Source organism: Protopterus annectens, chromosome 8.part0 (assembly GCF_019279795.1).
Source record: "Protopterus annectens isolate FY-2018-M chromosome 8.part0, PAN1.0, whole genome shotgun sequence".
Classification (NCBI taxonomy): Eukaryota; Metazoa; Chordata; order Ceratodontiformes; family Protopteridae; genus Protopterus; species Protopterus annectens.
Window position 1 is genome coordinate 12,304,354 of NC_056741.1, and position 72,089 is coordinate 12,376,442.

Sequence of the window (72,089 nt, forward strand, 5' to 3'; positions counted from 1 at the left end):
CAGCTCTCCTGTCATTTACACATACAATAGCTGAGGCCCGTGACAAAAACCTCCTAGTATCAAGCCTTTTCCACGACCTCTCAAAAGCCTTCGACACTGTCTCTCATCCTTTACTTATAAATAAACTTTCCAACCTCAGTCTATCTCCCTCTACCCTAGCCTTCTTCTCTAGTTATCTGTCTCATGGACAGCAATCAATTTGATGGCTCTCCTCCTATTCACCCTACCTCCCAGTGACAACTGGGGTGCATCAAGGCTCCATCCTGGGTCCCCTCCTATTCAATATCCTCACAAATGAACTTCATACCTCCTGCAAACAATCTGCTCTAATCCAATATGCTGACAATTCAACTCTCATCTGCACTTCCAACAATATCTTTGACCTTCACACTCTCACCCAGGACACCTTTCTATTTGTTGACGAATGGCTATCTTATAATCTACTCATCCTAAACCTTAAAAAAAAAAAAAATCCTGCTATTCCTCCCACGTACTCTCTCTCAACTAAAATCTACCTTTCTCATCTCATTCTCCACTAACACTACCATACAACCTGACTACCACACAAAACTTCTAGGTGCCATCATTGATGATGAACTTAAACTTAACCTACAGATCCTTCAAAGTATAAAAAAAAAATCACCAAAAAGCTGGGTATGCTCTACCGAAACCATAGAGTCCTGACCTCTGATGCTAGACTGCCCCTGGCTCAGGCTGTTCTTCTCCCCTCCCTTCTCTATGCCACCCCTATACTAACAAATATTCAGTCCACTACCCTGGCCAAATTTCAACAAACCTACCACAAAATAGTAAGATTCATCACAAACTCGACATATAACTCACACCACTGCCTCACACTCAACTCACTACAATGGCTAGAACTCCCTCAACAACTCTTTCTGTGTCAGTTACAAATTATTCAATCTATACTTTATAAACCATCCTCCTGCCCTGCTCTTTCCTCCTTAGTGTCCATCTATACTCCAACTCGCACACTTTGTACTTCTAACCAACAACTCCTTGGCATCTACCTACCCAAAAAGCTATCGGCAGACTACTATACAAATCCACCCTATCCCAAGCATGGAATAACCTTCCCATCACACTTATACTCCATTACACACCCTATACAATTTAAGAAAGAACTCAGACTACACTTTATTAGAACCAAAACTTGTACTTGTCATGACCCTACCTAACTCCAATGCTATTCTATATTCCACAATCCCATACAACTTCTCGGCATACTTTTTACCACTCCAAATACTATTCCTTTTTACCACAATCTCATACAATCTTCTCAGCATATTATTTCCCACATATTTTTTTCTAACGTCACATTACACCTCTAGATATCCCTTCCACCCCATTCATGCACTCTCATCGCTCACACCTCATAATTTGCACTATTCCTAAAATACTACAACTTGCTATACACCTTACCACATTAAGTTATGCATCAGCTATGTGTAAAAAAAATATTGAAGTACAGTACTTATTTGTACTTTTTGTGTTACTGATCTTAACCCTGTTATGCCTCTTAACTTATCACTGTGATTGATTTAAATTGTACTGCTAATAGTAATTGTTTTTTAATTGTAAACTAAGCTGTTTGTAACTGGAGCTTTTCTCCTTGGGTCTCCACTGAAAAAGGGCCCCTGGCCCAGCTGGACTAACCCAGTTAACAAATGTCAATAAATAAATAAATAAAATAAATACTTGGTCTAAATGATGAAACTACAGTAAAGATATGATGCATCTAATCACAGCACACTCATCATGCATTTTAAAATACAAAAACGTGCCTGCATACCTCTCAAACTCTTAGTGCTAGAAATGTGGACAAACCCTGACAAAATTGAGGGACAAAGGCCCAAAAATAGATATAGATTTTAAATATTGCTCTTACAAACTTAGACAGTTGCTAGAATAACGGGGTTTGTGTTAACATGCATTTTCTGAAGGATTTGAAGTCTGAAATTCAAATGTATGTCATTATTTAATGACTTAGCTCCTCAGATCATCCCAGTGATTTATCAGAAAATCACAAATGTTATGAGGAACAGACCAAAAATATTAGGCAAAAATCTGGACATTCTGCGAAAATCTGTACAGATGAGTGGTATGTGTGCCTCTGTAAGGTATGGGTTTATCACAAATACTTATGAGGAGAAAGCCAAGATCCAAGTCACCAGTGTCATTTAATTTGACAATTCTGGAATGCAGAATGCAGGCTTCAGATTCACTCTCAGATTTAATTCAGAGTAGACCAATGGATTGGAAATCATAAATTTATCCTGGGTTTAGCACCTATGTCCCTAATGGACAGGGGTAGCCTGTGAATGCTTGAAGTTTACAAGCCTCTATCATAACCTGTAAAATGCCTGGGGGTATTGAGGCTTCAGCAATATTTTGGTAAACTTGGGGTAAGCTATAATGGCTCTTTGGCCAATGGCTTAGTAACCACCTATGAACCCATTGCTCAGGAATGGACAGCTGGATGAAAAGCAATACTTTGACAGACGTACAAATAATTGTTCTACTTTAAATAAAGAAGAAGGTGCCAGAGGATGCCACACTAAGGAGCCAGATGAACATTTTGGACTGAAATCTCACATACAAGTTGTTATATTACCACCGCAATCTAAGATCATATATAAACTGTGGAGAACAACTACAAATGTATAAAATAAATTTCACACATTTATTGAGGCTACCAAGTCAAGACATGTACCCTGAGATGTCTGAGATATCTGAAATTCCTGGGAAACTGTCTTTAGCTAATCCAAGATGTAAGACATTAGTCTGAGCTTCTAAACTGTTGTTGATTTTGCAAGTGATGCATTTCAGGAATCATTGCATTCTAGGTGTCCACCAAAGAAAAGTACTTTAGTGTCTACCAGTAGTGGTTATTATAGCAGATATGGCAGATTCACCAGGAAAACATTAGATGTTCTTCATGTTTCACTGTTGCAGTCATTACATTTGGGTTATCTGCTTGCAGGTAGCCCTCAGCCAGCCTGATTATCAAAGTCTTGGGTCCTGCCTCGGTTGCTGTCTTATCTTCCATGACGTCAGGTAGTCAGGGTATAAAGCATGCAGCTGATGCCATTACATCAGTCTTTCTTGCTGTGCAGTGCCCAAAGCAGAAGCAGTTCGCAAGTGCCGGTCAGCCGACTCCTGAAATTTTCATTTTTGAGTTTCAGAACCAAAGTCTTCAAAAAAGCTAAGTACCCCATTGGGGATCCTTTTTCTTGCTCTAAACCAATGTCAGTAAAAGTTAACAATTGTATTTCTTGTGGAAAGCAAATACCTCATAAAGATTTTCTTTTGTACTGTATTCCTTGCTTAGGCCCAGACCACAATGTCCCTCGCTGTTGGTTTTGTGCCTTATTCAATCCTCAAACTATTCGTCGTGGGTTCATTTTCACATCAAACTATTTCAGTACTCAGTTCAATTATCCAGAAATGGCTTCGGTAAGCCATCCAACTACCGACATTCCGAAAAAAACATAAAGATAAAGACAGAGACAGACCGCATAGGCCCAAAGCTGCCGATGACGCTTCCCTTTAGCTAGTCGCCAGTTCACCGGTACTCAGTGAGGCGCTTTCGCAACCCCTGATACCCGCTACTTCAGATTCGCAGGCCTCTACTGAGACCCATTCAGAGTCCAGTATGCCCCGAGATGCTTGTTTGACTATGGAACCTGCGGATGTCTCTACCTTGGGAAGGTGGCCTAATGGTTAAGGTTTTTGCCTTACAAACACAAGGTGCAGGGTTTGAGTCTCACAAGGGATAATTGGCTAGACTTACAATGGCTCGCAAGGGCAGTTAGCCTAGTATTAACCTATGAACCTTGGATGGGTCCGGAGCCTCTGTGCAGGCACCAGCTTCTGAGGGTGTATTCAGGCCTACTGACTTGCATATCAAACCGATGCCATCTTCTTCTTCAAGGCCTAAAACTCGATCCACGCCTAGAAAACCGATTCCCAGACTGCATGGCCAGGCCCATATGCCTAAAAAACAAATGATAAGAATGGCTGAAGACCTTATTACTCTGATCAGGGGAAGCCAGCCTTCTCCCTCTAAGAGTCCTAGAACTGATTTTCCTTCTGATTCTTCTGATCAGGATTCTGAAATTTCTGTTTCTTCTGATGACCAGGATTTTCCCTTATCTACCTATGAGGATTCTGATGCAGAGGACTCCATTCCCTCTGCTTCCCCTCCACAAGATTTCTCTTTTGGTGAAATTTTTCACACTCTTAGGGAGCATTTCCTCTGGGAAAGCCAGGATTACTCTGACACCATTTAGGGAATTCTTGCTCCTACCTCAACACAGGCCTTTAGCTATCCCTTCTGTACTGGACATCGTAGATGATGCCTTCTTGGAATCTAGCCTGGTCCCAGGCACTTTACCTCCAGCTCCCAGGAAACCTGACAGGTATTACAGAGTACCTGACTCTCACAAGTTCCTCTTTAAGAATCCTACTGCGGACCCAGAGACCATTTCAAAGGGACCCAAAGGCATTAAGACTACTACTGCCAAAAACCCTACCCCCTCTGATAGAGATTCCAGGGCCCTGGACAGATGGGGTAAGAAGGTATACACTTCTGCTACTTTGGCCATTAGGGCCTTAAACTGCCAGTTTCATATGTTAAAGTATCAGCCGCATATTATTGGATTACTTAAACAGAAAATTATATTGATTCCTGACTGTGCTGAAAATAAAGAATTACAGGATTTAATGCATTCTGCTGAACAAGTTGGTAAACATACTTTGCAATATGGTTTTGACTCCTTAGAGGCATCTTGCAGGGCTGTTGTCACTGGGTCTGTACTTAGAAGGCATGCTTGGCTTAAGGAGCAAACTTTGCCAGATCATGTTAAAGCTAAATTACTGGATGCTCCCTTAAACCAAGACCGCCTGTTAGGAAACAAAGCAGAAGTACTTAAAAAGATGGAGGAAAAAGCTAAATCTATGCAAACTGTTAAAACCTTCCTGCAGGTACAGCCTCCCAGATTTAGGCATTGGCCTTCTAAGAATTGGTCCTTTCCTGTCTCTTCCAGGCCTACTCAGTCCAAACCCAGGACCAGCAGACCACCCAGGTTACAGTCTCAAGGTACTCACAGGCCTAAGCAGTGGGGGGATCCCACTTCCAAAACTGGAAGTATTAAGACACCCCCTTATAGAAAACTGTCACAATGACTTAACCTTAAACCTTCCAAGCCCTGCTCGACTGCCTGCTCCCTTAGGGGGAAAGATCACCCTGCATGCAAAAAAACTGGAACACATTACCCAAGACAAATGGGTTTTAAATATAGTTTCCCAAGGATACAGATTCCACTTCCACACCTTACCAACCCCAAACAGTTGGCCAGACCTACCCCCAAATCAGTTGATAGATGCTCAACAGCAGGTTCTCTCTCTTCTAAGTATCAGGGCTATTCAACCTGTCTCAGAAAAGGAATGGGGACAAGGTTTTAACTCAAGACTTTTCCTGGTACCCAGAAAAGACAACTCCTGGTGTCCTATCCTGGACTTATCTATCCTAAACACCTTTTTGGTAATCCCAAAATTCAAATGATAACTCTTCATCAGCTGCGTCCCATGCTAGGCAAAAATGCCTGGTTGGCAACATTGGATTTAAAGGAAGATTACCTGCACATCTCAATAAGGGAATCTTGCAGAAAATACCTACGCTTCAGAGCAGGCTACATGCACTATCAGTTCTCTGCATTGCCCTTAGCCTTATCTACTGCACCCAGGGTATTCACAAAGTGCCTAGCTCCAGTCATTGCATTCTGCAGGCAAAGAAATATTCAAATATACCAATACCAGGACGATTCAGGCAGAAAGCCAGGACATACTATTAAATCATCTGGCATTTGTAAAGAAACTGCTAACCTTAATGGGGTACACCATAAACAAAAAGAAATCACACCTAGTACCCTGCCAACAAACTGTATTCCTGGAAGCAAGCTTGAATACAACTTCCCAGATGACCTACCTCACGCCAGAGAAACAAGTTTATTTGACAGCCTACTTCAAACTACTGGCCACAAAGACCCAGCTATCCGCAAGAAAAATACTGCAAGTCCTGAGGTTCATGGCCTCTTGCATTCTACTAATTCCATATGCAAGACTACATATGAGGAAACTACAATGGGATCTAAAAAGCCAATGGTGTCAACATTCTCAGGACCTGGAATCAATGATTCCTATCATTCCTTGTATAAAGACAGAGTTCCTTTAGTGGGCAGAGGCCTGCCACCACAACAAGGGGCTGCCATTCACTCTACCCCCTGCCACCCAAACCCTAACAACAGACACATCAGACTATGCATGGGGGGCTCACTTGGCAGGGCAGTGCATTCAGGGCAAATGGAACCCAAGTCGAATGCACCTGCATATCAATCAAAAAGAAATGTTAGCTGTACATAATTCTCTGACAGCCTTCAAGTACCACATTCTTCCGGGACAATTATTGGTAAAGACGGACACTACTGTTATGTGGCACATAAACAAGCAGGGGGGAACCCACTCATATCCTCTCTGCAGACTAACCATGACTCTGTGGAACACAGCCTTGAGCTACCAAGTGAACCTACAAGCTCAATTCCTGCCAGGAAAGCTAAATACCTGGCAGACAATCTAAGCAGAAATCTCATGGACCCACACGAGTGGAAACTGGAACCAAAGATATTCAGCATTTTGATAAACAAATGAGGGAACCCAGAGATAGACCTGTTTGCCTCCCCTCAGAACTACGAATTGGACAAATTCTGCACAAGGACTCCCCACAAACAAGCTTGGAATGTGGATGCCCTGTTCTTCACCTGGGAAAGCCTCTCAGTTTATGCCTTTCCCCCTCTGCCTCTCCTCTGGAAAGTTCTACTAAAGATCAAACAGGACAAATTAAGGATGATACTCATTGCACCAGACTGGCCATGCCAACACTGGTACCCCCTCTTGCGCAGAACCATGGCACCTGCCTCAGATCCCTTCCATGCTGTCCCAGCAGGATGGCCAGATTCTGCACCCCCAGCTTCAAACCCTGAACCTGGCAGCCTAGCTAATTACCTGAGTTCTCCCATGCCATCCCTCAGCAAGCAAGTGCTGGATGTCATCTTGGAGGCAAGGAGGCTTAGTACTAGAAAATCCTATGCTGAAAAGTGGAAAAGATTCTGTTCTTGGAGCCAGACTCAGGGAATGGGCACAACAGTGCCCAGTTTACCGCATATTCTTCAGTACTTAACAGAGATGCTTCACAAGGGCCTTTCCTTCTCTTTTATTAAAATTCATGCCTCAGCCATTTCAGCACATTATGATACTGAGCCACCCCTCTTCTCTCATCCCCTGCTGAAACAATTCCTCAGAGGGGCCAAAAATTTAAGACCACCCAGGAGAGCCCCTACTCCAGCCTGGGACCTTAACTTTATACTGGAACCGCTCACTCTACCTCCTTTTGAGCCAGCTGCAACTGCAAAGTTGAAATTCCTTTCTTGGAAAATAGCCTTCCTTCTAGCCATCACTTCAGCAAGAAGGGTGTCTGAATTACAGGCCCTCATGGCAGTGGAGCCCTTCATCATCTTTCATGCGGAGAGGGTGTCCCGCAGGACCAATTCTTCCTTTATATCCAAGGTGGTATCCAGTGTGGCCCTTAATCAGTCCTTTCATTTGCCGACCTTCTTTTCTAATCCACAGAACAAAGGAGAATGAATTCTGCACTCCTTGGACGTGCACAGACAACTTAGATTTTATTTGGGCAGGACTAAGCCTCTCAGGAAATCTGAACAGTTGCTTGTTACCTTTGCTGCAGAGGGGAAAGCCATTTCAAAGCAAACCATTTCTAAGTGGATAGGCCATTGCATTCAATTCTGCTATAAGCACCATGGAAAGCCTATCCCACAGGGGATAAGATCCCATTCCACCAGGGCTGTATCTACTTCTACAGCCTTTCTCAGAGGTGTTCCTACCAGGGACATCCTAGAAGCTGCTACCTGGAGTTCTGTACATATCTTCACCAAGTATTATCACTTGCCAATTTTTTTCTAAATCCAGAGCTGGTTTTGCCACTGCAGTCTTGCAGGGCCTAATGGCTGGTCTTAATGCTCTCTAATTGCCTCCTCCCTTCCTTAGCTTTGAGAATCTACCTAAATGTAATGACTGCAACAGTGAAACACAAAGAACATAGTACAGTTGTGTACACTTACCATAAATGTAGATGTTGGAGTGTATTCACTGTTGCAGTCCTGGTTACCTTCCCTCCAGCCCCCTGACTTCTATTGACTATACCTCAGTTCTTTTTTACTGTATTTAAGCTTTCTGGTGTGTTTACATTTTGTTGGAGGTGTAACCGTGTATATAATTGCTTCCCATTATGGGGGCACCTGACATCTGGGGCAAGAAAAACTGATGTAATGGCATCGGCTGCATGCTTTATACACCTGACTGCCTGACGTCATGGAAGATGAGACAGCAACTGACGCAGGACCAAGACTTTGATAATCAGGCCGGCTGAGGGATACCTGCAAGCAGATAATCCAAATGTAATGACTGCAACAGTGAATACACTCGAACATCTACATTTATGGTAAGTGCACACAACTGTACTTTTCTGTGACTATTTATGATGTCTATTGTTAACATGAATTTAATTTTTTTTTATCATTTTGTTCACTTAGTACATTGTCTTATGATTTCTGTGAATCAAATCTGTAATTCTTTGCCAGAGTGATTGACTTTGAAATGTGGTCATGTGTACTTTCTGTTCCTTAAATGCTGCGGATATCAATAGCAGGAAGATTGAATGCATGTGGGAAGGTAAGTGTGGATTTGGGATACTAATGTCAAAACTTTCAGACATATTCAAATGTTCAGCATTATATGGTAGGAATGTATGTGGGAGTGATTGTGGGTTAGGGTTACAGTAAGGGTTAAGTATGTGGGCTAGCTTTAGTGTTGTGCTTGTGTGTTGTTGCATGTGGTGTGCCTGAGACGTCTTAGATAGTGGGGGTATTACAGAAAAGATTTTGTCTAATAAAATGTGTAGAGTTAGAGTCAGGGGCAGGGTTAGCGCATATTAACAAAGTAGTACAGGGGGGTTCACCCTGTATCACATGATAAACACCCTGTATCACATGATAAGCACCCTGTATCACATGATGAAACTCACACATACCCATGACGTCATCCATTTCCTTCAAGAAGATATAAGATGATGGGATGAGTTTAATTGAGAGGGGGGGGGGGGTTATTCCATAACTGTGAAAGTCCTTGAGATATGAAACTGTCATTTTTCACTGTATGGTTGATATTAATTTTAATTAAGGCCAGCTGTCATCTTCTGTTGATGTCAGTCGGGAGGCTATTCTAACCAAAATGTTTCAAACAGGGATGGGGTCCTTTAATGGTCTTTGGGTCAGACAAAAGTTATTTCTAAGAAACCAGTAAGACAGAAAATAGTGAGACTTGTTAAAGTAAGACAAGTCTTGAAGTACTTTAATTCTCTTTGTGGCGAGTCTTTGCACTTTTTTGAATTGCACAGAATGGTGTTTGACTAGGTTACAGAACAAGGCACACTATTCTATAGCTGGTCTGATAATAGATGTATAATGGTGGACAATTACTTCTTTGGTGCAAGGTTTTAACCTCCATGAGGGGTGGGAGGATGACATAATGGTTAAGGTGCTTACCTTAAAGACACAAAGTGCAGGGTTTGATTCTCACATGGGGTAAATAGCTAGGCTTCAAATGTCCCAAAAAGGGCAGTTAGCCTAGTACTAACCTGTGAGGGATCAGGTGGGCATCTCTACATCCTTTGTGGACAGTACCAGCAATATTGGCATCACATGAAAGGGTGCTGTTTTCAAGCATTCCAAGTTTTTTTAAAAAAATGTTTGTCCATTTTAAGCTATTGCCCATCAACAGTGTATAAAGCAAATGGAAAGTTTTAGCCAAATGCCAGAATGATGCATTTTTATACCAGAGCCAGGATCATGGTCAGGAGACTATCATCACACATTCCAAGTTTAAGTTCCACAGTCCTTAGCTGAGTACAGAGACAACAAACATCTGCTTCATTTCCAAGATGACTGCAAGGATGATAGACATGCATACTTATTATTTATTACAAAGTCCTTAGCTGAGTGCACAGATGAAATGCACACATGCTCAGTGTATCTGTTACAGAGGTATTAGCCAAGCACAGAGATGATAATCAGACATGCTCAGTGTGTCTGTTACAGACTCCTTAGCTTGAGCACAGAGATGATAAGTAGACATGCTCAGTTTATCTGCAACAGAGTCCATAGCTGAGTACAGAGATGATAGACATGCATTGCATGTTTGCAACAGAGTCCTTAGCTGAGTATATAGATGATTAGCACACATGCTTAGTGTGTCTGTGGCCCGGTTAATAGTCATGTGCACAGACAATAAGTACACATGCTCAGTATATCTGTAACAGAGTCCTTAGTTGAGTGCACAGATGAAAAGCACACATGCTCAGTGTGTCTGTTATAGAGGCCTTAGCTGAGCATAGAGGTGATAACCACACATGCTCAGTGTGTCTGTTGCACAGTCCTTAGCCAAGCACAGAGATGATAAGCAGACATGCTCAGTGTATCTGTTACAGTCTCCTTAGCTGAGCACAGGTATAATAAGCAGACATGCTCAGTGTGTCTGTTACAGACTCCTTAGCTGAGCACAGAGATAATAAGCAGACATGCTCAGTGTGTCTGTTACAGACTCCTTAGCTGAGCACAGATATAATAAGCAGACATGCTCAGTGTGTCTGTTACAGACTCCTTAGCTGAGCACAGAGAAGATAAACAGACATGCTCAAGGTGTCTGTAACAGGGTCCTTAGCTGAGCACAGAGATGATAAACAGACATGCTCTGCATGTTTGTAACAGAGTCCTTAGCTGAGTATATAGATGGACAAACAGATATGCTCTGTGTGTTTGTAACAGAGTCCTTAGCTGAGTATATAGATGATTAGCACACATGCTTAGTGTATTTGTGGCACTGTTAATAGTCACATGCACAGACCATAAGTACACATGCTCACTGTATCTGTAACAAAGTCCTTAGCTCAGTGCACAGATGAACAGCACATGTTTAGTGTCTGGTAGATTCCTTAGCTGAGTACAGAGGTAATGGCACACATGCACAGTGTACCTGTTACAGAGTATTTAGGTGAGTATATAGATGAAAAGCACACATGCTTTGTGTATCTGTTAGAGTCACATCTGAGTACAAAGATAATAATCAGACATGTTCAGTGTCTGCTGCAGAGTTATGGCACGTGTGCAGGGATCATAAGCACCGATATCAAGAATATGTTAAGAGAGCTCTAAGTGGTCCCATGGTACACAGTGATAAAGCCCTTACTGCACCTCAGATGAATCTGGCTCATTTAGTGGCATGGTCTCCAGAGGGGCTGCAGGGGTGGATGGAGTAAGTGGCTGATTTCAGCTAACCCATCTTGGGAGGTATAAAGTCAAACTAGGCTCACTGCAATAAGCAGCGTTAGATGTCTGGCAAGTTCAGCACTGTAGATTCAGTGTGTTGATTTGCCTGGAGTTAGAACATGAACATTGGCATACAGGCACCTCCTGCGGACAGCAATTACAGAGTTATGGGGTTAGCATGGGGTTAGGACATGCTCGCCTCTAGCAATATGATGCAACACCAGCATCCTCAATGTCCTCACTAGCTCTAGATGCAGGTCAAGCTGAGTCCAGGGGAGGCTAAGGTGGATCTGCTAAGCCTGGTAAATGAGGAGGGGAACTGGTGGTAGCTGATGCTCAACTGTGCAGAGGAAAATAAAGAATGTGTTACAGAGTACAAGCAAATTGCAAAAAATGATAATTATCTAAAAGGAAATCTTTACCTTAAATGAATGGCAAAGCACTCCTGCTATGCCACAATTAATAAAGATCAGTGTGGCAACCAAAACAGATAAACATTGTGTGAAAAAAATGATACAATGTAACAGCAGACCAGAGAAAAGGAAATAAAATCCATGCATATCAAGGACAAAACAACAGAATTAATGGCTTGGGACTGGGTGGCCAATTTGGCAGATCAAGATCCAGGTGCATGCTGGGATATATTTTGCAACAAAGTGCAAAGTCTGAGTTGTAAATATATATCATGAAAGAAGTTTATAAGTCAAGAGTAGAACATTTGTGACCTGACAATGTGTGTTTGATGAAATATGCTAGAAGGAAGAAAATATTATAGGGTAGATACAAATTTTCTCAACTACTGCAAACTACCAAAAATATATCACTTTTCAGAAAGAATAGAGGGGATTGGTTAAGAGACACAAAAGAAAATATGATGCACAGTTATCTAAATATTCAATGGGTAATAAAAATATGTTAAAATAACTGTCTGTTACAGTAATGATATTACAAACAAACTAGTATTACAACAGCGTGATGTTCTGATTTCAGACAAGCAAAAGGTAGCCAGTATTTTGGCTGACATATATTCTAAAAAATATTGCAGTAGTTGGGCAACATAAGGTATGTATTGTCAATTTGTCACTAAAACTTTCTCAAAATTCAGATTGATTGGATGGAAGGATCCCTAAACAGTTTTAAGACTTCTACTGTTGCTGGACGACCTTGTACTTATATGTGAAATCCTGAAAACTTATAGACCAATAACCTTGACTTCTGTTTTAGGGAAATGTTTTGAAAAGGTGTTATTAACATGAGTTGAGGTAGACAAATTCCAGGTTAAGTGTATTTCATGAAATGGTTTTATTTATGGAAGATCGTGTATCACAAATTTGATTAATTTTTATTCAGATGTCATTGCGCTACTGAACAATGGTGGTTGTCGTGTTTTTGGATTTGAGTAAAGTTTTTGATTTGGTACCGCATGACCTATTCATTAAAACACTGCAAGGTGGTAGCATATATATCCATATATCATCTGATGGATTGTTGAATGGTTAAAATCAAAATACTCCGGTGTGACAATTAGGGATGTTAAGTCCCAGTGCTTTGGGGATCATAGAGGAGTACCCTAGTAGTCTGAGTCAGAATTTTTATTGTTTAATGTGTTTATGCCCACCATGCACATTGGTGAAGAGGTTTGGGCATTCATGTTTATAGATGATGCAAAGCTATTAGGGATCACAATTGTAACACTTAAAAAAATACAGCTTGGTTTATCAAATAATAAGCACTTTTATCCTTTGAGTCACGAAATTATTGGGTGCTGTACAGAGTTTAACAATCTTGGTGTTATGATTGACAAACTTGATACCTCCAGTCATGTTAATGCATATTCAGGAAAGGTTATTGTTTAATTGAAAACATATTTAAATCTAGAAGGTCTTTATCCCATTGGGTAAGCCCATCTTACAGTACTGTGCTGTTTGTTTTTAGTTATAGTCCAAAAAGGATGATAATAATTTGGAAAGAGTACAAAAGTATTTTACAGTTTACTATCAAAATGCTGAATTGCAGTTCATCATTTATTCAGTGACGCAAAAATAAATGTTGAAAATAGAAATGTTATTTATTCAAAATGATGACAGCGGTAATGCCGATAAATCTCAATTCAATATTATCGATATTACCCAGGTTACCTTGACTTCTAGTGATGTTTCTACTTACATTTTACAGGGGACCAAACCCCCCCTGCACCCCCTATATGAGGGCTGTGCCCCCCACACCCCTGCACATTATTTATATATATATATATATATATATATATATATATATATATATATATATATATACACACACACACACACACACACACACACACACACACACACACACACACACACACACACACACACACAATCTCTGAGATTGCACTACAGTGAGGAAAAGGTTAAATTTCCCAATCCCCACTGCAGTGCAATCTCTAATCAGAATGTCAAACTTATATGAGCAAATGAACACTAGCATTCTCTAAGGTGGATTAGAACAATTTTAGATCGTCATTACAGAAACTGGGAACTATGCATTCGACCATCCCAGTTTCACATAACTGCCATTCAATATTTTGATAGTAAGCTGTATTTCACTAAAAATTTGATCTTCTGTGGCAAATTGACTTACAGTGGTAGAATGAGATTTCTTAGATTCACTCAGTTAATTAGAAGTTAATAAGGGGAAAGATGTTATTGGCCTATAGATGTTAGCTCTTTACTGAGTGTTACTATGGTTGTTACTTTAACTGGTCATAAGTTGAATACAAGAAACAATAATCTGTTTATGACAATCGATAAAAATTAATGGAGTATGCAAGAAAAACGTCTTTACTACAAAGTAGCTAGACTATGGAACCATCTTTCCATAGATATAAGACGTTCTAAGAGTTTAACTCAGTTTAAAAGTCACCTTGACTCTTTCTTTGGTGATTGAGTATTTATGACAAAGTTATAGTGGATTGGGACTCATAATGACTTTTGTTATAGGTCATCATAAGTTACTAAAATAGCATTGTAACATTGTACCTATGAAATGCATGGGACAGATACAAAGTGACACTAATAGGAAACAAGAAGTTGGATAATAAAAAAGAATTGTAGTTTGTTAGAAAAACAACTAGACCTGGGTGAAAATTTTCATATTTGAAGACAATTTTTGTTAGAGTGCATATTCAATTAGAAATATTTTTGTAGTTTATATAAATGCAGTAAAGATTATTTGGAAGATAAGACTTTCTAAAAACAAACGGAATCTGAACCCAAGGATACTTAGGGGCAAAAGTTACAACTAAAGTATTTTCAACTGCTTCTGTCTTTTTAATAAGCATGTAAGATGTTAAGCACATTACAGAAATGAAAGCACTGTTAAAATAACTTTGGCTGGAATTCTGTTTTTTTCTCTACATTTTATTTTATTAAAATGGAAGAATGTTTTAAATAAAAGTCTCAAACAGATATATTTTGATATTAGAAGTGATGTTCTCCATACTGATCACTGCTGCAGTAGCCTTAGCTATATTGGTTATATCCTGCCAAGGATATAACAGCCAGCCAGCTTCCAAAGCTTCAGGGCACCTTCCACCCAAACTGTTAGGCAGCTGAAATGGAGCTGACTAAATGACAAGTTTGAGTGCAAAGCCCTTCAGAGCTTTACTGCCGCCAAAGAGAAACTCCTTTGAGGATTTTGAAGACTGACAATCTTTGTGCTTCCCTGAGCTGGGCTGATAAGTTCCCTTTGTGAAAAAAAAATAATCTTTCTTTTTTTTTTTTTAATTGATGTTTTTTTATTGTTTTATTGCTTTCCTTTTCAGGAAAGTATTTAAAAAAAAAAGAAGAGTATTGTATTTTTTTTTTCTAAATCTTTTCATTGATAATTGTTTAGAGAAAATACCAAATCAATAGATGTAACAACATTTGAGACATAACTAATATTAAACAATAGAAAATTCATTTATAGCAATGAAAAAAGAAAGATAAATGTGCTACAAAAGGTGTCTATCTAAAATAAAACTAGTAATTGTTATACAACCATTAAAATGAATTCAAGTCATAAACTAATAAATGTTATACAACCACTAAAATTCATTCAAGTCATAATCTAATAATTGTTATACAACCACTAAAATTAATTTAAGTCATAAACTAGTAATTGTTATACAACCACTAAAATTAATTCAAGTCATAAACTAGTAATTGTTATACAACCACTAAAATTAATTCAAGTCATAAACTAGTAATTGTTATACAACCACTAAAATTAATTCAAGTCATAAACCAGTAATTGTTATACAACCACTAAAATTAATTCAAGTCATAAACTAGTAATTGTTATACAACCATTAAAATGAATTAAAGTCATAAACTAGTAATTGTTATACAACCATTAAAATGAATTAAAGTCATAAACTAGTAATTTTTATACAACCATTAAAATGAATTAAAGTCATAAACTAGTAACTGTTATACAACCATTAAAATGAATTCAAGTCATATTAGCTTCATTTTTCCCTGATGCTTCTTTTACTTTTAACGAAGAGTTATGATACGAAATTATTTTGTCTGTTCTTGCCTTGATTGTAGATAGCTCTATGTGAGAAACATTGATAGCAATAGTCTTTAGAGTCTTTGAATGAAAGTGGTGTTTCATTTTTCCAGTTTGTTGTAATAACTTTGCATGCAATAGCTAATAAGCTCCATAAGATATGATATTTAGATCTAGGAACACACTCAGGGACAGGGATATTAAATAAAACCAATGATTTAGTTAACTTACATTTATCATTGAAAATGGTTTGCAAGAAGAAGTTAAAAGTTATTCCAAATTGTCTTAAGTAAAATACAGTCATAAAACATGTGCTGCCAATCAGCTTTAGCCTGTAATCAAAATCTCCAACAGCCTATATATTGTTTTAAACATCAATTCCATTTTATTAGGGGTAATAAAACATCTATGTAGAAATTTCTGTGTGAATAACCTGCACTGCAAGGAGAGGGTATTCTGTTTTGGGGATATTAATATTAACTTTTTTTCTTCATCAGAGGGTGATTGTTGAGTTAAAACATTTGGAGTGCAAGGTATAGGAAATAATAGGAATAACCATGTTTTTATACTTGGGTTTTTGTTAATAAAATTTGTGAAATATTTAATATATTGGATATATACCCAGAACATATTTTTTATTTTTGTCCCCAACATATGTTCTCTTAATAACCAGTGAAAAGCAAATAGTAATATAATACTATTTCATAGTAGTTATGAATAATTTGACTCTAACCAGATTGCTTCTTGTATTTTTTCCAATGTGAATAGTAATTTGGATTTAGCCACAAGGCTTTTATCTTTACTACTGATGACAGTGCATACATTTCTATATGTGGTAATCCAATACAACCTATTGTCCAGACTTTTAAATGGTTTAAATCTAATATAGGTTACCATAAAAAGTTAACATAACTGAGCTAAATTCTTTAATACATTCCTTAGAAAGAAGAAATGAATGAGTTTGTATTAGAAATAAAAACAAATTGGAAAGATAATCATTTTAATTAAAGATAGTCTCTCATCCATTGTAAAAAAAAGTTTATTCCATTTGCTGATGATATGTTTTATATTACTTAGATTACTAATAATTAGTTGATATTATATCATTAATATTGTCTGATAATATAACTCCTAAATATTGTATTTTTTATACAAAGTTATATATTTAGAAAATGACTTATTTATATTACTTTACTATTTATAGGTAACATTTTAGTTGTATTATCATTGAATTTTAATACAGATGACATTTGGAATACTACCATTGCATCAAATAATGCTTGTAGAGAGTGATTATAATTAGACAAAATTAATAGAATATTGTCTGCAAAAACAGTATCTTAGAATTTAACTTGTTATTGAACTGAATACCCATAATATTTGTGTCAGATCTAATACAATTAGCAAATGGCTCAATAGCTGAGGCAAAGAGTAACAGTGACAAAGGACATTCTTGTTTAGTGCCTTTAGTACTTGTAATAGATTTAGGAGTCTTGTGTTGTAACGCATTGTCTGGAGACTGTAACTTACTTTTTAAATGGAACACTCATTGTTTCTGTCAGTTTAAAAGTATTGTTATCTAACTGATAAAATATTTCTGTGCATAAATTATGTTTATTATAAAATTGTGAGGCGGCCATACTGTTTGGAAAGTGCTTTTTACTGTGTTTTTTTCAGTCAAAGAATAGTAATAATAATTTTTTATAACAGTAATGAAAAGGTTTTGGATTTGTAGTTTTATTGGCATTGTTGCTTGTTTTCCCCAGGATAGAGGCATGATTTTTGGCTTGACCATGGAACACATTGTCAGTCCCACAGTCAGTGTTTCCTTCTAGTCACAAAAAGAAAAAGTTAAGCAAACAGTCTTTGCCATCACAGCGGGCTAGCAGTTTGCTTCAGCCGCTGGTGGGTGACTCTGCTGTGGCCATTTGTTGTACCACAGATCATTCATCTTTTAACCTGGATCCTTCTGGTATAGCACCTATAGCCACTATGGGCCAGAGGTTAGCCACATCCTCTGTGCCTGTTGGGGTCCCCTCAGTGGGCAGGAAAGAACCACTCTTTTCAGTCTTGGGACGAGGTCAGGGAAGGTTGTGTCAGAATGCTGTGCCCATCCCTGGGGGAAGCAGGGGCTGCCATTAGTAATACAGTTTGCCCTATTTTTTCTGTTAGAAAGAGACAGAAAACCAAGGATGTGTCTACTCCTCCTCCAATTTCGTTGGATAGAAGTAGTTTACTGGGACTGGCTCAGGGTTTGATTCAGGCTATTGATCCTTCTTGTAGAGTAGTTTCAAGTAAATGAAAGAGGGGTGCCTCCTTTCCTGAAGAGATCCAAGATTCTGACTCTAAACAGGAAGATGCAGGGATGGATTATTTTTTTCCCCCTGATTTCTGATTCAGACTGAGAAGAGCTCAGTTTTTAATGTGGGGGTTTCTCTTTCTCTTAACTATTGCTGGAATGTGCCAGTGCTTTCTGTGGAAGATGTTTCTCAGTCTCTCAGAAAATACTATAAGTTGTTACAGAAAGATTTTTCCCGAACCTACACCCATTCCTCCTTTCTGTCTGCTTTAGAGGATGTGTGTGTTATTGCAAGCAATTTTCTTGATATTCAGTTAGCTGGTCCTATAAAAGCAGATTGGATGTATAAAGTTCATCAGTCTTTTAAATTTTTATATACTATTCCCAGACCTGAACCAGTAGCCATAACCTTAGTCGACATCACTGCTGCTAAGCACTTAATTCATTTTAATTCTAATCCAACTCTTTCTGATAGAAATGGGAAAATGACTGATAGCTATGAGACAATAGTGTATAGTTCTGCTAACTATATTTTCAGAATTTTACATTATTAGGCTCATATGTTAGTTTATTCTGACATATTGTGAAAGCATGAGGAATTTTTTATCTACTGTTTTTTTCTTGTGAAGAAAAATCTGCTTTAAATAACTTAGTTTCTTCTCATAGGTTCATAGGTAGGTATTAGGCTATCTGCCCGAAGGCATTTATAAGCCTAGCCAGAAAGTGGTGGCTTTCACCGTCCCCTTAGATTAGTTCCCTGTGCCTCTGTCCTGCAGAGCCATTGAAGTGATCCCCGGGGTATACTTTCTGTTTCCCATCCACTTGTCAAGGTTTCTCTTGAAGAGGGTTAGCGAGGGGCTCTGCCTAATGTAGATTGGAATCTTGTTCCAGAGCATGAGAAGTCTCTGGGACAGGAATCTATCCCTCCAGCACATCCTATTTATTGTTGTTGTGAGGTTTAGATCCCTAGAGTGTGTGGCTCGAGAGGATATGGTTTTCTTTAGGTGGAGCATGGCCATCAGTTCTGGGTTGGACATGGCCTTGTATGTCAGGCAGAGATGACCTCTGAGTAGGCGGTATGAAACTGAGTACAGCTGGAGTTTCTTCAGTCGAGCTGCATAGGGCATCTGTTTGAGGCCAGTGATCCTCTTGATGAGGTACTTATGTGGTCTTTCCAGCTGTTGCAAGTGTCTTGTAAGGTGCATCCCAAATGGGCCATTGTACTCTATGATGGGTCTCATGAGTGATGCATAGAGGGGCACAATGACCTCCTTTGATCTGGATGCAAACTCTTTTGTGATTAGGTGGGCCACATAGAAGGATTTTCTAACCACATCGGCAATGTGATTGTCAAAGGAGAGGTTACTATCTACTTGGGTCCCCAGATCGCTTATTACGTCTTCCGTATTTAGGGGACTACCACCTATGTGGTAGTTTGTGGGTACTATGTGTTTTCCAAAGGGGATGACTTTGCACTTTTTGGCATTTAGCTTGAGGCCATGGTTTTGACACCAGATATCTGTCTCAGTGAGACCCTTTTGGAGGATGTCTGTGTCAGCCGGAGAGTCAATTATAGCCCCTAGTTTGCAGTCGTCTGCGAACTTGGTCAGCCATAGTCCTCCTGTGCTTGCCTCTACCTCTGAGAAGTATATGCCAAACAGGAGGGGTCCTCAGACTGAGCCCTGGGGAATGCCACTTGTAACTGGTTTAGTCAGACCTAGCTCCCGCAACTCTTGCCATGTGGGTTCTGTCCATGAGCCAGTTGGCAACCCATGTCGTGACGTAGGGGGTTTATGTTCAGGCTAGTGAGCTTGTCTATAATACCTGAATGGGGAATGGTGTCGAAGGCCTTTGTGAGGTCTAGGTAGGCTGTGTGGATCACCTTTCCCTCATCTATAGCCTTAGTAACTGTCTCAAAAAAGTCCACCAGGTTTAGGAGGCATGATCTGCACTTAACAAAGCTGAACTGGATAGGTTACAGTGTTTGGAGGTTCCCAATGTCTCTGTTAATGAGATCCATGATGATGAGCTCCATAGCCTTGCAGACCAAGCTAGTCAGGCTTATAGGGCAATAGTTCCCAGGGTCTGTTGTGGCTCCACCTTTGTGGAGCAGAATAATCATTGCTGTGTTCACTCTATGGGCACGTAGCCTGTGGAGAGGCTGAGTTTGAACAGTGTGTTTAGGTGTGAGGTTAGTTCATCTTTGAGCTCATGTAGGACACAGCCTGGGACACCGTCCAGTCCCATTGATGTTGTGTTTTTGGCTTTGGAGAGGGCTGTTTTAACCTGATTATCTGTGATTTCAGGGGCACAACATTCTTCTGGTATGGTTATGGGCCCTTTTGGGGGTGAGAGGGTGGTGACGTTTACACTGAACCTGTCTGCCAGGATGTTGACGATATTGCACAGTTCACTGCTCATTGTTTGCAGAGTGTGTATGACTGTTGATACTTCTTCCAGGGCTATGACCACTGGTACTATTTAGAGGAGGTTTGCATGGTTGCATTCTCAGAACATCCCAGATGATGATAAAAATTTGATTTTGAATTCTTCCTTGGATAGAGATTTAGTGTTTGACCCCTCTTCTGTAGAGGTAATCAAAAAGTGTGATGAAAGGGGAAAGCTGATCCAGGGGATCTCTAAGAGTTTTCATCCCTCCTTTTCCAAACTGTCCAAGGGATTTTCTTTCTCTTCATTCAGTTTCAGCAAAAAAACAGAATAAACAGTCTCAACAGACATCAGGTAAACAGCCATTTAAGAGGAAGTGGCAAGGAGATACCTAAAAGACGTCTCAAACATCCCAAAACTAAGGACACTCCAACAAGTGTAAATGACTATTCATGAGATATTGTAACCCCCCTCCCATCCTGGCCCTTTTTTACTTTCAGAAATTATGAATCTCCGTTACTCTCTTTGGCAACAGATTCTTTCAGACAAATGTTTTTTTGAAAATCATACTTCAGGATTACAGATGCTGTGGGAGGACATGCGTCCTTTTCAGAGGGTCAATCCTATTTCTGCAGATCAGACTTTTGTTTCCAGCTGTTTTTCATCACATGCTGTCCCAAGGAGTGATAGATCCAGTACCGCCCTCCCAGGTAGGGAAGGGGTTTTATTCAAGGATGTTTATAGTCCCAAAGAAAGAAAATGCTTGGAAACTAGTTCTGGACCTTTCTTTCCTAAATATGTTTGTAATAGTGCCCAAATTTAAAATTATGTCACTTCATAACCTGTTGCCTCTTGTTTCCCTCTCATGTTTCCAGGTAACACTAGACCGAAAATACTTATCATCACATCCCTATTCATCCAGACTTCTGGTGTTTCTTAATTGTGTGTCTGGATCACATTGTCACTTCTCTGACTTACACTTTGGACTATGCATGGAACCTGGAGTGTTCACAAAGGGTCTAGCTCCAGTTATAGCTCATTGCAGGCTACAGGGTATCCACATTTTTTTGTATTTAGCAACTTGCTTATCTTCACAGAGCGTTTTTCAAAATGTCAAGAATCTTTCTGTCTTGAGTGAGAGATGTCTTGCATGAGCTGGGGTTCCAAGAGAATATTCAGACATTTTTATTGACTCCCTCACACAGCATTGTGTTCCTGGGATATCAACTAGGCACCTCAATTCAAAGATCTTTTCTTCCACAGGAAAAAAAAAAAGATCTTTATTTAGATCTATTTTTAAAGTTTTCCATTTTGGTCATTGTGATGGAATTCCTAGGGATTTTGGGTTTCATGGCATCTATGATTCTCATAATACCCCTGACAAGACTCTACATAAGAAGATACAGTGGTATCTGAAATCTCTTTGGTCTCAGCATCAATACCCTTTATCCTTTCAGATCCCTGTACTGGGGTTTGTCAGAACAAAAATCACTTGGCGGAGACAGCAGATATCCTTAAATCAAGGTCTCACCTTTTCACTCCTTGCTCCAAAGAAATCAGTCACCACAGATGCTTCAGACTGTGTTTGGGAAGCAGTTTCAGGAGAGATAAAAGTGCAGCAGAGAGTGGGACATCAAGAACAGAGGGAAGCACATCAAGAACAGAGGGAAGCACATCAAGAACAGAGGGAAGTACATCAAGAACAGAGGGAAGCACATCAAGAACAGAGGGAAGCACATCAAGAACAGAGGGAAGCACATAAGCACATCAAGAACAGAGGGAAGCACATCAATAACAGAGGGAAGCACATCAAGAACAGAGGGAAGCACATCAAGAACAGAGAGAAGCACATCAAGAACAGAGAGAAGCACATCAAGAACAGAGGAAAGCACATCAAGAACAGAGAGAAGCACATCAAGAACAGAGGGAAGCACATCAAGAACAGAGGGAAGCACATCAAGAACAGAGGGAAGCACATCAAGAACAGAGAGAAGCACATCAAGAACAGAGGGAAGCACATCAAGAACAGAGAGAAGCACATCAAGAACAGAGGAAAGCACATCAAGAACAGAGGAAAGCACATTAAGAACAGAGGGAAGCACATCAAGAACAGAGGGAAGCACATCAAGAACAGAGGGAAGGACATCAAGAACAGAGGGAAGCACATCAAGAACAGAGGGAAGCACACAAATATCAAAGAGCTGCTTGCCCTGATCAAAGCACTCAATTATCTAACCCATCTTTGGTCCCCAGGACCTCCTTGAGTGATTACAGACAATACCACAGTGATGTGGTGCATCAACAATCAAGGGGGGATTAGGTCAGACCCTCTTTGCAGGCTAGTCATGTTAGCTTGGGATATAGCTTCACAGCAAAATTTCACTCTACAGGTATCCTACATTCTATCAGAGCAAAATTGTGAGACAGACAAGCTGAGCAAGACCAGGACAGACCCTCACCAATGGGAAATAGATCTGGGTGGCTTCCAAGATTTGATCATCTGTGGGGGAGTTTCTCAAGTAGACCGCTTTGCCTCCTCTATGAACAATCAGCTGGCAAAATTCTGTTCCACGACTCCATGTAAGAAGGCCTGGAAGACAGATGCCTTTTTTTTTTGCTATGAGCAGGAATGTCCCTGCATGCCTTTCCACCCTTTCCATTAATATCCAGGTATTTTTGAAGATTCATAAGGAATTCCCCAAGATCATTGTGGTGACTTCCTTCTGGCCCAGGCAATTGTGATTCTCTCTTCTTTTGGAAATGGCCAGAGGCAGTTACCACAATCTTCCTCACAGAATGAATCTATTCACACAAGAACAGGGGTGTCTAAGACATCCCAACAACAATCATCTCCAATTGACTACATGGATGATCATGCCTCTCAACTGTGCCTCATTACGAGGAACGTACCTCATTTGGGGTCTTAAAAAGTTCATGTTTCTCAAAGTTCCACAAAGTTCCACATTGAAAGGGTCTGTAACACATTCAGTGTTGGGAATTTTTTAAGTGAAATGCATGGTAAATAGACATAAATCATATTAATTCCTTAAAAGATCTTATTTATAAGTAAAATCAGCATATTTTAACCATCCCATGACCTTCATAGCTGAAGTTGTTAGTAAGCCATTAGTACATGTTCCACATTTTGCCCATTTGTTCCACATTATGAGGGCTAGTGTTCCTCATTTTGGAGATGGAAGGTTGAGAGCTATGTGGATGATAGAGTCTTAATTCCTTTTAGGCACCTGTTTTCTGGGGACATGCAGCAGGTACTAATAGAGACAAGAAACCCTGCTACTTGAAAATCATATATTAGGAAGTGGAAAAGGTTTTCTAGTTGGTGCCAATAACATTACCAGCACCCAGGGCTAGTTGTTCTCTGGTTTTACAATATTTGTGTGAATTACTATATTATAGCCTTTCTTACTTCTCAGTCAAGGTTAATTTATTGGCCATTTCAATATGTCTATCCATGGATTTTCCTCTATCAAGGCAGTTGCATGGCATGATGTTTTGCATAACTGGCCTCCAGTTAAATAGGTGGCCCCTCCTTGGGATCTTAATTTTGTGTTAGAGAAACTAACACTTGCTCCATTTGCAGCTGATTGTGGCAGTGGTTTTAAAATGTGGGCCTACGATAACTTTACAATCATTGATTCTAAACTCAAAAAAAAAAAAACCGAAAGACCAGACATTCAAACTAGATTCATTGACTTAAAATAAATCTGGTATCTTGGCTTTTCACTTCACAAGATATGACATCACAATCTCACGTCCCATTTTTTTAAGGGATGCATAATTATTTAATTAATGGCAATCACATGATTTAAATATTTTGAAGATCTAAATAAATAACATTTAGAATAAAGCTTTATAAGATATTGTAAAATTGCATCATACATATTAATACAGACCTATTTTAAAATAATGTTACCTCATATGTTGGTTTTGAAATAACACTACCTGAGTATTTCAGTTCATAAAATAACTCACTGATTTAAACCCTGAGGGTGTAAATTACCATAATTTAATATCATCTTTGTTTCCAAACTCAACGAACTAGTCTCAAGATCACCACCTCTAGATAAAAACAGTTTGGCAGCCACACTAAAATACAATTCTCTCTTTACACCATTACGTTTGTCTAAAAAAACAATCAGCTACAGGATTATTGTAATTCTTATTCCTAATATTCCCCCAAATATTCCATAATATGAACTTTAACTTTCCTTTTTGTGTGACCCATATGCCACATTATATAGAACTACACACAATAAAATAAATTTCTCCTACAGAAAAATCACAACTAACATAACCATTAGACATGAATAACCTACCACTGATTTTAGTCCATTGCTAAATCAGCTTCCAGTGGGCCAACAGATATCAGAGTTAGCCTTCATGTCTTTAGTTTTATTTACTGATTCATTTCAAATGGAGTTCACTATCTGAGTCACTTGAGGTAAATCTAAAACTGCAGAGGGCCATGTGCACTTCTAACTTAAATTTGGCAAACTGTTAAAATAGTCTAAATTTAGGATTAATTAAATGTCCGGGTAATTTCAGAGGAAATACATTCTTTTATAACTGTATTTATTATGTGGGCTAAATATTCAGAAATCAAAATGAAATTTAACATAGTCCAAGGAATCATGTAATTATGAAAAAAGTTTAAACTGATGGTTTCCAGGTTGCAGGATTCTATGTGAATAAATTAAATTAAATAAGTACTTCAAATCCTGCAATGATTTGCAGACATTTTTACAGTATATTTTGACAGTCTTATTACAAAAATAAAAGTAAAAGCTGCTGCACACCGTGTCGCTAGGAGCACCAACAGCGTCAAAGCCAGAGTAAAACAAATAAATAAAAAAGAGCTGCTGGTGTTCGCTCCAACTACCTTTTAGTTTTGAAAGCAGAAGTCCAACAACACACAAATAGTCCCAGTCTGTTCAGACCACAAGCAGAATAAAAACACGACTTTACAGTCCAAAAGTAGAAATGACTATACAGTCCAATGACACAAGATACTGAAGACTCCAGAAAGTATTAAAAATCTGTTTTATTGGATCCACAGGTGGACAGTTAGCGCTTTTGCATTAGATGCTTTGTCAAACCAATACCAAACCAATTATCTTAGTTAGCTAGTTAGTTATCTTAGTTAGTTAGCCTGCTATTCTTACTCTGTGAGTTCTGTCTGAAAGCCAGTTGGGAACCCATCTCGTGACATAGGGGTTGTACCTATATCTTTGTTGATAAGGTCCAAGATGAATCACTCCATGGCCTTACAGATAAGGCTAGTCAGGCTAATAGGTCTATAGTTCCTGGGATCGGTGAAAGCACCACTCTTGGGCAAGGGAATAACGGTGGCCAGTTTCCATTCAGCTGGAGCAAAGCGGGTGATTAGACTATGGTTGAAAAGTGTACCCAATGGTGTTACTAACTCTTGTTGAAGTCCATGTAGAACACAGCCTTGGATGTTATCAGGTCCGACAGATGATGTGTCTCTGACCTTAGAAAGGGCATTAACAACCTGCTCTTTAGAGATGCAAGGTAGGGGACAGGTGGCAGGGAAGTAGGGTGTGTGCAATTACATGTGTGAGAGAAATGACCATTTTGGCAACCAGTACAACACACCAGCAGGTGCATATTCCAATGGGGGTGGAAGTAGGGTGTGTGCAATTACATGTGTGAGAGAACTGACCCTTTTGGCAACCAGTACAACACACCAGCAGGTGCATATTCCAATGGGGGTGGAAGTAGGGTGTGTGCAATTACATGTGTGAGAGAACTGACCCTTTTGGCAACCAGTACAACACACCAGCAGGTGCATATTCCAATGGGGGTGGATGTAGGGTGTGTGCAGTAGGGTGTGTGCAATTAGTGTGCAATTACATGTGTGAGAGAACTGACCCTTTTGGCAACCAGTACAACACACCAGCAGGTGCATATTCCAATGGGGGTGGAAGTAGGGTGTGTGCAATTAAATGTGTGAGAGAACTGACCCTTTTGGCAACCAGTACAACACACCAGCAAGTGCATATTCCAATGGGGGTGGAAGTAGGGTGTGTGCAATTACATGTGTGAGAGAACTGACCCTTTTGGCAACCAGTACAACACACCAGCAGGTGCATATTCCAATGGGGTGGAAGTAGGGTGTGTGCAATTACATGTGTGAGAGAACTGACCCTTTTGGCAACCAGTACAACACACCAGCAGGTGCATATTCCAATGGGGGTGGATGTAGGGTGTGTGCAGTAGGGTGTGTGCAATTAGTGTGCAATTACATGTGTGAGAGAACTGACCCTTTTGGCAACCAGTACAACACACCAGCAGGTGCATATTCCAATGGGGGTGGAAGTAGGGTGTGTGCAATTACATGTGTGAGAGAACTGACCCTTTTGGCAACCAGTACAACACACCAGCAAGTGCATATTCCAATGGGGGTGGAAGTAGGGTGTGTGCAATTACATGTGTGAGAGAACTGACCCTTTTGGCAACCAGTACAACACACCAGCAGGTGCATATTCCAATGGGGGTGGAAGTAGGGTGTGTGCAGTAGGGTGTGTGCAATTAGTGTGCAATTACATGTGTGAGAGAACTGACCCTTTTGGCAACCAGTACAACACACCAGCAGGTGCATATTCCAATGGGGGTGGAAGTAGGGTGTGTGCAATTACATGTGTGAGAGAACTGACCCTTTTGGCAACCAGTACAACACACCAGCAGGTGCGAAGTAGGGTGTGTGCAATTACATGTGTGAGAGAGCTGACCCTTTTGGCAACCAGTACAACACACCAGCAGGTGCATATTCCAATGGGGGTGGAAGTAGGGTGTGTGCAATTACATGTGTGAGAGAACTGACCCTTCTGGCAACCAGTACAACACACCAGCAGGTGCATATTCCAATGGGGGTGGAAGTAGGGTGTGTGCAGTAGGGTGTGTGCAATTAGTGTGCAATTACATGTGTGAGAGAACTGACCCTTTTGGCAACCAGGACAACACACCAGCAGGTGCATATTCCAATGGGGGTGGAAGTAGGGTGTGTGCAATTACATGTGTGAGAGAACTGACCCTTTTGGCAACCAGTACAACACACCAGCAAGTGCATATTCCAATGGGGGTGGAAGTAGGGTGTGTGCAATTACATGTGTGAGAGAACTGACCCTTTTGGCAACCAGTACAACACACCAGCAGGTGCATATTCCAATGGGGGTGGAAGTAGGGTGTGTGCAGTAGGGTGTGTGCAATTAGTGCGCAATTACATGTGTGAGAGAACTGACCCTTTTGGCAACCAGTACAACACACCAGCAGGTGCATATTCCAATGGGGGTGGAAGTAGGGTGTGTGCAATTACATGTGTGAGAGAACTGACCCTTTTGGCAACCAGCACAACACACCAGCAGGTGCATATTCCAATGGGGGTGGAAGTAGGGTGTGTGCAATTACATGTGTGAGAGAACTGACCCTTTTGGCAACCAGTACAACACACCAGCAGGTGCGAAGTAGGGTGTGTGCAATTACATGTGTGAGAGAACTGACCCTTTTGGCAACCAGTACAACACACCAGCAGGTGCATATTCCAATGGGGGTGGAAGTAGGGTGTGTGCAATTACATGTGTGAGAGAACTGACCCTTTTGGCAACCAGTACAACACACCAGCAAGTGCATATTCCAATGGGGGTAGAAGTAGGGTGTGTGCAATTACATGTGTGAGAGAACTGACCCTTTTGGCAACCAGTACAACACACCAGCAGGTGCATATTCCAATGGGGGTGGAAGTAGGGTGTGTGCAGTAGGGTGTGCAATTAGTGTGCAATTACATGTGTGAGAGAACTGACCCTTTTGGCAACCAGTACAACACACCAGCAGGTGCATATTCCAATGGGGGTGGAAGTAGGGTGTGTGCAATTACATGTGTGAGAGAACTGACCCTTTTGGCAACCAGTACAACACACCAGCAGGTGCATATTCCAATGGGGGTGGAAGTAGGGTGTGTGAAATTACATGTGTGAGAGAACTGACCCTTTTGGCAACCAGTACAACACACCAGCAGGTGCGAAGTAGGGTGTGTGCAATTACATGTGTGAGAGAACTGACCCTTTTGGCAACCAGTACAACACACCAGCAGGTGCATATTCCAATGGGGGTGGAAGTAGGGTGTGTGCAATTACATGTGTGAGAGAACTGACCCTTTTGGCAACCAGTACAACACACCAGCAGGTGCATATTCCAATGGGGGTGGAAGTAGGGTGTGTGCAGTAGGGTTTGTGCAATTAGTGTGCAATTACATGTGTGAGAGAACTGACCCTTTTGGCAACCAGTACAACACACCAGCAGGTGCATATTCCAAAGGGGGTGGAAGTAGGGTGTGTGCAATTACATGTGTGAGAGTACTGACCCTTTTGGCAACCAGTACAACACACCAGCAAGTGCATATTCCAATGGGGGTGGAAGTAGGGTGTGTGCAATTACATGTGTGAGAGAACTGACCCTTTTGGCAACCAGTACAACACACCAGCAGGTGCATATTCCAATGGGGGTGGAAGTAGGGTGTGTGCAGAAGGGTGTGTGCAATTAGTGTGCAATTACATGTGTGAGAGAACTTACCCTTTTGGCAACCAGTACAACACACCAGCAGGTGCATATTCCAATGGGGGTGGAAGTAGGGTCTGTGCAATTACATGTGTGAGAGAACTGACCCTTTTGGCAACCAGTACAACACACCAGCAGGTGCATATTCCAATGGGGGTGGAAGTAGGGTGTGTGCAATTACATGTGTGAGAGAACTGACCCTTTTGGCAACCAGTACAACACACCAGCAGGTGCGAAGTAGGGTGTGTGCAATTACACGTGTGAGATAACTGACCCTTTTGGCAACCAGTACAACACACCAGCAGGTGCATATTCCAATGGGGGTGGAAGTAGGGTGTGTGCAATTACATGTGTGAGACAACTGACCCTTTTGGCAACCAGTACAACACACCAGCAGGTGCATATTCCAATGGGGGTGGAAGTAGGGTGTGTGCAGTAGGGTGTGCAATTAGTGTGCAATTACATGTGTGAGAGAACTGACCCTTTGGCAACCAGTACAACACACCAGCAGGTGCATATTCCAATGGGGTGGAAGTAGGGTGGATGCAATTACATGTGTGAGAGAACTGACCCTTTTGGCAACCAGTACAACACACCAGCTGGTGCATATTCCAATCTCGGCGGGGGGAAGTAGGGTGTGTGCAATTACATGTGTGAGAGAACTGACCCTTTTGGCAACCAGTACAACACACCAATTGGTGCATATTCCAATGGGGTGGAAGTAGGGTGTGTGTAATTACATGAGTGAGAGAACTGACCCTTTTGGCAAGCAGTACAACACACCAGCTGCTGCATATTCCAATCTGTGAGGGGGATGGGGGTGGAAGTAGGGTGTTTGCAATTACATTTGTGAGAGAACTGACCCTTTTGCCAACCAGTACAACACACCAGTTGCTGCATATTCCAATGGGGGTGGATGTAGGGTGTGTGCAGTAGGGTGTGTGCAATTAGTGTGCAATTACATGTGTGAGAGAACTGACCCTTTTGCCAACCAGTACAACACACCAGCTGCTGCATATTCCAGTCTCTGGGGGGGTGGAAGTAGGGTGTGTGCAATTACATGTGTGTGAGAACTGACCCTATTGGCAACCAGTACAACACACCAGCAAGTGCATATTCCAATGGGGGTGGAAGTAGGGTGTGTGCAATTACATGTGTGAGAGAACTGACCCTTTTGGCAACCAGTACAACACACCAGCAGGTGCATATTCCAATGGGGTGGAAGTAGGGTGTGCAGTAGGTGTGTGCAATTAGTGTGCAATTACATGTGTGAGAGAACTGACCATTTTGGCAACCAGTACAACACACCAGCTGCTGCATATTCCAATCTCTGCGGGGTGGAAGTAGGGTGTGTGCAATTACATGTGTGAGAGAACTGACCGTTTTGGCAACCTGTACAACACACCAGCTAGGTGGAAGTAGGGTGTGTGCAATTACATGTGTGAGAGCTGACCCTTTGGCAACCAGTACAACACACCAGCAGGTGCATATTCCAATGGGGGTGGAAGTAGGGTGTGTGCAATTACATGTGTGAGAGAACTGACCCTTTTGGCAACCAGTACAACACACCAGCAGGTGCATATTCCAATGGGGGTGGAAGTAGGGTGTGTGCAGTAGGGTGTGTGCAATTAGTGTGCAATTACATGTGTGAGAGAACTGACCCTTTTGGCAACCAGTACAACACACCAGCTGCTGCATATTCCAGTCTCTGGCGGGGTGGAAGTAGGGTGTGTGCAATTACATGTGTGAGAGAACTGACCCTTTTGGCAACCAGTACAACACACCAGCAAGTGCATATTCCAATGGGGGTGGAAGTAGGGTGTGTGCAATTACATGTGTGAGAGAACTGACCCTTTTGGCAACCAGTACAACACACCAGCAGGTGCATATTCCAATAGGGGTGGAAGTAGGGTGTGTGCAGTAGGGTGTGTGCAATTAGTGTGCAATTACATGTGTGAGAGAACTGACCCTTTTGGCAACCAGTACAACACACCAGCAGGTGCATATTCCAATGGGGGTGGAAGTAGGGTGTGTGCAATTACATGTGTGAGAGAACTGACCCTTTTGGCAACCAGTACAACACACCAGCAGGTGCATATTCCAATGGGGGTGGAAGTAGGGTGTGTGCAATTACATGTGTGAGAGAACTGGCCCTTTTGGCAACCAGTACAACACACCAGCAGGTGCGAAGTAGGGTGTGTGCAATTACATGTGTGAGAGAACTGACCCTTTTGGCAACCAGTACAACACACCAGCAGGTGCATATTCCAATGGCGGTGGAAGTAGGGTGTGCAATTACATGTGTGAGAGAACTGACCCTTTTGGCAACCAGTACAACACACCAGCAAGTGCATATTCCAATGGGGGTGGAAGTAGGGTGTGTGCAATTACATGTGTGAGAGAACTGACCCTTTTGGCAACCAGTACAACACACCAGCAGGTGCATATTCCAATGGGGGTGGAAGTAGGGTGTGTGCAGTAGGGTGTGTGCAATTAGTGTGCAATTACATGTGTGAGAGAACTGACCCTTTTGGCAACCAGTACAACACACCAGCAGGTGCATATTCCAATGGGGGTGGAAGTAGGGTGTGTGCAATTACATGTGTGAGAGAACTGACCCTTTTGGCAACCAGTACAACACACCAGCAGGTGCATATTCCAATGGGGGTGGAAGTAGGGTGTGTGCAATTACATGTGTGAGAGAACTGACCCTTTTGGCAACCAGTACAACACACCAGCAGGTGCGAAGTAGGGTGTGTGCAATTACATGTGTGAGAGAACTGACCCTTTTGGCAACCAGTACAACACACCAGCAGGTGCATATTCCAATGGGGGTGGAAGTAGGGTGTGTGCAATTACATGTGTGAGAGAACTGACCCTTTTGGCAACCAGTACAACACACCAGCAGGTGCATATTCCAATGGGGGTGGAAGTAGGGTGTGTGCAGTAGGGTTTGTGCAATTAGTGTGCAATTACATGTGTGAGAGAACTGACCCTTTTGGCAACCAGTACAACACACCAGCAGGTGCATATTCCAATGGGGGTGGAAGTAGGGTGTGTGCAATTACATGTGTGAGAGAACTGACCCTTTGGCAACCAGTACAACACACCAGCAAGTGCATATTCCAATGGGGGTGGAAGTAGGGTGTGTGCAATTACATGTGTGAGAGAACTGACCCTTTTGGCAACCAGTACAACACACCAGCAGGTGCATATTCCAATGGGGGTGGAAGTAGGGTGTGTGCAGTAGGGTGTGTGCAATTAGTGTGCAATTACATGTGTGAGAGAACTTACCCTTTTGGCAACCAGTACAACACACCAGCAGGTGCATATTCTAATGGGGGTGGAAGTAGGGTCTGTGCAATTACATGTGTGAGAGAACTGACCCTTTTGGCAACCAGTACAACACACCAGCAGGTGCATATTCCATTGGGGGTGGAAGTAGGGTGTGTGCAATTACATGTGTGAGAGAACTGACCCTTTTGGCAACCAGTACAACACACCAGCAGGTGCGAAGTAGGGTGTGTGCAATTACACGTGTGAGATAACTGACCCTTTTGGCAACCAGTACAACACACCAGCAGGTGCATATTCCAATGGGGGTGGAAGTAGGGTGTGTGCAATTACATGTGTGAGAGAACTGACCCTTTTGGCAACCAGTACAACACACCAGCAGGTGCATATTCCAATGGGGGTGGAAGTAGGGTGTGTGCAGTAGGGTGTGTGCAATTAGTGTGCAATTACATGTGTGAGAGAACTGACCCTTTTGGCAACCAGTACAACACACCAGCAGGTGCATATTCCAATGGGGGTGGAAGTAGGGTGTGTGCAATTACATGTGTGAGAGAACTGACCCTTTTGGCAACCAGTACAACACACCAGCTGGTGCATATTCCAATCGGGGGGGGGAAGTAGGGTGTGTGCAATTACATGTGTGAGAGAACTGACCCTTTTGGCAACCAGTACAACACACCAGCAGGTGCATATTCCAATGGGGGTGGAAGTAGGGTGTGTGCAGTAGGGTGTGTGCAATTAGTGTGCAATTACATGTGTGAGAGAACTGAACCTTTTGGCAACCAGTACAACACACCAGCAGGTGCATATTCCAATGGGGGTGGAAGTAGGGTGTGTGCAATTACATGTGTGAGAGAACTGACCCTTTTGGCAACCAGTACAACACACCAGCAGGTGCATATTCCAATGGGGTGGAAGTAGGGTGTGTGCAATTACATGTGTGAGAGAACTGACCCTTTTGGCAACCAGTACAACACACCAGCTGCTGCATGGGTGGAAGTAGGGTGTGTGCAATTACATGTGTGAGAGAACTGACCGTTTTGGCAACCAGTACAACACACCAGCAGGTGCATATTCCAATGGGGGTGGAAGTAGGGTGTGTGCAGTAGGGTGTGTGCAATTAGTGTGCAATTACATGTGTGAGAGAACTGACCCTTTTGGCAACCAGGGGGTGGGGGTGGACGTAGGGTGTGTGCAATTACATGTGTGAGAAAACTGACCTTTTGGCAACCAGGAGGTGGGGGTGGAAGTAGGGTGTGTGCAATTACATGTGTGAGAGAACTGACCCTTTTGGCAACCAGTACAACACACCAGCAGGTGCATATTCCAATGGGGGTGGAAGTAGGGTGTGTGCAGTAGGGTGTGTGCAATTAGTGTGCAATTACATGTGTGAGAGAACTGACCCTTTTGCCAACCAGTACAACACACCAGCTGCTGCATATTCCAGTCTCTGGCGGGGTGGAAGTAGGGTGTGTGCAATTACATGTGTGAGAGAACTGACCCTTTTGGCAACCAGTACAACACACCAGCAGGTGCATATTCCAATGGGGGTGGAAGTAGGGTGTGTGCAATTACATGTGTGAGAGAACTGACCCTTTTGGCAACCAGTACAACACACCAGCAGGTGCATATTCCAATCTCTACACAGAGATGATGTCAGCACCCTACATGTAAAGCAGAAGAGGGCAAATCTCCCAGTAATGCAAATAGCACGCTCTGCTACTGCATCTCTCACTACTGTCATAGCACAGTTAGTTATGGCTTTGAATTCCACACATGCCATGTTTGTTTTTGTCACACACAATGCCCATGTGTGTGGGCTGTTGTTCACAATAATGCATGACATCAATTAAACCAGTAATGGCAATGGATACACATGATGTATGTGTGTGCCAAATACACATATGTAACTGTGACCTTCAATAGTTCCCATGTCTGATGCCTGCCACATGTGAATACATGGTATTTGCACTGGATAACATTATGACTGTGGTCTTCTGTGCAGGTGCTGCATGTGGTATGTGTATATATAGTGTGAGTTGTATATGGTATCATCCTAGCAGCGAGGGATACACATCTGGTCTGGGGCATATAGTCTACATGTTGTTGATGAACAGGTGCTGCATGTTTTCACCTGTTGTGGGAGTGGTAACAAGTTGTTCCATAGAAATGCAGTGACTACATGCTAGGAACCTTTCAGCTAGGGTGTTGTAGCTACAGTAATTCATCAGCATTCAGTAATACTTCAGCATTCTTGGTGAGGGTATGATGCCAACCAAGGTCAGGGTCATACCAGCCTGTGCCACATGCTCAGAGAGCCCTTCTATGTTCCCTATCATGTAGTCCAGGGAGGTACATCACAGGTCAGCCATAGTGGCATGGACAATGACTGAGTCATATGTGTCCATGCCTCTGACTGACCTGTATGCTTGTGTTATGTGGTGGACCATAGTGCCCCACGAGCATATCACTGAGACCTTCATCTTGTCCAGCCTGGTGAGCGGGACCTCATTGTACCGGAAAATAAAGGTACCTAACACAACTGTAGCAGGTGTGTTGTCTAGCCATACAGGCTGTGACTGTTTGGCACACAGGATTTGTGTGCTATGTGTTGCATGTGCTGTATTCCGGCTTAACGTATGCCTGTGTGCCAGCTGCAGAGGTGTCTGCTGCTCAGGCAGCATGCTATTCTATGGCTCCACAAATGGCCCAGTATGTTCATGTGTTTGGATTGCTGTCAGTGTAGGTCTACATCAGACTGGTATTGTAGTCACTGTAGTATTTCATGCCACCTGACAGGTTATGCCAGTACTGGGTTCAGAGTGCTTAGTCCCCAGTTTGGCTATGTGGTTGCATCTCATACATGTGTTGTATGTCCATGTGTAGGGGAGAGGGTTGACTGTGTACATGTGGCAGCTGTGACATTGCCACATGACCCACATATTCCACAACTGTACCATAGAGGTGACAAGTGACCTTTGCACATGCTACCATAGTATTGTGATTGCCATGGTGATTAACAGCACATAGGGCCAATGGGGATCAAGGTACAGAAGGTGAGTATGTGAGGGTGTACTGCCTGTGATTAGTTAGCACTGGCATATATGACTGCTCACGTGGTCAAATGCCAGGTAAGTCATATGCAATGTGTCACAGGCAACATACATGTGAACAGGACAAACAGTGACGTTCTGTCAAGTGAGACATGGACATACATATAGTAAGCTATGCAGATGTCACTAGGAGTCCACAGAAGCTCTGTAAATCTGCATTGCAGGTGGGATTAGTGTTCCAGGGTAACTGCAAGCAAACATGCATGCAAACAAAGCTACAGTAAGCAGGGCTACATGTAGTCCATTGTACAACAAACAAGCTGTACCACTTCCAGTAGGTAACAGTGCAAATATGCAGGCACTATACACATGTACATGGAAATACACAGGTCAGATGGCTAGGGTCCAGTCTCAGCGCACACAAGTGTACAGACCATGTACCGTCAGGATGTACAATAACTGTATGGAAACCCAGGTGCTCATACCTGCAGTAATACACATGTCAAATAACAGACACTGAGCCTTCACTCAGTGGTTCCATACTTAGTAGGATGTATGCTACCTGTCCTGCCACCACAGTATCCCTGACATTTATGGGGACTCTCCCTCCTGTGAAAGTTAGTTTTGTGTGTTGGGGCTGTCTAGCATGGTATGAGATGTGAGCTTGCAGTGCTAGGGTGCACCTGTGTGTCCTGTACCAGTCGTGTAGTACTGCACACATATCAACATCCTCAAACATCCGCATTGCAGAGTACAGTGTGGGCAACATGCCACTTGCAGTTTACATGTCCATCATTGCGTATCAATACTTTCATTACTTTATCCCCTGTGCTATCTATGTATGTGGCCTTCTGTTGACATCCTTACCACCAGTGTGCCAACATGTGCAGATGATGTACTATGGTACTTACCATGGGTGTAGACAACAGTACAAGACAATCATACCCTTACTGCATCAGGCATGCTGGGATATACCCACAATTATATCAGCACACTGTACTGTTAACAACATGATACTATTACTACACGCCTATGTAGTCACCCTGTGCATCAGCAACATATTAACCTGTACCTGCACTGATGTTACAGATTGCAGGAGGTGGCACAGTTTCATCATATGCACAGGGTGTGAACTTGGTATGCCTGAGTCTGCCACTGATACCACCAATTGACATGTATGTGTATGTTTGTTGGTGAGGGACAGCAGTACAAGGTGGGGCAATGTTGATGCAGTGTGTGCATGTATGCGGTAGCCCTAGGTGTTGTCAATTTGCATGTGTGTATGGATGCACACAGTTCCACCTCATGGCTGCCATATACTGGTGTTTGTGGACAGCCACAGACTGTACCTGCCAGGTCATACAGATCAGTGTATCTGGCCATGGACACGGTACCTGTGCCTTGCAGGGGTGCTACGGACCGTATCCGGTACCAATCCAGACTGGGTACTGTCATCAGAAGCAGGTGTTCATTGACTGGACACAGATCCTGTCGGGCCTGTCCAGAGCCACGTGCACATGGTCTCCTGGGGCGGTCTGTTGACAGCACAGATCCAGCATTGCTGGGGCTGCTGCTGGCACTATGGGGGTGGCCGCAGCCCTGTTGTCATCTGCGACGACTGCCAGCTACTGCTGTTGCTGGCATACGCCCACATCGACGCCTCAACCGTCCACCATTGCCCTGGCTCATGGACATGTAGTTGTGGAACTGATCTAATATGTCCCCACAACGTCTGTCTATGACATCGGTGAAATTACGGATGGCAGCCGCAATGTCACGCATACTGTCAGTCATGGCTGTGCGACATGCTGTCAGCTCCCTCAGACCCTATCTGGTGTACCGTTCCATACGTGACTGTGCCTGCATGACAGCCCGAAACATAGCTGAGGTTGTAAGACCTCTGTGGGCATGTCTGACAGGGGCAGTACGCCCATGGATGCTCCCACGAGAACCCCTGGACATCTGTCTGTGTGGTACCATCTCAGGGCCATGCCCATGGCTGCTGTGTGGGGAAGCATGTGCCACAGATACCACATTATCCTGGTCAATGCCCACTGTATCCTGTCCATCACCTAGGGACATTGGTGACAAAGGGTGTATTGGCAGGATGACTGTGCGCATTGATGGGGTTGACAGCTGTGTACTGTCAATTGGCTGACCAATGACGGACCCTGGCATACCTTCCTGTGCCATTATATAGATGTCATCATTATCAGTACCCGTGGCACCTGATTCAGGTTCCCTGCTGCATGACACCAGAGCAGCACCAAAACCTGTGGGAGGGAAACAGGAAACACAGTTTACAATGTCTACACAATGTTACCAGTGATGCACACATGCACACATGCACACATGCACAGGTGCACACATGCACACATGCACAGGTGCACACATGCGCACATGCACAGGCACACACATGCTCACATGCACACATGCACAGGTGCACACATGCACACATGCACACATGCACAGGTGCACACATGTGCACACATGCACACAGGTGCACACATGCACACATGCACAGGTGCACACATGCACACGTGCACACGTGCACATATGCACACATGCACACAGTTACACACTTGCACACAGTTGCACACTTGCACACAGTTGCACACTTGCACACTACTCAGTATGCAAGATATCAACACACAGACACAGACGCACCTGCATGCATACACAGAGCACTACTAAGTGAGCCTAATATTACTATCACTATCAAGAGTATTAAAGGTATTGTTAATACACACTCACCAGCATGGATAGGCTGCATTGCTGTTACACCGGAGGGACCTGCAGAAGTGAGGAAATTAATGTCAGTGGGCACAACTGTGCCATTGTTACTGAGTATGATACAAGTCAGTACAACAGTTGCCTTTCACAGGTCAGCTGCTGATATTGAGAATATCACACTTGCACATTAAATACTATGATGACAGCTACAAACCAAGGACACACCTCACACATGCATTAACTACCAGTGTACACAACAGTCAACTATACATATGGCATATTACCTGCACGCTCGTAGTCTTGGTGCTGTGTGGCTCCAGCCTCCATCATAATGCAGGTCTGCTGCTGTTGTTGTTGTTGGCAGGCTGGAGCCACAACACTTATGAGTAGTCCCTCCAGTCTGGTGAGTGGGGGATGTGTAGCCACCCCACCACCTGTGGCAACCTGTTGCCTGTGGATATCCGATGAACGCTGATGGACATTTCTGATTAAATCACTGCAGTGATGTTGTACCTGCTCATATGTCCTATTATGCGTGCCTATGTCATTTACCCGACGGAGCAGGTCTTGCCACAGTGCAGCCCTCTCCTGCTAATTCTGGCTGGTGCGGGAAAAGAGTATTGCATAATCCCGCACCAGGCTCTGGTGTATTTCCTCATCCTCAGCTGCAGAGTACGCTGGATTGCGCTGGTGAGCCATGGTCCTGAAAAAGGAAATAACATGATATCAGCAAAATATGTCAGCAGAATTTGGCACACATACTACACATGCTACTCGACTGTTGTGATACAACATATCTCACATATATAGCATCTGTCTGTCTATTGGCGGATACACATGTAAATGGCCAGGTATCAGTGCTCAGCCAACAACTGTGCAACAGTACCTGGCACACTCCATACGACATACTACCAAACCCCAGCAGTCAGAACACTGATTCAGGTCCAAAGCACCTCCTCACTCTGGGGGCTTGTATCAAGGTACTGTATGGGGTACATCATCAACTACTGTGAGCTGACCACAAACTAATTGCCCTGGATATACATATCCCACCTCCACCACCAGCACAAACGACTACAGTGAATAACATTTCAAATGCAAACTTTACACTTCGTAACACTGACATGGTATCCTTTAAGCCCACTGGGCCAGTGGAAGACACAACCCACAATGCTGACTCCTTCACAAATGATTTCTACGGACATCTCTGAGAATGCATGGATCATGCAATCCCATATAAGACCAAGACACTCTCCACAAAGGGAAAGCATCCTGTCTGGTGGACCCCAGCCATAGACAGATTGTATAACAAAGATGGAAGCTACTGCAAGACAGAGCATAATTCCATAAAGGGAAGGCATGTCTGATCAGCACTAGTAAAGAGCTATTTTCTCTCATACAAACATCCATGGGCAACTTTGAGAGGGAAATCAACAGGGACACTACAGATAACCACAAGGCCTTCTTCAGTTATGTTAGAAACCTGGTCAGAAACCCTCCAATATGCTCATAGTTAGTACACAACAACAAATAATTCACTGAACCCACAGATATTGGCAACATTGTGGCAGACAGGTTCAGTGCAAGTTTCCCCCCTCCCTCTCCCCCAAACTAAGACATACTTATCCCAGCTGACTGTAACCTCCCTGTCATCACAGATGTCCAGGTGAGAGCCGCCCTCAGAAAAGCAGAAAACACAGCATCAATGGGACCTGATGGTATCCCCGGTTGCATGCTACATGAACTCCAAGAGGAGCTAAACACACATATAGAAGTGCTATGTAACACTAGCCTGACTACAGGATATGTACCTGTACACTGGTGTACAACAGCAGTGGTTCCACTCCACGAAGGAGGCACCTCTACATACCAGTACAATACAACACAATACAATACATTACAATACAATACAATACGATATGCTATTGCCCCTGGGACTACAGCAGCATACTGTTCTGCTACCCTGACCATTGTGACACATGTGATGTGATGGTACCTGCTCCTGTCAAACAGTTACACAGGGTGACTCATATGGCATATTACCTATCTGACTAACATTCAGCAGGGGTATGTGTGACATGTACTCATGGGGAGTCTTGCTTCTTAATGCTGTGTGATTTATTGCAGGGTATGTCTTATCTGTGGGTAGGAACCTGTATCTCCGCCATGTGCTCTCAACTGCGGTGTCACGGATGACACACAGCAGTTATTTAGGTTGTAGATGGTGTGAGGTGTTACTATGGTTGTTGGACATCTGTCGTGGGTGTGACTTAAGTATGTAAATCCAGGAGTGGTAACCTCTATGTGGGTAGTATGTGTGTACTCTGTGGTGTTGTCAGTCACTGTGCATTGGTAATGTGTTTGAGTGCATTGTCACAGTGTTGTACATGTCACTGTGTCCTTCTCCATATCTGTAGCTGTCATGTGAGGTACATACTGTGGCAGCCATTGTGTGGTGTGGAGGGGTACACTGACCTACATGTCCATAGCTGACACACCATGTCTGCTGACACATACCATGTGCAGGTATTCCAGGAATAGTGTGCCACTGTGACTATCATTGGGGGGACTATTGTACACATTTATGATCCTGTTCACCCCTGACACATGCAGTGGTGGGAAGCCAATCACATATCTGGTGGTTACTGGTGTAGGTGATTTGAAATGGGGTATGGTACTCCAGTTTCGACACTGGTGTTCACTCCATGCCTTTGTCACCAGGCACCTGTTGCAATACATCTGTACACATGTGCCTCACTCAGAATATATATACATCTCTCTCTCTCTCTCTCTCTCTATATATATATATATATATATATATATATATATATATATATACATTTATATAGCTATATACATATACATATATATATATATATATATATATATATATATATATATATATATATATATATATATATATATATATATATATATATATATATATATATATGTCTGTATACATATACACACATATATATATCGATGTACATATATTGCTATAGATATGGAGAGGGGGGGGTGTGACAGAGAGGGGATGAGAGTGACAGAGGGGGTGGGACAGGGGGAGTGTGAGATCGTCATATACAGTCATATCTGTAGATAGTTAGATCTGTCTGTCTATGTATATGTATCTACATATATCTATATCTGTATGTGTGTATCACATATATATGTTTCTACATATTCTATCTGTCTACATCTAACTATGTATTCCTACATCCCTCTCTATGTATGTATACATATATGCATATTATATATATATATATATATATATATATATATATATATATATATATATATATATATACATACATATAGTGACATACATACATACGTATCCATATGCTAGATGGGTATATCAACATGTTTGTTTACAAAACTGTATACACACACTAACATACTGCTAAACATACATAACTGTGAAACCTACTTTGTACATTGCACTACAACCTACATTCAACCTGCATTGATATGTGCACATAGATGACCTCACATACATATGTATGTATAGCCTTCACTGATAGTTGCTGTATGTCCCCTGCCCTATGCACATCTTCATATACATATGGATACAGACCAATGACACATATGGAGGGTTCACAGTATGTAGACTTTTAAAGTATTACTTTACATTACCTGTGTTTGTCACAGCTGCTTGCGTTGCCATTTGGTTTGGTGTCCTGCTGCTCCAGTTGGCAGTTGGCAGCTTTCAAGTGGGTTTTGATGATTGGTTTTGTTTGTGTATGTTTTTTTTCTCTCTCTCTCTCTCTCTCTGTCTCTCCCTACCTCCACAGGGTGCAATGAAAGTATTGCATGTGTGGACTGGGAGTACAGCATGCTTTTGTAGGTATCTGCATATGTCCATGTGATGGCCTCTGCAACAATTGTTAGCCAGCATTTGCTAATTGCATGCAGCCAGTTGTGTACTGATTGCAGTTCTCACTGTGATTCCAGGACAGTGCTATAAAAAGGTATGTGAGATAGGCATAGCCCTTTCAGAGTTTAAGGGCAGGGACCATGCTGGCATGCTGTGGACACTGTTCTGTGAGGGTAAAGGTTAGTATCTCTCTCATATTTCTGGCTGTGTTGTAGATTAACATTTCTCCATTCATTTCTCCAGTTTCCTGTACTAAGTGTGTATGTACACTGACACCTAAGACTACTACTACTGTTAATGTTGTTGTGTGTGCTTTTCTCTGGGACATGAGGTGTAACTGGTATATAGCAGTGGCTCTTGCACTTTGTTGCTATGGCTTCAATATTTGCCCTTTACATTCACTACTTGTATGCCTGCTAGGTGTCTTGATTGTAGTGTGTTGCTGTGGCTTTCCTATTTTCCATGTACATTCACACCTTGGAATGCTTGCTATATCTGCTAGGGTGTTACTGCATGCAGTGTGGTCTGGCCATGGTGTGGGCCTTGACATCTATTAGGGTATTTGAGTATGCTGCTGAGCAGGCCCCAGAGACTCTCATGTGCATCTTTTATCTGCCTCATGGAATGGTACATATCAGTGGGGTACAACCATTAAATTGCCTGGTATTCTGCAGTTGTGACTGTGGGTTAGCATGAGCATATGTATTACTGCACTATTTCCAGCATGCAAGTGGTGCATACTTTCAGTACTTCATAGTTACCATTGCATGTATTGTAACACCTTTCTGCCTACTGTTTGTACATTTCACAGGGAGTCTGTGGGGCATCCCTGTAACTCAGTCACTGTTGCTATGTCTAGGCTCTTAACTAGTTAAATATGGCAGTGTCAGACTTCTCAAGTGTACAGATATTTGCAGGTTGTCCACATTTTTGCCTCATATTTTGGTCCATATCTCATAAACAGCTTTTTCTGGCAAATCCCTCTGGGCTCAAGTCAGACTATAGTGACAAACATTTCAGTTTCAGACTTCATACCCTTCCAAACATCCAACAAAATGCAGAACCTGTTACTCTCTCAACTGTCTAAGTTTGTTGGAGTATTATTTAGAATGTGTCCCTGTTTTTGGGCCTTTGCTCCACATTTTTTATTACTTAGTCCAGATGTGTTCCTGTAAGAGGTTGTGGGGTATGGGCAGTGATTATCCTGCTGTGAGTATGTGTGTGGCTTGCAAAGTGCTACAGTGACATTATTACCTACTAGCTACCAACTAGCATGGCTGTTTCTGTTCACACACTACTATTATAGAAATCCACTACATTTGACAGTAAATATACATGACATGCTTTGTGTACTACACATCCTATATTCCCTTTACATTCATTCCTACTATTACATGATATATTTATTGTAGCACAATGTTCTTATATAACAGTCATGGCTTAGTGATAAGTCATGCAGACTACTGTTTCCTGGGTTCGGGACTGGCAGTGGGATTTTATTTTGCTTTTCAGCAGACTACAGGCCTTGTCATTCAGAGTGACTAAGGCACTTTTAAGCAGTTGTAACCAGGTTAGCGCTGGTTTGCGCGGAGCTCACGCATGCGCACTGGCGTTCAGCTCTGTGCACACCCGCTTACAACTGCTTAAAAGTGCTTACTCTTGCGCACACCCACGCTAATTTCTTTGAAAGAAATGAAAATGGGGAGACAGGAAAGTGGTGAAAAAGGGGTCACAAAGAGGGCAAGACAGTAGGGAAACAAGCTTGGGTTTTGCAGGAGGGATGTAGTTAAGGCCCATAGCTGCCCATTTCTTCATTAGCAACAGCTGTGCATATGTTTGTAATTTGGTGTGACATTTGAAACCTTCCACCCCTGAGAGAGGTGTAAGGACAACAATAATACTTGTTGTAGAGCCAATTGTAATTTACAGTTTCCATGTCCAACTGACATGTGTGCGACATGGGCAGCTATATATGGGGCGTAATTTTTTTGTGGGTACAGAGTGCCCTTTTTTTTTTTTTCAGGTGAGAGTGGTATGTCAGGTACAGGAAGTCAGTATAGCTGGGGAGGTAGGTTGGGTAGGTTAACAGACAAGACGCATACAGGGGCAGTGTATGACACATGTGGGGGGGGGTTACACAATTGACGGGGACGGATGTTTGGATATCTAGAGCCCATGAGCCCACAGATGGCAACAGTGGAACTGATATCCCCACCCATGGGCAGTTACCACTGTGCCTTCATGGCCCAGGATGGGGCTGTGCTGGGGGCTGTTTAGTCTGGGCAGCAGGCACGCCCATTAGTTGTGCCACCTGTGCCTCAAGCTGGCGTAGGGGCCCAAGAACAGCTTCCGGATCTGCCTACGCACCACAGTCCGGACACTATGGAGGGTGAGTGGATGTTCTCCTCTGGCCACACTTGCAGAGGGGGGACAAGCCCCATCCCCTGCAGCGCATCCACCCGCAGGTGGCACAGGGCCACCGGAGGAGGGTCCGGTCTGGGTACTACTGCCAGGTGCACTCGCCAGCTGAGGAGGGAGAGGTGGGTCCACTGGAACCCACCTTCCCTGTCGTCCTATGTTTTGCATTATGTCATGACAGTTTGGGTTAGTAACGTACAATACCATTCACAATTAGTTGTAACAGCATGCATTAGTATTCCCATTAACCAAACACCCAGATATTCAAACCATTGAACAGCAAGCATAACACATGCATATTTTGAACAGCAATACACAGTCCAACAACATGCAGGGTTGATTGATGGCAACAGGCCATCAGGTTTGGATGTATGAACAGGGCAGATGCATCAACGTACATGCTAATATGTATGAACCAACAGGACAAATGTCCAGGGGTGTTAATTGTGATTGCACATACCAATTTCACGTGGAATGGATTATATGTGGTTATAGGGTAGGGTGAAGAAAATTTAATTAACAACTTCAAATACCAATACATATGCTGTACATTTCTATTAGCTGCAGATATATACACACTACAGTTCTGTCTACAGTTTCCTATGTGATAACTACTTCAAGTTGGTGATTGGAATGTTACTGCTACATCAATATACATTTTCATTTTTATTCATACACATTCATATCTGGCTCTGGTCAGCTATATCATCCTGCTACATTTGCTTTATATAGCTATAGACAACTGTGGACGTTTGGTATTTCGGACAATCATACTATCTGCATATTGCCGACTGAGAGCAACATATCCAGATTTTGGGATACACATTCCAGCTGCAGTAACATTTTCAACACATGTTACTGTTTGGTTCTGCTTGTCACATTCATTTCATTCTGTACTGACTGCAGTATACTTTATTCAGGAGTTATTACTACTTTATTGGTGGATTCATAACTCTTTCTCACACTCTCTCACTTGTTTTATTTTTACAATTCAGGATGGTACTTAATTCTAGGCTTTATTGACATGTTTTACCTGTAGTTCTAACAATCCTTTCCAACAGTCTCACTTCTGTCATGTTTCTGTATTTCAACAGGGATATATTTCATACGTGTTTTACTCAGCTTCTGCAGCTGTACTTTTCTGCCTGCTGCAGGTTATGTACTATTATATTACAGGTGGGACATCTTTATTTCAGACTTGTTTCATTTTTCTGTTTGGATTACAGACTGCATCACACTTTTGTAATCAAGCAATACTTGCAAACTCTCTTGCACATTTTATTAATTAGTGACTACACTGCACTCTTTTGCTAACTGTCATACTTATATATTTATTTAGTTACAGGGAGAGGATTACTGACCTGCCTGGTGGTGCAACCGTGCCAGCCTATCGCCATAGGCTCTACGGTTTGCAGAAGGGACACCTGCAGCTGTTATATAAATAAAGTAATATTGGAATACACATCTCCATAATATCAGCTAGGTTAATTTATTACATAAATAATTACATGTAACTTACTCAGTAGTGGGGCGTTGGGCATTTGCCGGGCCTCCTGGATCCAACGGTTCAGTTGGTCCTGCTTCCATCTCTTCAGGTCCGCATGGTGGTGACGGACCTGCTCACCAGTCCTTGGTATTCCTGTGGCACTGGTGAGATCATGAGCCAACCAGTCCCACGCCTCAGCCCTATATGCTCCCCACAGGACCTGGCCCTGCATGAGTTGGGCCTCATGATTGTGGACAAGGAGCCAAACCATATATTTGGACTCCTCAACACCCCACCTCTGTGCTTGTAAGAAACTACACCTGACATTCTGGCTGCAAGTCGGTTCTACAATCAGTTATGCTGTGTATTCCCTCCTATGGAGCTTATATATGCCGTTTTTCCCGCACTTATCTGTGATTGGCCATTTTGGAATTGTATCAGCTTCACAAAACCTGCTTTGTCATGCTCCTCTTTCTATTCATTCCTATATATATGCTATTACTGCATTTCTAAGTGCAACTGTCATGGCTTAGTGGTTCAGTACCTTGACTATGGTGCATGATATCCTGGGTTCAAACCTGGCCACTGCTTTTTATATTTTATGACTGTCTACACAGGCTAGGAGGTGTGTCTGTGTAAAGGCAGTTTTGTTACAGCTTGCTCAATGTTGCCCGTCGGTTAGTTTGTTGGAGCGGGGCGCAGCTCCGCGCAAATGGGTTATGCTGGTTTACGCGTCATTTGGCTGTCAGCATGCATATTACGCTCAACTCAGCCATGGGCACACAGTTTCAGCGTGTGAAACCACTGCTCACCTATGGGCACTCATTTTACACCTGTTAAACCACTGCTCACCTAAAAGCACACATTTTACACCTGTTAAACCATTGCTCACCTACGGGCACTCATTTTATACCTGTTAAACCGCTGCTCACCTACGGGCAGATGCACTCAACTTGTTAAACTGTAGCTCAGCTATAGGCACATCTGACATTTTTTATTATTTTATCTCAAATTTCTTCAAAATATATGGCCCATTTCATTACATTTTACATAAAATATAATTTTATATGTGTACATATATGTCAGGGACTTGTTTCGTGCTTATTTCACTAAAAATAAAAATTAATGTTGGGGGGGCTCGAACCATGACTGCCTGCTCTTCAGCCGACGTCTCTACCGCTATGCTATTGCTTTTTGGCTTACTTTGCATATTTAGTTCTTATATGCTTTTCCACTGACTGCTAACTGTGGCTAAGCTACGGGCATGCCCGCGCAAACGAGCGCACTCATGGGCAAACATCTTTACAATTTAAAAAAATTATAAGATGTTCTTTTGTACATTTTATGTTCGTAGTCTGTGGGGGCATGTGTTGTGTTGTATTTATTCACATTTACACAGGCTCTGTCATGGGGGTTTACTTTCGGGACTTTTACTCTTCTGTGGGCGTGTCTGATTGCAGGGCTCGGCCTACGGACACGCCCCCTACTGTCTTCCACGGACCGTGTAAGCCTTAGGTGTGATTCAGCATGCCCCCATGCATATGCATGACATGCTGACGTCACACTGTTTAACTGCAGCCTCCGTGTAAGCCTTGTAACTCTTACACGGAGGCTTCGTGAATCCTGCCCAGTGTATACTAAACTATTTCAAATGATACTTAGCTAATGTACAGCAGACTAGTGAATGAAAGTGACGTTAATGTTTTAAAGGCACATAGTCTCTTTAAATAGAGCTTTGAAACCAAGTATTTTTAATGAAGTGCAATTAATGATGTCATTGATTGTTTTATTAGCCTTTGAAATTATATATAATGTGCTGTTTCTTGTTCATTTTTTGGTCTGAAGAAGCACAATTGTATGTGTGAAAGCGCTTACGTATTATTGATTAAATACTTCTACGTGTATTGGCAGTCGTGTATCTGTGCTTTTGTACTTTTAACATTGTATTCTGACTTCTTAAGCACAGTTTATTCCTTGGAGAGTATTGGTTTTGTATTTCTGTTTTTTGTTATTCTACTGGAAACATGGCTGGGGGCATAGCCATTAAACATCAACCCACTATTCTTGATCCTATAAATGGACACCCAGGTCATTTTGAGAGAATGTTGCACTTGGAAATTAACCCGTTGCTATTGAATACTGGATCAGAAGCAGAACAAGGTACGAGTGTGAGCAATGTCGATGTGAATAAATTATATCTTGAAATATGTGATTTGGAGAATGATTTGTTCAAGTTCAAAAGGCTACAGTGGCAGCGACTACATCTTGAAGCCTGTTTATACCACAAGGTCATTCCTCGTGGTCTTCGTATTTTGGATATGCCAACGTATGGTGAGATATATCCATCTTTATTATTTAAGTGGCAACAGTTGAACATAGACTGTAGCTTCAGTTACATTCATTTGTTGTTGGAATTTTTTAAACCTGTGGAAATTGACTTGCTTAATCAGATCAATAAACGGCATGTGAGTCTGCTTGAAAGCTTTGGTGAGAGTTCTATGTGCAGACTAGATACTGTTATTGATAATATCTGCTCGTATGAACAGCGGTTAAAATCACAGAAGCTAAAGAAATTAAACAGAGATGTAGTAGACTTCCAAAATGGTAATGTCTTTGTTTGGCCACGTGAAGTACAACAAAATAATGCTATTAATGACAGTAATGTCATGTCTAATAGTGATATGAATGTTGGGTCTGTTACATCAGAAAGTATACATACTGGTGATGTTGCTGGGACTGTGACTAATTCTGATGTACCGGTTCACATAATACCTGGCCCAAGTACATTTAATAATATGATACCTTCTACAGTTTTGTCTACCACTTTAACTGAAATACGCCATTCTGCTGACATCAGAAGGAAGGTTACAGCTACATCGACCACACCCAACAATCCTGTCCTTCCATTGCCTATTAGGCAGAAGGATTTTTTTTCAACAACCACGGTCCGTGAGCAGAGGAAGGAAGCAGCAAAGACAAACCAAGGAACAACCGTAGTACAACATCAAGAAAATGTTGATGGAATCGAGGAATCAATAGTGTTTAACATTTCAAGTAAAACTTTAACTGCAGGGCAATTTAAACTTCTGTCCAGAGGTTTATCGTTTGTACCAGCTCAACATTCTTCTTTCAGTGACACTGTGGTTAGTTTAAAACGTTTTGTCCGTAATGTAATGTTGAAAATTACATATGGTAACAATGACCAGAAAAGTAATATTTTTAAAAATCCTAGCCTATATCAGCCAGTATTGCACCCTTTGTTAGAAACTTTCAGTAGGAAATGCGAATATGATTTGGAGCAAGTATACAGACAAGGACATCTTAAAGATAAGTTTTTTAACTTAAATAATGAAGAAAGAACGGCCTTTATTGAGTTGCAGCATGATGATCGCATAATAATTAAAAATGCTGATAAGGGGGGGGGCGGAATTGCTGTAATGGACAGCGACTATTATTTAACAACTGTGAATGCAATGTTGGCTGAGAATAATGTTTATTTGAAGGTTAATCATGATGCTGTAGAACATATGCATGGGCAAATTAATTCTACTTTGATGGATTGCCTATGCAGTAATTTGATTTCAAAGGAATTGTTTGAATATTTAAAGGTTGACTTTCCTCTTGTGCCTGTGTTCCAGGGCTTACCGAAAATTCACAAAAGTGTTTCTACTCCACCATTTAGATCGGTGGTTTCTGGTAATGGATGGCTCACTGAGCCTTTTTCCATTATTATTATAGAGAAGAAGCTTAGACCAGACCTGGCTAATGGAACACAGATACTAAATGATACTAAACAATTTTTACAAGTTCTACATGATTTTTGTGTAGCAAATGTAATACATGACAACACTTTATTGGTTACATTGGATGTCTCTTTGTTTACGGCTATCCCACACCAACAAGGGATAAGTATGGTTCATGACTTTTTGTTGGACAATAGTAGTTATGTAGCCAATGATGTGGATTTAATATGTATGTTTCTTGAAACAGTTTTGGAAAATAATGTTTTTCTTTTTGATGAACCGTTGTATTTACAACAGGTTGGCGTAGCTATGGGCACTTCTTGTGCCCATAGCTACGCCAACATAGTCATGGCTCAATGGGAGAGACACTGTGTCCTTAATCGACATTCTTCATTGAGATTTTACTGTAGATTTGTAGATGATCTCTTTTTGTTGTGGGATGGTTCTGAATCACAGTTATTGGATTTTGTTAATCATTTAAATACTACCACTGACGTCCTATGTCTTACGCATAATTTTTCTGGTAAGAACATAGATTTTTAAGATGTCTCTGTCTGTAAGGATGATTTACAGAAGTTTAATACAACTTTATATAGGAAGTCATGTTGGAAAAACACATTGCTACAACATGATAGTATGCATCCACATTATATTTTTAAAAACATAATGAGAGGTCAAAGTATGCGTATCTATAGATTAAATAACAATGATGAGAAATTTGATCAAGACATGCGTAGGTTTAAACAAGAACTTAGTTCCAGGGGATATAAAAAGTCAGAAATTGACTATAATATTGGTGAAAGTTTAAAACAAAGACAAGGGAGGGGTAGGGCCTGTTTTAATGAATGCCCTATACAGAATGATTCTCAAACAGCAGTATCCCGAGAAAGATATGTACCTCTGTCTATACATTATACGAGTGATGTCTCAGGAATTCTGAATATTGTTAGATCAAACTGGTCTATTTTACATATAGATGATGATATTAAGAAAGTAGTGGGGTTGCAGCCAAATGTTGTTTTTAAGAATAAGAAGTCATTAAAAAGGCAATTGTACTACAAAGAGAATAAAAACAAATATGTTGAGTAATCAAACATGGGCTATGGTACACATGGATGCAATAGTTGCAATTTTTGTACTTTGGTTAATAGTTTATCAGTATTAAGACATCCGGTTAGAAATTATGAGTATAGATTTAATTTACGGGCCAATTGTCGAACTAGGAATTTAATTTACCTGGCTTGTTGTTGTGCCTGTACTTGTTTTTATATTGGCAAAACCAATAGGTCCCTAATGGAGAGGTTGAAGGGACATTCATATTGTATGAATGTAGGAGATTTGCGTAATGCACTTGCCAAGCACTTTATTGAAATGGGAACTTTACATACCTTTACATTTATGGTAATAGATGTGATTCAAGTAAATAACAGGAGCGGTGATGTACGAAATTTTACTGAAAGTACGGAATTACACTGGATAATAAATATGCAGGCTGATAAATTTCCAGGCTTGAATGGAAAGGTTTCCATCAAGCCTGTTTTAAAGGCACGTAGTCTCTTTAAATAGAGCTTTTAAACCAAGTATTTTTAATGAAGTGCAATTAATGATGTCATTGATTGTTTTATTAGCCTTTGAAATTGTATATAATGTGCTGTTTCTTGTTCATTTTTTGGTCTGAAGAAGCACAATTGTATGTGTGAAAGCGCTTACGTATTATTGATTAAATACTTCTACCTGTATTGGCAGTCGTGTATCTGTGCTTTTGTACTTTCGACATTGTATTCTGACTTCTTAAGCACAGTTTATTCCTTGGAGAATATTGGTTTTGTATAACATATTTTTTTTACATGGACGCCAAACTCTAACTAAACTATATATGCTTGCCAGCACACTTACTGTTTTTCTAATTTCTCAGCATTTTACACTATTGTACATTAACCCTTTATATGCCATATCACTTTTGTAGCTTTTTATTCAAGCTAATAATGTAAGCAACAGTTTGGAAAGGCAGTGTATACTAAACTCTTTCAGTTCCTCATTTTTTATTTGTTCAAGGAACGGACTAAACTTCAGTTAAAGAAAAGAATGCATTTGTTTCATTAGCATTGCTATTTACAGCATTTATGACTTTGGTCATATTTACAATCATAACTTGTTGAGTTATTGCAACTCTTTGTAACCTTTAGCATATAAATCAATTTCAACCTGTCATTATTATTATTATGACTCCCAAAACTACCAACACAGGATGTATTAACCAATTTAGCAATTTGTTTTCAGATGATGACCATTCTTTAAATATATCCCACCAATTATGGGCAGTGTTAGCTTTTGTTTTAGTCTTTTACTATTAACACTTGGTTATTTGAAACCACAAATACAAAATGTGTTGCCCTTTAACAAACATTTTGTAATTTGAAGGCATTATTGTCCATTTATACTAAATTGTAATCTGTCTATCAAAGATACTTGTAATGACTTTAGGATTTCCTTGTGCTTGTAAATGTATAATCTGTGCGATATCTTGTTTTATTAGTTTTCATACCAAGGTCTTTTAAATCTGCATTTGGTATCTTTAAAACTTGGAAATGTAATATTGAAGTGCAATATTGTCTTTTGGTATTGTTGTCCTATCATGGTACAAGTGGCTGGTACTTTTACCACTTGATCTGCATGAAGTGCTGGTTTATTACCCAGAATGGTAAGTATTTTAACCCATGGTCCTTTTTCTTGTATTACTGTGTTGTTTATACAGATAAACAGAGTATTGGTAGAAATTATACCCTGTCTTCCTCTGTTGTTTATTTTTATTGTTGTGTTATTGTCTACACACTGTGACATTTTTGCATGATGTCTTCCCTTGTCAGAACTGTTACATTTTAGGGGGTAATGTACAGCATTTAATAGAAACAGAGCTGTTTATTGAAATGTTTATGTCAGTTTTTGATTGTTTCTCTACTTTTATGTATGCCTGACCTTGTTTAAATAACCATGCTGTTATATTTGTGTTAAATGTTATTTTTTTAAATGTATATGCTGTATGCTTTTTACAACTGAAATTGTCATGTTCTATTTTGTGTAGCACTTTTTTTACTAAGTTTTATTCGTGAAATATTGTAATTCCCTCTGTTTTGATGTTCAGAATGATGCAAATGAAATGCAGATGTTTGTGTTGAATGCTGCGTGCCTTGTCTCGCAGCTGCATTTTTATCTCTAGTCCTTGAAACATGTTCCAGACACTGAACATTCAGCTTATCTCAAGCTGTACCAGAATATATGTGTGCTACCAAACAGAAATACATGTATTTAACTAACTATATTATTTTTACATATATTATAGCAACAGATGTGTATATGCATCTAACTAGCAAATAGATGTGCACATGCATTTATACATATTTAAACATATCTATCACTGTATACATTCCCTCTGTTTTATTTCAAATACAAAACTGTCTATAGTCAAGTTATATTGCTATTAACTAGAAACACATTGGGAAACAAAACCTTTAGATTTTCTTTTAATACAGCAAGTTAACACAGTTTAATATTGTCAACACAATGATGATAACCATTACTATTAGAACTGGATGAATCTGAATATGACTTTAATACAGTGATGTTTTATACTGCAATTTATTGACAATACTTGAGAATTTTATTGCAAAGGCATTGCAGTCTTGTTTTTTGAAAAAAAAAAAACATATGTCACAAATGTCAAGCTATGACCTGTTACTCTATTTACATAGATAAACCATTTACTATATACTGTGCAGAATACACTTGCTTGTACAGATTGTTTTTGTATTTGTATATACATGGCTGTAATGTACACTCAGTCCAGTTTTTAAATCTAGCATTAAACTGAAGCCTGCTAATTACATACCTTTTGCAGTACCGTTTACACAGTTAGTGTAAAATTGAAAGCATGCCCTTTCATCTGTAGTATACATCATTTTTATTGCAGTATTGTTTGTTTTATGCTGTGAGAATTAAATGTATGCTTGCCCTTTGGCTGTTAAGTAGACTGTGACACTTTGCTCTTACACATTTGCTTCTTTATTTTGCTGTTGCCTATACTGTCAAAGTTGTAATAGGAATTGCTTTTACCAATTTTGAAAAGACGTTTACTGTTACTAGTAGTTATGTGTACCCTCCCTTTTTGTAAAGGGACCTGCATAATTTAATTGCATACTATAGCCCATGTACTGACTGTACTCGTAGTATTTACTTGCAAACAGATTATTAATGACATGTATGCACAATTGTGACATCTTATTACAATTACTAAACAGGACTAGACTTTTGTGCTTTTTGCTTAATGCTGTACGTGAATACTTAACAATAATGTTTTAGAAAAACGTAAGCCATTTGGCCTGACAACTAGTCTTGTTTCCTTGACCTTATAAATTTCATTACCAGTAACATTTTATCTTATGCAACATTTCTTGTAACTACCCATTCCAGCCTGGAAAGATTTGCGCTTACATACTTTTTTTTTTTTTTTTTGTGCACATTCCAGACGCTTAACCCATAACTCCTTCATCACTTACTCGTACCTTCAGTCATTCGTTAATATACTTGCAATCTAATATTAGAATGCAGTTGTAAAACTCTTAGAATTATAATAAACATTCGTAATTTGCCTAACTATGCATAATACTGCTTTTGAAGACTGTTTTTGCTGGAGTTTTTTACGCTATTATACAATTACAGAATATTGTAAGAAACAAAAGGTATATTGACTTAACTAAGACATGCTTAAAACAGATATATTTACATGATTTACATTTGCTGTGGTCTGCCTTTTGCTGCACTTTAGATGAAAAAAATAAATAAATGCTTGTCAGTCTTGTGACATCGTGTCTTTTCTGTGTTTAACTACTCTCATTTGATTTTTATGGGCCTAGAACTGTTTTGTTATTTGAAATGGTTTTAAAATCACTATTTAAGTGCCTTGCTTTAACTGAATGAAAGTTTGTGCTGTGTACGCTTAACCATTTTCTAAAGGTAGAATAGTACATCGTAAATTACTTCTTATTAGCGCAGTTAACTGCTGTTTCTTTAACTCTTTGCTAACCAGATTATATTTGTCAGTATTTTGTTTTGCTGACTTTAAAGCTCTTATGCACTTTTAAAAAAGTGTTTGCATATGTTGTCTGAAATTTTTGAACTCACTCTGACCGTGTCTTAGAAGTTTATTAAATTTTTTTGTCAGTTCACCATGAACTTTGTCTCTTTTCTTATCTGATTTGTAATGTGCAGTGGTTTTATGCCACTTTTTGTCTAGCAAGATGTACAGAAGATCTTGTAAATAACTGACTTGACTGATATTGTAACTCTGAAATTAACATTTTACATGTGGTGACAAGACATAAATGTTTACTGTCATACAAATTATGTTGCTGTTTAAGATACCAGTCAAACATAATGCATTTACATAAAGCATTGACATTAACATTAACTAATAAAGTACTGCAAGTGCTACAGTTGTGTTTATACCAATCTTTAAATCGTGACTATACATGTGCTAGACTACTATTACTGTCTACTTGAAAGATAGTCTTACACTTTACAGTTCTTTTGTTTATGGCATCCATGCTGTAGAATGAGAAACAAAAAAAGAATTACCAGTTTCTGTGTGGAAGGTGATCGAGTCTTTCATCGAGAAAGCGTGGAAAGTCCCTCGTTGATTCTCCCAAAAGGTGGCCAAACACAGCTGGCAGATTCAGCTGTGCAAATGTACAGGACCTGTGGACCTTGCAGAGATGCACTGTTCTGCTACTGGATACTGTGCATAAGAAGGAGGCAAACGTTTGCTCTGCAACTGTATGTACTAACTGAATAAAATTAAAAAGTAGCTGTAGTTGTCACAAGGAGAAACCATGTGGTCTGTCAACTGTGGATCTCCATTGAAGAATTCTGTGCTTCCTTCTGTTAGTTACTTTTTGTTATTTTACATTTGCATGCAAGCACACCATAGTATATTAACTCTTAATATAACCAACTACTTTTAAATACTGGATTGTACTAAGTACAAAAAATACACAGAGGCAAACTGCTTCAGTAAAATGATTTAGTTAGCACAACATTTCTGTTACATTTGACTTTTGGTTCTTCAAACACGCAACACATATGCTGTCAGCTCTCTATAGCAAATTCCCAAAGTCTGTTTAAGCATAATTACATTTATACCAGTAGATCTGGTATTTTTCCAGAGTCTGATGTAAAACAGTTCTTTCTTTGTATAACAGTTTTTCTTTGTTCTTCTAATTTATGATTTGTCCTTGATTTTTTGGTCCAGGAAATTCAGTCCTGCATTATCTGAAACCTAGTGTTCCACCACTATCTTGCTTGAAGTTACTTCGATGTACTTTCAGCTGCCATCTGCATAGCTATTTTACAAACTTTGTTTCTCAATAACATATTTTTTTACATGGACGCCAAACTCTAACTAAACTATATATGCTTGCCAGCACACTTACTATTTTTCTAATTTCTCAGCGTTTTACACTATTGTACATTAACCCTTTATATGTCATATCACTTTTGCAGCTTTTTATTCAAGTTAATAATGTAAACAACAGTTTGAAAAGACAGTGTATACTAAACGCTTTCAAATGATACTTAGCTAACATACAGCAGACTGGTGAATGAAAGTAACGTTAATGATACTTAGTAATATACAGCAGACTGGCGAAAGAAAGTAACGTTGATACTTAGCTAATGTACAGCAGACTGGCGAAAGAAAGTAACGTTAATGATACTTAGTAATATACAGCAGACTGGTGAATGAAAGTAACGTTAATGATACTTAGCTAATGTACAGCAGACTGGTGAATGAAGGTAAAGTTAATGATACTTAACAAATACACAGAAGACAAGTGAATGAAAGTAATGTTAATGAGCTACTACTGTTCTGTTGAGCTACTAGTTACTTTCCTCAAACTCAACAACTGCAAAAGCCTCTGTATAATAGGTATATACATCCCCCCAGGTGACAACTGTCCAATTCTAGAAGACATTCTAGCCTGGACAAGCCACAACATACAAAACGAAACTATAATACTAGGCGACGTTAATATCAATTGGCTAGACATCTCCAATAATAATCCCTCTACAAATATTAACCTTCACACTTACACTCAGCTTATATCTGATATTACCAGACCCAACAATAATAAGAATAACAGGTCCACCTTGGATTGGATCCTGGTTTCTGATCCTGAAAAATTCTCTTCTTCAGGCACTCTCCCTGATAGCATCAGTGACCACTTTCCAGCTTTCACTATACGTAAACCCACCTCTACACCTAGTCTTCACCAATTTAGATATTCTAGAGTCCTATCACACTTCTCTCAAAATACCCTCAATGACATCCTGCAGAAAACAAACTGGAACCCACTGAAATCTCTCCCACTGAATGATGCAGTGGAATTCTTTAATTCTACATTTCAGAGAATCCTAAATAGTCTTGCCCCCCTCAGACTAAAGAGAGTCAAATCAACACATTCCTGCTGGCTAGCAAAATCAACAAAGCTAGTTATGTCCTCTAGGAACAAAGCCCGGAAATCCTGGCAAAAAAACAAAACACCCTCCAACCTCAATCAATACAAACAACTTCGAAATCAGGCCAAACGTTTAGTTACCAAAAACAAAAAAGAATATATCCAGTCCATTCAAGACCAGCATAAACAAAATCCCAAAAAATTCTAGGGAGCTATTAATTCCCTATCAACCCAGGTACTAACAATACCCTGTGCCCAAACCTGGATATAAGCCCCTCTCAGCTAGCCACAAACTTCAATACATACTTTATTGACACTATCATCAAACTTACTATTACCTTCCCTCTCATCAACCCAGACACATTAGGAGCATCATCATCATCACATAATCCCTCTGCCTTCCCTCCCAATTTTTCACTATCACTCATTCCCACATCCACAATCCAAAAACTTCTTCTTAAACTAAAACTTTGTACAAACGCCCCTGATAATCTGCCCGTAGAATACTTACAACTAGCAGCCCTTTCCATTGCTTATCCAATCAGTATCCTCCTCAATAGGTCTATTCAAGAATCCCGTGTACCAGATATCTGGAAGAATGCGTTTGTCATTCCTCTTCATAAAGGCGGCAACAACTCAGACATCTCTCACTTCCATCCTATTACTATTCTTTCCCCCATCTCTAAAATATTAGAAAAGTGTATTCACACACAACTAAAACATTTAGTTAAACACCAACTACTATCCCCCACTCAACATGGCTTTCGGCCCGGACATAGCACCAACACTGCCCTCATTTCCTTCTTAGACACAGTTAATAGAACTCGTGATACTGGCTCAGTAGTTTCTGCCCTATTTCTCAATCTTTCAAAAGCATTTGACACAATTTCTTACTCACTACTGCTCACCAAACTCTCTAATCTCAGACTATCCACCCCACCCTACAATGGTTTACCAACTACCTCAATAACAGGCAGCAATCCACCAAATGGCAGCACTCCTCCTCACCTTTCACTCCCACTAATACCGGAGTTCCCCAGGGTTCAATACTGGGTCCTCTCCTCTTCACCATATTTGTCAACAACTTTCATCAAACCCTAACCCATAGTTCTGTCATCCAATATGCAGATGACTCTACAATAATCTGCTCTGCAAAATCTCTCAGCAAATTACAGCATCTCACCCAAGAAGCTTTCAACTCTACTGAGTACTGGATGTCCCAGAATCACCTTGCCCTCAACCCCAATAAAACTAAACTCCTTTTATTTACCCCCACAAAATCCAGCCCCATTGACAAATCTCTATTCACTGTTATTTCCCAAAACAACACTGTCATACAAACAGTCCCTAGTACAAATCTGCTAGATGCCACCATTGATGATAATCTAACTTTTGACCTTCACATCCAAAGTAACATCAAAAAGACACATCAAAAGCTTGGTGCCCTATACAGACACAATTACTACCTCAGCGTCTCTGTTAAAAAGGCCCTAGCCGCATCAGTTCTTCTCCCAACTCTGCTATATGGTGCCCCCATCCTTACTAACCTACAATCCTCCCTAAAAAGTAAGCTTGACTCTTGCTATAAAAAAATTGCAAAATTTGCTACTAATGCAAAATACTCCACCCACCACTGCTCCTCATTGCATAAACTAAACTGGCTAGAATCTCCCCACCACCTCTCTTACATACAACTAACAAGTTAATCTACCAACCTGAAAGCTGCCCCTCCGTCTCCCCCATACTGACCTTATACCACCCCAATCGTCAGCTCAGATCAGAAAACAAAATGATGCTGTCCATAAATAAACCCAAACTCTCTGCTGGCCAAATGCTTTATTCCTATGCTGTATCCAAGCTATGGAATAATCTTCCCCCATCTCTCAGAACTATCAGTAATCCTGCATCCTTTAAAAAATCCCTAAAAGTACATGTTCTTTCTCATTGGCTATGCTCCTGTGCCCCACCATTACATTAAAACACTGATTTCCCACTCTAGATCCACAATCACTATCTAACTTTGTATACTGCCTACCATTCCTGGCTATACCTTCCTGTGTTTCTCTGTCACCCACTTCATACTTCTAACTAATTTCTTTTCCACCTACAATGCACCCTTCTATCTACAATTCTCAACTACTATCCATACACTGTAAAATAGCATTACTCTAGCTTTTAGCACACTCTACATTCCTTCTTTTCTGACTTCTACACACATAGCCATCACTACCATCACTTCCATGTGATAGTAACTTCCTGCACTATTTCCATCTACTTATTAATGTCTTCTCTCTAACTGGCTAAGGCATTGGTCTCTAACTAAAGTAATGACATCACTGTTATATTTTTATATCTTGTATCTATTTTTTCTGTGTCAATATTGTTTTTCAATATATTTTGTATGTAATTTACCGTGGAGCTTTTCTACCCAGGCCACCACTAAAAATGGGCTCATCCTAGGCCCAGTGGACTTTCCCGGTCAACAAATGTAATAAATAAATAAACAAATAAATACTTAGCTAATGTACAGCAGACTGGTGAATGAAAGTAACGTTAATGATACTTAGCTAATATACAGCAGACAGGTGAATGAAAGTAACGTTAATGATACTTAGTAATATACAGCAGACTGGTGAATGAAAGTAACGTTAATGATACTTAGCTAATATACAGCAGACTGGTGAATGAAAGTAACGTTAATGATACTTAGTAATATACAGCAGACTGGTGAATGAAAGTAACGTTAATGATACTTAGCTAATATACAGCAGACTAGTGAATGAAAGTAACGTTAATGATACTTAGTAGTATACAGCAGACTGGTAAATGAAAGTAACATTAATGATACTTAGTAATATACAGCAGACTGGTGAATGAAAGTAACATTAATAATACTTAGTAATATACAGCAGACTGGTGAATGAAACTAACGTTAATGATACTTAGTAATATACAGCAGACTGGTGAATGAAAGTAACATTAATGATACTTAGTAATATACAGCAGACTGGTGAACGAAAGTAACGTTAATGATACTTAGCTAATATACAGCAGACTGGTGAATGAAAGTAACGTTAATGATACTTAGTAATATACAGCAGACTGGTGAATGAAAGTAACGTTAATGATACTTAGTGATATACAGCAGACTGGTGAATGAAAGTAACATTAATGATACTTATTTAATGTACAGCAGACTGGTGAATGAAAGTAACGTTAATGATACTTAGTAATATACAGCAGACTGGTTAACGAAAGAAACGTTAATGATACTTAGCTAATATACAGCAGACTGGTGAATGAAAGTAACGTTAATGATACTTAGTAATATACAGCAGACTGGTGAATGAAACTAACGTTAATGATACTTAGTAATATACAGCAGACTGGTGAATGAAAGTAACATTAATGATACTTAGTAATATACAGCAGACTGGTGAACGAAAGTAACGTTAATGATACTTAGCTAATATACAGCAGACTGGTGAATGAAAGTAACGTTAATGATACTTAGTAATATACAGCAGACTGGTGAATGAAAGTAACGTTAATGATACTTAGTGATATACAGCAGACTGGTGAATGAAAGTAACATTAATGATACTTATTTAATGTACAGCAGACTGGTGAATGAAAGTAACGTTAATGATACTTAGTAATATACAGCAGACTGGTTAACGAAAGAAACGTTAATGATACTTAGCTAATATACAGCAGACTGGTGAATGAAAGTAACGTTAATGATACTTAGTAATATACAGCAGACTGGTGAATGAAAGTAATGTTAATGATACTTAGCTAATATACAGCAGACTGGTAAATGAAAGTAGCGTTAATGATACTTATCTAATGTACAGCAGACTGGCGAAAGAAAGTAACGTTAATGATACTTAGCTAATGTACAGCAGACTGGTTAATGAAGTTAACATTAATGAAATTTAGCTAATGTACAGCAGACTGGTGAATGAATGTAACATTAATGTAACTTAGCTAATATACAGCAAACTGGTGAAGGAAAGTAGCGCAGTGATACAAAGCTAATGTACAGCTGACTGGTGAATGAAAGTAATGTTCATAGGTTAATGGATTCATAGGTAGGTACTAGGCTATTAGCCATAGGGCCTATATAAGCCTAGCCAAAAAGGTACCCTGGCTTTCGCCACCCAGGAAAATTATTTTCCTGTGCCCTTGTCGAGCAAAGCCACAGAAGTGATTCCTGGGGTGAATTTCCTATTTCCCATCCAATCATCAAGATTTTTCTTGAAGAGTGCTAATGAGGAGCTTTGTTTGACATAGATAGGTAGTCTGTTCCAGATTATGGGAAGTCTCTGGGACAGGAATCTATCCCTCCAGCATGTTTTGTTTATTGTGGTAACAAGGTTTAGGTCCCTAGAGCATGTAGCTCTTAGGGATTGGGATTTCTTTAAGTGGAGCATGTCCAACAGCTCTGGGTTTGACATATCTTTGTATGTTAGGCAGAGATCGCCTCTGAGTAGGTGATATGCAAAGGAGTAAAGCTGGAGTTTTTTGAGATGGTCTGCATAGGGCATCTGTTTGAGGCCAGTAATCCTCTTTGTGAGGTATTTCTGTGGCCTTTCCAGTTGTTGTAGATGTCTTGTGAGCTACATACCAAAAGGGGCATTGTACTCTATAATGGGTCTAATGAGTGATGAGTAGAGGGGAACAATGACCTCTTTTTTTCTGGATGAGAAACCTTTTGTGATGAGGTGTGCCACGTAGAAGGATTTCCTGACCACTGTGGCAGTGTGGTTATCAAAGGAAAGACTACTGTCCACCTGTGTCCCAAGGTCTCTTGTCACACTTTCAACGTTAAGTAGACTACCACTTATGTGGTAGTTCATGGGTACAGAGTTTTTACCAAAGGGGATGACAATACACTTTTTGGCATTGAACTTCAGGCCATGGCTTTGACACCAGGCATCTGTCTCAGTGTGGCCCTTTTGTAGTATGTCCACATCGTTAGGAGTTTCGATTATGGCTCCTAGTTTGCAGCCGTCTGCAAACTTTGTTAGCCAAAGACCTTCTGTGTTAGAGAAGTAGATACCAAACAGGAGAGGGCCCAGGACTGAACCCTGTGGTTCTCCACTTGTCACTGGTCTGAAGTTGGTTTTGCAGTTTACTACTTTCACAGTGTGGGTTCTGTCCGTGAGCCAGTTGGCAACCCATCTTGTGACATAGGGATTTATACCTAGTTTAGTGAGTTTATCTATAAATCCAGAGTGGGGGATGGTGTTGAAAGCCTTGGCGAGATCTAGATAAACTGTGTGAACCACCTTACCCTCATCTATGGCTTTGGTGACTGCTTCAAAGAAGTCAATCAGGTTTAGGAGATATGATCTGCCTTTTACAAACCCAAACTGGGTAGCGTCCAGAGTCTGGAGATTACCAATGTCTTTGTTTATTAGTTCCATGATGATACATTCCATGGCCTTGCAGACCAGGCTCTTCAGGCTAATGAGGCGGTAGTTCCCGGGGTCCATCATGGCTCCCCTTTTATGGAGTGGGATAACCGTCACAGTGCGCCATTCAGTGGGCACAAAGCCTGAGGTGAGGCTATGATTGAACATGGTACTTAGGTAGGGTACCAGTTCATTCTGCAGTTTGTGTAGAACTCAGCCTGAGATATTGTCAGCTCCCATGAATGCTGTGTTCTTGGCTTTGGAGAGTGTGTTTTTTACCTGTGCAGCCATGATTACAGGAACTTTGCATTCTTCCGGTGTAGAGATGGGCCCTCTAGGGGATGAGAGGGGGGTTAAAGTTAGCACTGAACTTATCTGCCAGGATGTTGGCAATATCAGTTGGTTCTGTATATTTACTGCCATTGTGCTGTAACTCAGAGCAGATCTGAGTGTTGCCATTGAGATTCTTGACATAGCTGTAGAATGCTTTGTGGTTATCTTTAGAGTCAGTACCAATTTTGTCTTCGTAACTAGCAAATTTTATGAGGGATCTCATGGGATTTTACTCTTTTTTGCAACAGTTTCTTTCTTCTGTTGTAGAGTTTGTTTATGGCAGAGGATCACCAGATTGGCTTCCCTTTTTTTGGAGGATAGCATCTTGATTCTATTAGGGATAGCATGATCCATGCACTCGTGTAAGTGCTAGTAAAATGCATTTGTGTAGGATTCATCAGTCATACCTCTATTGTCCGTCTGCATGGGTGTCATGAAGTTTTCCCATTCTGTCTTAAGAAGTGTGAAGTTGGCTTTGGAGAAGTTTTTTATGCTGGTTTCCCTAATTGGGGGTGGGGGGCAGGATGTGGATGTCTAGGGTGATTAGCTTGTGGTCGGATCTGAACAACGAGGAATTGACCTCTGGTGTGGAACACCGGTTGCTCATGTTGGTAATGACCAGGTCTAGGATATTGCTGCCCCTGGTGGGGGTGTGAATAAGTTGATCCAAGGCATTGGAATTTATGAATTCTAGAAAACGTTGAGCAAAAGAGTTGGTGCATGAGTCGTTTTCCCAGTTAATGGTGGGGTAGTTGAAATCGCCTATTATTAGGGTGTTGGGTTGTACCCTAATACTTTGCAGTGTATCAAGAAATGAGAAGTGGGAATCCTGGGGCATGGTGGGGAGTCTGTAGCAAGCTACAATTTGGATTGAGGTCTTGCCCAGAGTTAGTTGCACTTGGGTAATCTCGGATGCATTATGCTGTGCAACTAGCTTGGAGGTGTGGATATCCTTAATGAATAAGGACATGCCTCCACCTTTAGTGTTTCGTTCCGGGTTAGGTGGCCAAAAGGAATTATAGCCTAGTAATGCAAGGGTGCTCTCTGAAGCTTTGAACCAGGTCTCTGTCACTGCACAGATGTCGATGTTCTCCATTTTAAGGAGTGCCTTGACTGAGTGTATTTTGCGGTTTAGACTTATAGCATTGAGTAGCATTACCCTCAGATTTTGCTTGCTTGTGCCTGTTACAGTGGTGAATTTGTCATTTGAACCTTGCCTAAAAAAGGCACTATAGGGGTGGCAAGAGCCTTAGCCAGTATCCGGAATCCCAAGGGCGACAGGTGCAGGCCATCTCTGGCAAAGCATCATGGTCTGTCGATCATGTCATCCCAGGCAGACAAATACTGGATCCCCTTAGCCAATGATACTTAGCTGATGTACAGCAAACTGGTGAATGAAAGTAAAGTTAATGATACTTAGCTGACGTATAGCAGACTGGTGGATGAAAGAAACGTTAATGAAAGGTAACTCATAAAAAGCATACTAGTGATTGAGAGTGAAGTTAATGGTACTTAGGTAATATATAGCAGACTGGTGAATGAAAGTAAAGTTAATGATACTTAGCTAATATACAGCAGACTGGTGAATGAAAGTAACGTTAATGATACTTAGCTAATATACAGCAGACTGGTGAATGAAAGTAAAGTTAATGATACATAGCTAATATAAAGCAGACTGGTGAATGAATGTAATGTTAATAATACTTATCTAATGTACAGCAGACTGGTAAATGAAAGCAATGCTAATGATACTTATCTAATGTACAGCAGACTGGTGAATCAAGGTAATGTTAATGACACTTAGCTAATATTCAGCAGACTGGTGAAGGAAAGTAGCGTAATGATACTTAGCTAACATACAGCAAACTGGTGAATGAAAGTAGCGTTAATGATATTTAACTAATATACAGCAGACTGGTGAATGAAAGTAATATTAATGATACTTAGCTAATATACAGCAGACTGGTGAATGAAAGTAATGTTAATGATACTTAGCTGATGTTGCATTAAACATTTTTATCTTAAATGAAGACAAGACACTTTTTCCTCTCTTTCAGTGGTATTTATTACACATGTGAGGGAGCCTCATGGAAAGTACCATGGAGACTCCCCGAACAAAGGAATGTATAAGCTTATATACTGGTGATACTGCTGACAGTACAAAAATATAAACTAGACCAATTAAATTAATACACAAGACAATTAACCAATCAATGGTTTACCCATAGGCTTAAAGCAGTTCACATTACTACATCTCCAGGCAGTGAAAGAAAATTGGATACACTTCCATATAAGGCACATTTCCTGCTTTCAAGCAGGCTCCTGTTTTTCAGTGCTTTCCACTATTCACAGTTTAATCAGAGTTCACAGTACAAAGTTCATCTCAATGCATACAAATTGTCACGTACTCAATTTCCTTAAACACATACTTTGGTCATTCATATTCTACAATCCCCCATTTGATGCTGTGTAAGCATCACCATTTAGTCGATCATACATCTGTCCTAAATCTAACAAACTATGTGGCTGGTTCCTTCAACATTGTCACACATTTTTAGTTCATCATCCATATTCATAACTGCAGGCATATAAAACTTTGGCACCTTTTTAGTAGTCTTAAAAGACATTAATTTCAAAATCAATGCTTTGATTAAAAACACAACAAGAAAATCAATAAGAGCTAATACTGCGATTAATAAAATTAGCTTCAATAGTCCACCTCCCCATCCTGAGAACAGGTTGGTTAACCACTCCCATGTGGAGTTATCAGCCTCCTTGGCCTTATAGAGTTCAGAGACTCTCTGAATGAGTTTGAGATGGCTTTCAATTTTGTGCGGATTGTCAGGAATAAACGTACAACACTCCTCCTGAATTAAAGCGCAAGTTCCGCCTTTCGCCACTAGGGTGAAATTGAGAGCCATACGGTTTTGAAGGACTACAGCTCTCATGGCAGTCAGTTCATCATATGGAAATGGTTGCGGAGTCTGAGGAGTGTCAGTAGTTTGGAGTTTTCCAAAAGAGTAAATGTTAGGCATCGTCAGGTACTGGAACAGTTCTACTTCGAGTACGAGTAGCAATGGGAGGAGAATCTGGAGTTGAAAAAGGTAAATGTTGTTGATCTTCAGACAGCACTACTTTTTTGTTGTGTGAAATATGGATCCAAGTTGAAGATTCTTGCAGTCGCACAGCAGATGACGTCAGAAGAACCAGGGAGGGCCCCTTCCAGTACGGCTGGAGTGCTGTTTTTCTAGAGAAAGACTTAATGTAGACCCACTCCCTGGTTGTAGAGTGGATGCCAGAAAAGGATCAGGAAGATGTTGAGCAGCTGCTACTTGTCGATGGTGAAACTGTAGGAAAAAAACAAGAGATTTGCAATACAAAAGAATATCATTATCAAATGCATCATATTCAGAAAAGGGTGGTGGTGGTGGTGTCATGGGCATACACAGAGGGTGACCCATAAGAATTTTATGTGGAGAAAGACCATTAATAGGATGTGGTTGTGACTGCATAGAAAGTAAGGCTAGTGGTAAGGCCTGCACCCAAGTTAGGCCTGTTTCTGAAGTGACTTTAACAAGTCTAGTTTTCAAAGTCTGGTTCATGCGTTCAATAATACCTGATGCCTGTGGTCTATACAGACAATGAAATTTCAAAGTAATGCCTAGCATTGTACACAATGATTCAACTAACTTAGCAGTAAAATGCGTTCCGCGGTCAGAGTATATTTGACAAGGAACACCAAACGAGGTATTAATTCATAACACAATTTTTTTGCAACTGAAATAGCATCATTTTTAGCACATGGGTAGGCTTCTAACCACCCCAAAAAATTATCAACAATAGTCAAAACATATTTAAAACGAGTACAAGATGGGAGTTCAATAAAGTCCCACGGTAAAGCACAAAATGGTCCTATTAGTTTTGGCAAGGGTTGAGTGGGAGCCAGAGTGCCCTTTGAAATGTTATGCTGTAAACAAATGGAGCACATGCTCAAGAAATGTTGCACAGAAGCAGAAAATCCTGGGGCAAACCAATCCTTCTGGATTTGTTTAATTAATGCTTGTATCCCGACATGAGCTGGCAAATGATATGCTTTTATAAGAGAATTTAACATAGATATAGAGCAAATTAATCTGCCATCAGGATGTTGCCAAATTGAATCAGAGCACTGGAAACAACTGTGGGCCAGCCATGTTTTTCTTTCTGATTCCGATGCTTCACTTTGTAAAGCTTTCAAAACAGTAGTGTCAAAAGTAACCGTTTGTAAAATAGGCTGCAGAAATTGTCACTGAACAGTATGTGAAAGAGCAGCCTGCTTGGCAGCCCAGTCAGCCAAATTGTTTCCCTTAGCTACTAGGGAGTCATTAGACTGGTGAGCTGCACACTTGATAACAGCAATGTTGGAAGGTAATAATAAATCCTGTAAGAGGTGATCAATATACAGGTAATTTTTAATTGGTGCCCCAGAAGATGTCAAAAACCCCCTTTCCTTCCATAAAGTACCAAAATCATGAATGACACCATGGGTGTAACGTGAATCAGTATAAATAGTAATAGATCTGTCTTTGGCCATTTTACATGCATGCGAAAGTGCTACTAATTCCACAGCTTGTGCGGACATGCCAGGTGATAATTGTCCAGTATGTAAAACTGCAGATGGCGAGGAGACTGACCATGCAGCCTGGAGTTCGCCAAGATTATTTTGTAAACAGGATCCATCTACAAAAAGAACTAAATCAGGATTAAGCAAAGGAACATCTTGTAAATCCAACCTAGGAGAAAGAACAGTGTTAACTACAAGCACACAGTCATGTGGTTCACCCTCATCACTGGTTGGAATTAATGAAGCAGGGTTTAGTGGTGGGCAATGTGTAATTTGAACAGCAGGATTAGTTAATAAACTTAACTCATATTTAGTGAGGCGAGAATTGGAAAGATACTGTGTTTTTGTTTTTAAAAGTAATGATTGCACTGCATGAGGTACTGCTAGTATAGTGTCATGTCCTAATGTTAATGGTGCTGCCATATCGATCAAAACAGCAGCGGCTGCCACTTCTCATAAACAGGGTGGATAGCCAGAAGCAACAGGGTCTAGCTGAGTGATGTAATATGTTATAGGTCGATAGCCTCCTGTGCGTGCTTGCACCAACAGCCCCAGGGCAGTTTTATTTCTTTCACAACAGAAGAAAAAGGATTTAGAATAATCTGGAAGCCCCAGAGCAGATGGGTTTACTAGTGCCATTTTAATAGCCTGAAAGGCGTTTTCATGTTCAGGGGACAAAGGCAGAGGGTCTGTGACCTCCTTTTTTAGAAGCTGTAACAGAGGGGCCAAAATTTCTGAAAAATTGGGCACCCACTGTCTACAATAACCTGCTAGGCTGAGGAAACTCCTGAGTTGTCTCTGAGTTACAGGTCGGGGGGCAGTCTGGATGGAGGTGATTCTACTTGGAAGTATTTGATGTGAACCCATAGAAATGATGTGTCCCAGGTATTGTACCTTTTCTTGACAGAACTGCAGTTTAGATTTATTTACCTTAAAACCTCGTTTGGCTAAAAACTTTAAAACTAAAAGTGAGTCCTCAGTACAAGACTTGGTATCTTGCGAAGCTATAAGAATATCATCTACATATTGGACCAATACTGAACGTGGTGGTAACTGTAAATCCTGCAGTTGTCTGTGCATTTCTCTAGAGAATAGGGTTGGAGATTCTACATATCCTTGGGGTAGTCGGGTCCAAGTATACTGTTGACCTTTATAAATTAATGCAAACAAATACTGGCTATCTGGATGTACTGGGATAGAGAAAAAAGCTGATGAGATATCTATAACTGTAAAACAACGTGCTGTAGGTGGAATGCAGCTTAAAATTGTAGCTGGGTTTGGTACAATTAGAAAAACAGGCAAGACAGCCTTATTGACTTCCCGCAAGTCTTGCAAAAATCTGTAAGCTTGTTTACCAGGTTTCTTTACCGGTAGTATTGGAGTATTACATGGACTTGTTGTAGGTACTATAATTCCTTGTTGTAGTAAGGCAGAAATGATGGGGGCAATACCAGATGTGGCCTCTACCATCAAAGAGAACTGTGGTACCCGAGGTAACTTTGCTCTGGGTTTTAAAGTTATTTTGACAGGAGTGGCTGAAATCAGAAATCCAACATCATTATCATGAGTGGTCCATAGATGAGAGGGTAATGAATTTAGGTGCTTATTCTTATCAGGGTCAGACTGCATACACATTGTCTGCAGAGTGACATTTTCAACTAAAGTAGCCAAAATACTATCTTGTTTATCTGAAGGTACTTGTAAATATACTCCTTCAGCAGTGCAGAAGATGGTTGCTCCCATCTTACAGAGCAAATCTCTTCCCAATAAATTTAAAGGTGCTGAGGGTCCTACTAAAAATGCATGATTGTCTTGTAAGGGTCCCAAAGTAACTGGGACTGGGACAGTTTCAGAATACGCAATAGGGGTGCCAGAGACACCTACCCCTCTAGTTATGTTATTAGAGAGGGGACATTTATTGCTGCTTTGCCAGCTAACATAGATTTGGATGCCCCAGTGTCAATCAAAAATGGGTACAGTTTATTTTTAACAAGTAACATATCATTTGGTCCATCTTGATTCGCAGGGATGAAGGGGCACAACTGCTGTTGTCTGTGTTCAGGGAACCTTCATTGTGATGGCTGCCGATTGGATGGAGTCCAATTAGAATTCCACTGAGGTGACTTATCAGTGGGTGGGGCAGGTTGTTCAGCCAGATACGGACATTCATTTCTCCAATAGCCTACTTGGCCACAATTGAAACACTCCATCCGATTATTATAGCTTTGGGGTGTGGCTGATCGATTTTCCTGGCAGTTTTGTCTATTTTGGTTTCCAGCCCCTTGGCTTCCACCTCTCCCTTTTCCCCATCCTTGTCCTCACCATTCACGCGGCCCGAAGGCAGTGCACATCTGAATCTGCACTTTGGCCAATTTTTCCTGTAAATCCTTTTTTTCCTGTGCTAAGTGGTCAGAGAGGTATTGTACTTGCATGACTATTTCATGCAATCCTAGACTAGGCCAGTTTAAACATACTTCTTTTAGCTTATCTCATACTTGTGGACGTAACCCATCTATGAAAGCAGCCGACAATCTGCTCTGTGCCGGTCCTTCAGTGGGTTCTGGGTATCCAGAGTAAGCCTCAAAGGCTTCAGTGAGATGATTTAAATATTCGTCCACAGGTTCGTCTTCTTTTTGAAGAACTGACTTAATTTTGGACCAGTTGGGTGTGGGTGGAACTATCACTGTAATAGCATCTACTATTCGCTGTCTTACCACTTCAAACACATTTTCTCCTTGTGCATCATGTGTTAGAATCGGATTAGGGACATTAGCATGGTCCCAATTCTGTTTCATCAGATCAGCCGATATGGCGTACTGAAGAACTGCCCTGACTTCTCCTGTTCTAGGATTTTGCAAACAAATATGTCCCGCCAGCACACGCTGGAACTTAGCTGGATTAGTACGAATGGGCGGTAACGATTTGGTAATGGCTTGAAAATCAACAGCCAACCACGCCCTCAGTACTACAATGGTCGGTGGTTCCTGTGCACTTCTAGCATGGGCTGGGTTAGGTACTTCTCTCAAAGGTAACAATCTGTCATCATCTGACGACTCCGATCTTGAATCTGGATTAAATTTATCTGGCCCAAAATACCCATCCCCACTGTCAATTATAGCGGGGAACTGGCCAAAATGCCTTCATCGGTGTAAATGTCACTTCCCTTTTCCTTTGTAATAAGGTTTAGCTCTAAAATACATTACTGCTTTTGCTTCTTTATGAGTCTTACTACAAGTTTTTGGTCCCTTTTTTCTATTGCTCGTGTCTGGATCAGATTCACTAGAGTGACTGCCCGCAGCTTGTTCTCTTTAAATAGGGGTGGAATCTTTAGTGGTGGAATCTGGCTTCTGTACTTCCGCTCCTTGTTGAGCGAGGGGGGACTGATACTGCAGGGGTACAATCGGTGGTGCAGTCGGTGGTGGGGGGAGCCAGGCATTACCGTCTTCTGATGATTGAATTATCTGCAATTTAGCTAATTCCTTCACAGGATAAAACCCCTTAAAGGGTGGATTCTTTAAACATTTACCGTTTACTACAGCTAAATTACTAGCAGTTTGTTGTAATTCTTTCAATTGTTCTTTTTTAATTTCTGCTGATTATCTTTGAACTCATTAACCCCGAGTACCTTCTCAGGGCGCCTCTGTGCTTAACACCGAGCATGCCATGAGAAGATACTAATTCCAAGCTGTTACCCCCGAGTACCTTCCACAAGCGAGAGAAATTGTACTGCAGATTTGTAGATCAGTTTAATGTAATACATGCTGAAATCATAACTGAACTTGTAGTTTCCCTTATATAGTTATGATTCAGCGTGTTTTTACATTAAGTTCACATTAAAGTTGTAGTAGAAAATCTACTTTAAAAGTTGTTGATAAAGCAAGTGGTGGCAGCCAATCGGATTCTTGCAATCCAAGCCACCACTTGCGTAACCCACCACAGTTTCTATATATTTAGGAATAATTATTGTTTGGATATAAATAGAGAAGGCATTGTTTGCACCAGTTCTGAAAATGGGTGTGGTGATTAGTTATTTATTTATTTATTTTATGCATAAATTTAATTGGATATTGCAACTGCCAATAGCCGATGTAATTTTATATTTTTATCAGTCCTGTCTACATTATACACGATCGTCAAACAGGTACTGACATTTTTGTCAAACCAAAAAAAATTATTTACTCCTCACGATAAGGTAATGGATTGCTAGAAATCATGCATGTAATAAAATTCAGAGTTGGAATTGCATGTCATAGTGCAGTTAACATTAAAAGAAAAGTTCCAGCGTCTGTGAGTTAACGACGCCGAAAACAGTGATCACCAACTGTT